This window comes from Cibotium barometz, chromosome 47, assembly GCF_041138505.1.
Source record: "Cibotium barometz isolate CiBa-2024 chromosome 47, ASM4113850v1, whole genome shotgun sequence".
NCBI lineage: Eukaryota > Viridiplantae > Streptophyta > Polypodiopsida > Cyatheales > Cibotiaceae > Cibotium > Cibotium barometz.
Window position 1 is genome coordinate 43161270 of NC_141092.1, and position 72089 is coordinate 43233358.

The 72089-nt window shown below is 40.6% G+C and overlaps 4 long non-coding RNA genes across 5 annotated transcripts; 2 read left to right on the plus strand and 2 right to left on the minus strand.

Annotated features, from left to right (window-relative positions):
• The first annotated feature begins 27252 nt into the window (after positions 1-27252).
• Positions 27253-27953, plus strand: LOC147611716 (uncharacterized). Its single transcript, XR_015263821.1, has 3 exons — positions 27253-27385; positions 27480-27573; positions 27691-27953. It is a non-coding gene; the product is annotated as an uncharacterized LOC147611716 (long non-coding RNA).
• Positions 27954-35896: 7943 nt separating this feature from the next.
• LOC147611717 (uncharacterized) lies at positions 35897-36714 on the minus strand. Its single transcript, XR_015263824.1, has 3 exons — positions 36615-36714; positions 36430-36520; positions 35897-36237 (listed from the first exon to the last, which is right to left on the minus strand). It is a non-coding gene; the product is annotated as an uncharacterized LOC147611717 (long non-coding RNA).
• A 6553-nt stretch (positions 36715-43267) lies between these two features.
• LOC147611718 (uncharacterized) lies at positions 43268-43984 on the minus strand. Of its 2 annotated transcripts, none has more exons than XR_015263826.1 (3): positions 43859-43984; positions 43666-43759; positions 43268-43490 (listed from the first exon to the last, which is right to left on the minus strand). It is a non-coding gene; the product is annotated as an uncharacterized LOC147611718 (long non-coding RNA). The 2 variants fall into 2 exon arrangements; XR_015263825.1 differs by having other exon boundaries at positions 43268-43502.
• A 21924-nt stretch (positions 43985-65908) lies between these two features.
• Positions 65909-66679, plus strand: LOC147611719 (uncharacterized). The gene is made up of 3 exons (XR_015263827.1): positions 65909-66041; positions 66136-66229; positions 66347-66679. It is a non-coding gene; the product is annotated as an uncharacterized LOC147611719 (long non-coding RNA).
• Positions 66680-72089: the final 5410 nt, after the last annotated feature.

A 72089-nucleotide genomic window follows, 5' to 3' on the forward strand; every position in this document is an offset into this window, starting at 1 on the left:
ACCCTTTTATACCACAATATAGCCCGCCGGGCCGGGAGTCGGGCCCGGCGGGCTTCTGCGCGCCCGGCGGGCCCGGCGGTCCAGACTTGTAGCCCGGCGGGCCAATTGTGGGTTACCAGGTCATCCCACCCTCTAGGATTTGAGAACTGTGAATTTTGTGAACATTGAGATTTGTGAACAATAGCTGTGATCACAAGAAAAAAGGCTGTGATCACGTGAATATAAAATCCCTGCTAACCACCCCCACATGAATATCAACCTCTAGGCTTGATGGCGACCTCATCTAGGAGGCCTAGGGCTACAAGCCTACACCTATTCCTAAGCATATTCATTGATACCTTTACCTCTATGCCTACACGTACCTCTTCTTCTATAATGAGATCTCCTATCCCTTAGGTCCATGCTAGGGAGGGGGCACATGACACAAGGATCCCCATTACTCCCACCAATTAGATTAAGAATAATGATACGGATAGAGCACACCATAGGCATGTAAAACAACTAGCCGGTATTTATCTTGAAGATGTAGACTTATTTTGGAGTTAGGATTCTTTTAAATGAATATTACAACTTTGTTTACAAAATCCATTTAGTTTGGTTTTATGTTTCTATGTGATTGTTTTAAGTACAAGAAGCAACCATTATAAATAAAGAAGATAGTGTTGAACCAGCTACTACAAGAGGCAGAGTTTGGAGGCGGATGTATCCATTTGGATGGAGCCATTGCTCTCGTTTTGAAAGATACGAGAGAGCTAATTCGACATATGAATGACGATGCCATTCAAGACCCTATACATATTATTATTATTTTTTGTTTGCACATTTGATAATCCATGGCTTTTATCTACAACAATTTTGTATTACATATTACCTACATGTTTTTTTGTCAATGGTTGCCTTGTTCAAAACATTGTTAATAGAATCAAACTTTGAGTCATTAATCTTTGATTCATTGCCTTTAATTTTACTCTTAAGTACTTGTGTTGCCATGTCATTTTGTTTTGTGGTACCATGATCATCTAAGTACGTATAAAGAGTCAATATATATGCATCAATATGTTTTTTTATAGAGTTAGTATATGCATCAATATGTTTGTCAATAAACTTACCAAAGAGCATACTGACGGTTTCATGTCATCGATGATATACTGACACCCTGCGATGATTTTTGTTCAAAATTTTTAATGATATACAAATGCACATACTAACAATTTCTTGTCGTCGATGATATACTAACACCTTGTGATGATTTTTGTTCGAATTTTTTAAGGCTACAAATCATCGGTATATCATTTGATAAACATACTGATAGTTTCATAACGTTGATGATATACCGACATCCGGCTATGATTTTGCCTAAATCTTTTTAACCTATAGATCATAGGTATATGCCTCGGCATTGGCTCAATCCCTTATAGTGGAGTAGGCTTATGAATAAGTCTTATACAAGCATTATACTATGTGTATCTTTCATGTAAGCCTTAGATTTAATTTGCTTTTACATTCATTAGGCTTATGCATGCATTATATTTGATTTTTTCCCTTTTGTGGAATGAATGTGTTGATGAAGATCGATTAAGATTAAATATAGAGAAGCTCATAGAGGGTCTTTATTTATTTCACTTAGGTGTCAAGCCGGGTAATTAGCTTTTGATTTGATGAAATTGTCTGCCACCGTTTTCAACCACTTACACCTTCCTTTTGGAGCACACGTTTCTTAAATTTTTTGAGAACTTGTAAACTTTATAAGAGAAAGAGATCTTGTGTGATACAAATTTCCAAGATAACAACCGATAATGATGAGCTTAATTATCATCTATTTAAGGATGTTCACAGAGTGGCTACTATGTTGAGTGATTTGTTTGTGAGGCAACCATGATACATATGACATAGGTGATAAGAAAGTCCAGGTTTATTGGCATCTTGAGATTTTTACTACAAGTGATTGCACAACTTTATAACCTTAGAACCTAACGCCCTTAACTCCATGCCATTTTGGTGTTTATTTCAACATTAACGATATCATTGTGGCTCCTTTAATGTGTAAAATATTTGGGGGCAGAGAGAGAGAGAGAGAGAGAGAGAGAGAGAGAGAAAGAGAAGTCTTTCTTTTAAGGGTTGTTTTCTACAGTGGGCCTTGGCTCAATATAATACAGGATAAATACTTAGAGTGCACACATGCAATGCTAGAATTTGAAGGTTTTCCTTCCAAAGGAGTTTGAGAAAGACAAAGGCTTTTTTTTAAATATTAGTATGCCCTTCCAATCTCTTCATAGAGAGATGAAGGTTAATCATTTGTAGGTATAAACATGGGATGATGTTAGAGTTAGGTTTCCCAAATTTGGACTAAGATCCAAAAGGTGGTACCTCAAAGATAGGCAGCCAGAAGAGATCTTCATGGCCTTGGTGGAAAACCCCCTGGGAATGAGGCCAACAGTGAAAATATGGATTAAAGGAGAAGAGTTTGAACAACATCCCTCCAAGGGATACACCTCTGATGTGCTTTTTATTGCATGTATGCAGTTGGAATACCACTTCTCATGGGGAAATTCTTCTTTTGTATGGGAGGATGAAATGTGGGACCTAGTATGTAGTCTGCTGAATAGAAAATGGGACTAAGTCTTGGATGTAAGTTTGGTATGCAGAATAGGTGTCTCTACTAAGTCTTCGATGTAGACTTTTCATAAAGGGATGTTAATATATATATATATATATATATAATTATTGTTCCTAAAAAAACATGAGTCCTTCAAATGAAATGTTTGGGGTTGCACCCTTCAAATTGGAGGGTTGTGCACACACATATTGCTCAAGTTTTTTTTTTTGGGATCAATAACAATTATATATATTAATTGAAGCTATTCAAAAGTTGCAATACAACCAAGTTAGGGCTACAATATCCATATTTACTACTCCTTCTTAACTTCATTCAGAATTTTACACAAAAATTCCCATCTCTCTTCTTCCAACAAAAAGCAGGACTATTGCCAAGTTATCTGTGATACCCCAAAATTATGCTAGCCTCCATCATATCTTCTCTCGTACATCCACGAGGGCACTATTTTTCCAACATTCCCCCTTTCTTGGACCAAACTTTAACAGTGGGTCTAGTTCCAACCGGGTTTTCTATAAAGGCAACAAATGTATGATCAACTTGTTTTTCTTTACGGTACCACCTTAGAGTTTTTGGTCCAAACTTGGGAGTCCTTTTCTTACCTTCCCAACATCTCACCTCCACCATACAAACCAGAGTTAGGGGTTTATTCCTAGTATGTTTGAAGCTCACCAAGCACTAGGGTAAAAATCAGACCATGTTCCTTTGTAAATTTTGAATCAGCAAATCCATCTCAGAGAATCTTATTTTATTTACATTAAACATAGACCAGCACATGTAAACACACTTATGCACATCAAGTCTGAGTCTTGCAAGCCTGTACATACTGCCTTCATAAATTTAATTGCATTCCTGCTAGACCATATTTCCAACAAGATGCAAGCTATGATGATATTAAATCCAGACCAATATGTTCATTCCTGCTAGACCATATTTCCAACAAGATGCAAGCTATGATGATATTAAATCCAGACCAATATGTTCATTACTAAGTGACCATTTACACAAGATCCAGTCCCCCTAATATGTTTGCATACCCACGCTCTTCTCTATCCATTTAGACATTTTGGACCAGGTGCCCGTGTGATTGCTGGGCATTCCCAAAACACACGTTTACCATTTTCAAGTGATGACCTATAGATGCCACTATAAATATTTTTCTTTTAGAGTTTAGAGCCAATAGGTAATGCCCACATGCAAACCTTCCACAAAAAAGTTTGAAACTTCTTAGGGATCTGGCAATCCCAGAGTAGGTTCTATCTCTTTTTCCAACTGGAATGGATCCAATTTACATTCCAAATTTTATTGCAATAAAACACATTGGCATCCCCATTTCTCATTAATGAATATATATCTTTGGTTTTGCTATCCTTTAATTTGACACAATTAAGCCAAGCCCAATATTTAATCCAAAATGAGGTATCAGTAGCAGTAGAGCATAACTCCCTTTGAAGCAACTCCAAAACCTGAGCCATCAAATCCCTTTCCTTCCTAGCTAACTGATATTCCAAAGATACGCGATCCACATCTTTCCACCCTACCATATCCCTATCCCAGTAATAAACCAGATGCCTAATGCCTCTATTGTTGAGACTCTTTGCAGCATAGATATCAAGTAAGTCCAAAGGGGAATTAAATTTATGCACCCAAACTAAGCATAGAGTTGCATGTGACTCTTCCACCTCCATCCCAGACCATGATACCCAAACTGTCCTTCCAACATTTGCATAGCATTTTGCAAAGTGCTGAGCTGGTGATCTTAAGAGGAGAAGATGAAAAGAGTTTATCCTTCCAGTTTAGATTTTCCCATTTACCTTTAGCCATAACATCAGAGAGCTCCACTAGCTCCCTCATCATTAGTGCCCAAGTGATGTTATGAGAGAAACATATAGGGAGCATTAGAGCATTTCTTGCAATATAGTGAGTAGGCATATGAATAATACCAATGCCCCCTTCCCTTTTAGGAACTGACAGTTTGTCGCACATTCAAGCCAAGAAGAGACTTTTTTTCCCATTACCATTTCTCCAAAGAAAATCTCTAATAGGACCTATTATTTTCTTCCAGTGACACTTCCCAATATTCAACACAGGGCACAAAAACATAACATAGGCATTTAGCATTGTATTGTAAATATCAACCCTGGTATGAAAGGGGATTCTAATGCCCTCCCACTTTTTCAATCTGTCCAAAGACCTATTTATATTCCACATTACCAGTTGTTTATTAGTAACCCCAACACCAAGGTCCAAAAGGTATACCACACAGTCAGACAATCTGGCCTTTCTGCACCACCTCACAGCCCCACCTTTGCATGTCAAAATCATTATCCTCATTCAAGCTTATAATTCTGGATTTCAAAATGTTGCATTTAGAGCCGGAGGCATTTGCAAACTCCTGCACTATCTCTAAGGCCAATCTCACATTATTGTTCTCAGCCCTTAGAAACAATAAAGAATCATCAGAAAAACATTGTATAAAATTTTTCCTCTCTTAAGCCTCTCACTCATTGCATATTGTTAATGTGGAAATTTATTTTTTGATCTTACTTCATCTCTAAAATATTCCCATGAGACCTTAGCTAAAGTTCGTGGTGGAGATGAGAGGGCTTCTTCACTTTTGTAGATTTTCTTGAGCTTCTCCTACATTTTTTTTCAATGGACAAATTAATGGCATGTTATGAAACTACACATCAATACTATACAAGGTGGAAAATAATAACAACCAAATATTTAGTCTCACCACACGCATTCATATCCCCAAGTTGTATATATATACACATGGACACATACAAACATTGAATATGTATGTACTCATGCACATATACACATACACACACACACATACACAGAGACATTGAACATGTGGGACCACTGTCTTACTACTAATCATAATAACATTATCATCTACAACCTCTCTATATTCCTCTCTTGGCCCCCCCAACAAGAGGCTACACCATACATGACTATTGGTCTTCCCAAGCATGTATATCAATAGATCTTGCGTGCACATACATGTATGAGAGAGAGAGAGAGAGAGAGAGAGAGAGAGAGAGAGAGAGAGAGAGAGAGCGAGTATGTGTATGTGTGTGTGTGAGAGAGACATAATTTTTTTTACTAATACAATCTTTAACAAAATTACAGGTGATAGTGACTCTGATTCCTCTGTGTACATGCCTCCTCTACCTACTTTTAGTAGATCACCATCGGCTCCTCTACCTACTTTTAGTAGAGCACCATCGGCTCCTACGTCTCATCTTGGAGAGTCATCACATGAAGTAATCTCTTCACACCCGATTTCGATGATCAACGTAGATTTCAAGATCGGACAGTGTCATGATTATCGGGGCCAAATTCAACATTTAGGCCATGTTTGTACCATGCATGAGTCTTAGAGAGGAGACGTTAAACGTGAGGAAAAAATGACATTTTTATAGATATTTAGCGTCATACTAGTTACGTCACTAATAACGTCACTGGGGCAAAGTGCTTTTTCAGCAAGTTATGAAAGAGATTCAAATTTTTCTATTTTTGTGATGTTTTACGTCACTAAAGTTAAGTGACATTTAATGTCAAATTTTTTATTAAATGTACATTAATTTTTAAAAATTTTAGTGACATTAAACGTCACTCAAAATAGTGACGTTTAAAGTCACATCAATTTTTCATGATTTTGTGACGTTGAACATTGCTCGTTTTATTAAAAAAAACCGCCAGAAGAGCCCACCGCTTGAATTCGGGAATCACAGTTCTCTATTTGCTGTGCTTTTGTTTGCTCTTGTTGCATTATACTTACCTAAGTGTTGTATCCTATTTGCCTAGGGTTTGCCTCTTACTTGCCAAGAGTTTGTCTCTCTTCTCTTTCACATATTATTTTGCCAATACTCTTTCTCACATGGACCCAAGAAAGCGACTTTTGCTTGTTCTTCTCACCCAAATCTTGCAAGACTTAGGGTTTGATGGAGACACATTAAGAGATTCATTGACAGCTATGCCAAGATGCCACTATCGAAGAGATCCAAGCATCAATAGACATGATGAGAGAGAGGCCAATCACAAGGGAAGCTCCCTTGACCATACTAGAATCGGAAAGAGTCAGAGATGCACCTCTAACAAGTGGCAAAGGCAAAGCGACAGTTATAGAGGAGCAACAACAAAAGAAGAAGCTTCGACCTAAACGATTGTAAGTCCTCTTTTCATGTAAATTTATTGATTTAATTTTTTTTTTCATGCATATTGAAGTACATGTATTGTTTTCTATACATGCACATATAACATAAGCATAAGCTTATGTATGTATTGACTTATAAGTCTATGATTGATTTGTATTGCTTTTTATGCTTATGCACATATAGCATATGCTTTTTATGCTTATGCTTATGCACATATAGCATAAGCATAAGTTTATGTATGTATGTGATTATGAGGCTATGTATGTTTATGCACAAGCATAAGCTTATATATATATATACATGAGCTAAATATTTTGTACATGCATATACATGCATTGCTCTTTAGAGTATCCATATTGCTTTTTTATTGCTTTTTATTCATGCACATGTAGCATAAGTATATATGTGCTTAGGAGGCTATGTATGTATAGACACGAGCCTTGCTTGGATAGTCGAGCTCTCTAGATTCCCACTAAATCCCGTTGTCATGACACGGTAGCTACCAGCAACCATCAGTAGCACCCGGGAGATAATGGCATGCACCGAGAGCTCCCAATGCATGTCAGTAGTAGCTATCGGCATGCTTAGGTAGCGCCCGACATGCATTGGGAACTCCCGGTGCATGCCATTAGCTCCCAGGTGCTACTGACGCTTGCTGGTAGCTATCGGCGTGCTTAGGTAGCACACGACATGTTTTGGGAGGTCGCGGTGCATGCCGGTAGCTACCGGCATGCTTAAGTGATGTGTTTCTATTTACTATTAAAGCATGCATTAGGAGCTACTGTCATGCATTGACAGCTCTATTGGCATGCTTGGATAGAACCTGGCATGCTTAGGTATTTGCTGGCATTCTTAGCTAGGACCCCGCATGCATTGGGAGCTCTGGATGCATGCTCAGGTTGTACCGGCATGCTTAGGCAGGACTCCACATGCATTGGGAACTCCAAGTGCATGCCGGTAGCTACCAGCAAGCTTCAGTAGCACCTGGGAACTCCCATGCATGCTAGTAACTACTAGCATGTTTAAGTAGCACCCCGCATACATTGAGAGCTTCGAGTGCATGCTAGTAGCTACCGGCCTGCTTAGGTAGCACCGGGTATGCATTGGGAAATCTTAGTGCATGCCGATAGCTTTCGCCATGCTTAGGTAGTAGAACTCGGCATGCATTGGGAGCTTCCAATACATGCTAATAGCTATCGGCGTGCTTAGGTAGCACTGAGCATGCATTGGGAGGTCCCGGTGCATGCCGCTAGCTCGTGAGTTGGGACAATTCACCAGTAGTTATGTGGAGTAGTGGTATGGAGCAAAAGTGCAACCAAAGGTGATATGTAATAGGGAAAAGGGTTTGTAGAGTGGCATCTATGAAAATACAACTTCTATGATTGGTTAAGTACAGAAGATAGGGTCTAGGTTTGGTATTGTTGCTTATTTATTGAAATTTCAGCATGGCCAAAGTGTCATGTTCTAGCCCTATTTTCTCTCTACTACTAAAAGTGATATAGGCCACACGGTCTGGTGTGGAGTATTTACATATACTTTTCTCTAATCATACCACATCTCATAAGATTTTGACATCAGGAGACATGTGTTCGCAAGGGTTAAAACTGCCTAGTTAGCCACTCCTGCGGTTTTGAACTGCATAAGGCCTAGTGGATCTTATTGACTTTTGAAGGCCTTCCTCTAGGGTGATTCACATGAAAATTGATGTGAGCATGTGAGACATGTCTATGGAAAGATCTAAATAGTTTTCATCACTTTTGGGTTTACTAATGTCTCGTGCAACAGTGGAATTAGGGTCTCAAGATGCTAAAGCTGCAGACATGTTTGTGAACTTATGAAGGGATTACTGAGGGAATTTCGAGTTGGGTTTTATTGTACAAGTAAACAAGACGTAGGGAACCACTCCTATAAAGTTTTTGTGGATTTGGACTAGTGGAAGTGGTATTGGGCCACTCTGTAGTAGGTGAAGGCAATTTTTGGACTATTTTGGGATGTTTCTTCAAGTAGCCACTATTCTGAGGAAACCACCACGTTATAGCACAGGCACGCCAAGAACTTGAGTTGGGATAGTGTTTTGTAGTAGTTACTGGCGTGCTTAGGTAGCACCCACCCAGTATGCATGGGAGGTCTCTGTGCATGCCGATAAATTTCAGATGCTTAGGTACCCAACATGCATTGGGAGCTTCGAGTGCATGCCAATAGCTATCAGCATACTTAGGTAGCACCCGACATGCATTGGGAGGTCTCGGTGCATGCCGGTAGCTACTCGTGTATGCCATTAGCTATCGACGTGCTTACGTAGCATCCGGTATGCATTGGGAGGCCTCCGTGCATGCTAGTAGCTTTCAGTATGCTTAGGTAGCACCCGACATGCATTGGGAGCTTCTAGGGCATTCTGGTAGCTATCGACGAGCTTAGGTAGCACTCGGCATACATTGGAAAGTGTGTGTGCATGCCGATAGTTTTTGGCATGCATGGGTGGCGCACCTGGCATGCTGAGGTATCTATCGGCATGCTTAGGTAGGATCTCGGATGCATTGGGAGCTCCAAGTGCATGCCAGTAGCTACCAGCAAGCGTGAGTACCACGCGCGAGCTAATGGGAGGCACCGAGAGATCCCAATGCATGTCAGTAGCTACCGACATGCTTAGGTAGCACCCGACATGCATTGGGAACTCCCGCTGCATGCCATCAGCTCCCAGGTGCTACTATAGCTTGTTCGTAGCTATCGGCATGCTTAGGTAGCACCCGCATTGGGAGGTCCTGGTGCATGCTGGCAGCTACCAGCATACTTAAGTGATATATGTTTCTATTTACTATTAAAGCATGCATTAGGAGCTAGTGTCATGCATTGACAGCTCTATTTGCATGCTTGGGTAGCACCCGACATGCTTATCTACCAGCATGCTCAGGTTGTATCGGCATGCTTAGGAAGGACCCTGCATACATTGGCAGCTCCGAGTGCATGCTGGTAGCCACCGGCAAGCGTCAGTAATGCCCAGGAGCTAATGGCATGCACCGGGAGCTCCGAATTCTAATGGCATGCACTAGGAGCTCCCAATGCATGCCAGTAGCACCCAGCATGCATTGAGAGCTTCGAGTGCCTGTCGGTAGCTATCGGCATGCTTAGGTAGCACCCGGTATGCATTGGGAGGTCTCACTGTATGTCGATAGCTTTTGCAATTCTTAAGTAGCACACTTGACATGTATTGGGAGGTTCCATGCCGGTAGCTATCGGCGTGCTTAGGTAGTAGCACCCGGCATGCATTGGGAGGTCCTTGTGAATGCCAGTAGCTACCGGCATGCACTCATGAGTTGGGACAATTCACATGTGGTTGTGCGGAATAGTGGTATGGAGAAGAATTGCAAAACCAGAGGTGATATGTAATAAGGAAAAGGGTTTGGAGAGTGGCATCTATGCAAATACAACTTCTACGATTGGTTAAGTACAAAAGATAGGGTCTAGGTTTACTATTATTGCTTGTTTTTCAAAATTTGAGCATGGCCAAAGTTTCTTGTTCCAGCCCTCTTTTCTCTCTACTCTAGAAGTGACATAGGCCACATGGTCTGGTGTGGAGTATGTCCATATATTGTTCTCTAATCATACCAAATCTCATAATATTTTGACATCACAAGGCACGTGTTTGCAGGGGTCAAAATCACCTAGTTGACCACTCCTGCAGTTTTGAACTGCATAAGGCCCAGTGGATCTTATTGACTTTCAGAGGCCTTCCTCTGGGGTGACTCACATGAAACTTGATGTGAGTGTGTGAGACATGCTTATAGACAGATCTAAACAGTTTTCATCACTTTTGGGTCTATTGAGAAGGTGCAACTGTGGAAGTAGTGTTTGGTCCAAGGGTTTGAAGATGCTAAAGCTACGGACATGTTTGTGAACTTATGAAGGGGTTACTGAGGGAATTCTGAGTTGGGTTTTATTATACGAAGTAAACAAGTGGTAGGGAACCACTCCTATCAAGTGGAAGTGGTATTGGGCCACTCTGTATAGTAGGTGAAGACAGTTTTGGGTTGTTTCTTCCAAGTAGCCACTATTATTTGTCGATTTGGACAAGTGGAAGTGGTATTGGGCCACTCTGTAGTAGGTGAAGACAGTTTTGGGTTGTTTCTTCCAAGTAGCCACTATTCTAAGGAAACCAGTGGGTTACAGCACAAGCACGCCAAGAACTTGAGTTGGGATAGCGTTTTGTAGTAACTATTGGTGTGCTTAGGCAACACTCGGTATGGGAGGTCTCGGTGCATGCCGATAGCTTTCAGCATGCTTAGGTAGCACCCAACATGCATTGGGAGCTTCCAGTGCATGCTGGTAGCTATCGGCGTACTTAGGTAACACCCGCCGTGCATTGGGAGGTCTTGGTGCATGCATGTAGCTACTAGTGCAAGACGGTAGCTATCAACATGCTCAGGTAGCACCCAATATGCATTGGGAGGTCTCGGTGCATGCCAATAACTTTCAGCATGCTTAGCTAGCACCCGACATGCATTGGGAGGTTCCAGTGCATGTCGGTAGCTATGGATGTCCTTAGGTAGCACCTGGCATGCATTGGGAAGTGTCAATGCATGCCAATAGTTTTCGGCATGCTTGGGTAGCACCACCCGACATGCTTATGGATCTACCGACATACTCAAATTGTACAAGCATTCTTAGGTAGGACCTCGCATGCATTGGCAGCTCCGAGTGCATGCCGGTAGCTATCGGCAAGCGTCAGTAGCACCTGGGAGCTAGTGGCATGCACCGAGAGCCACCCAATGCATGTCGGTAGCTACCGGCATGTATTGAGAACTCCCGGTGCATGCCATTAGCTCCCAAGTGCTACTAATGCTTGCCGGTATAGCTATCGAGGTGCTTTAAGTGATATGTGTTTCGATTTACTATTAAAGGATGCATTAGGAGCTACCGTCATGCATTGACAGCTCTATTGGCATGCTTGAGTAGCACCCAGCATGCTCAATTATCTACCATTATGATCAGGTTGTACCACCATGCTTAGATAGGATCCTGCATGCATTCAGAGCTCCTAGTGCATGCTCAGGTTGTATTGGCATGCTTAGGCAAGACCCCGCATGCATTGGAATCTCTGAGTGCATGCCAATAGATACCGGCAAGCATCAATAGCACCCCCCCTGGGGGCCAATGGCATGCACCAAGACCTCCCAATGCATGCCAGTAACTACTAGCATGCTTTAACTTCAAGTGCATGCTTAGATAGGATCCTGCATGCATTCAGAGCTCCTAGTGCATGCTCAGGTTGTATTGGCATGCTTAGGCAAGACCCCGCATGCATTGGAATCTCTGAGTGCATGCCAATAGATACCGGCAAGCATCAATAGCACCCCCCCCTGGGGGCCAATGGCATGCACCAAGACCTCCCAATGCATGCCAGTAACTACTAGCATGCTTAAGTAGCACCTGACATGCATTGAGAACTTCAAGTGCATGCCCCTAGCTATCGGCATGCTTAGGTAGCACCCCCGGGGGCCAATGGCATGCACCAAGACCTCCCAATGCATGCCAGTAACTACTAGCATGCTTAAGTAGCACCCGACATGCATTGAGAACTTCAAGTGCATGCCCCTAGCTATCGGCATGCTTAGGTAGCACCCGTTATGCATTGGGAGGTCTCTATGCATGTCGATAGCTTTCGCCATCATGCTTAGGTAGCAGCCAACATGCATTGGTAGATTCTAGTGCATGCAGATAGCTATCGGTGTGCTTAGGTACCACACCGGACATGCATTGGGAGGTCCCGATGCATGCCGGTAGCTATGGGCATGCACTCATGGGTTGGGACAATTCACCATTGGTTGTGCAGAGTATTGGTATGGAGAAGATAAGCAACTAGAGGTGATATGTAATAAGGAACAGGGTTTGGAGATTGCAATCTATGCAAATACAAATTCTATGATTGGTTAAGTACATAAGATAGGGTCTAGGTTTGGTATTGTTGCTTATTTCTGAAATTTCAGCATCGCCAAAATGTGCTCCCAGCCCTGTTTTCTCTCTATTGGAAGTGATATAGGCCACACGGTGTGGTGTGGAGTATTTCCATATACTATTCTCTAATCATACTAGATCTCATAAGATTTTGACATCACGAGGAAGATGTTTGTAGGGGGGGGGAGTTGCCTAGTTGGGCACTCCAACAATTTTGAACTGCATAAGGCCCAGTGGATCTCATTGACTTTTAGAGGCCTTCCTGTGGGATGATTCACATGAAACTTGATGTGAGGATGTGAGACATGCATATAGATAAATCTAAATAATTTTCATCACTTTTGGGTCTATTGAGAAGGTGCAATAGTGGAATTAGTGTCTGGTCCAAGTTTCTAAAGATGGTGAAGATTTGGACATGTTTTTGAATTTATGAAGGGGTTACTGCGGGAATTTTGAGTTGCGCCTTGTTTTATAAGTAATAAAGAGGCAGGGAACTACTCCTATCAAGTTTTGTGGATCTAGACAAGTGGAAGTGGTATTGGGCCACTTTGTAGTAGTATGTGAAGATAGTTTTTGGACTCTTTTGGGTTGTTTCTTCCAAGTAGCCACTATTTTGAGGAAACCACTCGATTGTAGGACAGGTACGCCAAGAACTTGAGTTGGGATAGTGTTTTGTAGTAGCTATCGACATGCTTAGGTAGCAATCGGTGTGCATTGGGAGGTGTCGGTGGTGTTGGTCAATAGCTTTCAACATTCTTAGTAGGCAGCACACGCAGCATGCATTGGGAGCTTCCAGTGCATGCCGGTAGCTATTGGCATACTTAGGTAGCACTTGGCATGCATTGGGAGGTCCCGGTGCATGCCGATAGCTTTTGGCATGCTTAGGTAGGACCTAGACCTGATAGTTATCGGTGTGCTTAGGTAGGACCCGGTATGCTTTGGGGAGTGGCATCTATGCAAATATAACTTCTATGATTGGTTCAGTACAGAAGATTGGGTCTAGGTTTGGTATTGTTGCTTGTTTCTAAAATTTGAGCATGGTCAAAGTGTCCTGTTCCAGCCCTGTTTTCTCTCTACTGGAAGTGATATAGGGCACACGGTCTGGTGTGGAGTATTTCCATATATTTCTCTCTAATCAGACTAGATCTCGTAAGATTTTGACATCACGAGATAGGTGTTTGTAGGGGTGAAAATTGCCTAGTTGGCCACTGCCAGTTTTGAACTGCATAAGGCCCAATGGATCTTATTTACTTTTGGAGGCCTTCCCTTCGGGTGATTCACATGAAACATGATGTGAGGGTGTAAGACATGCCTATGGGCAGATCTAAATAGTTTTCATCACTTTTGGGTCTACTAAGAAGGTCTGACAGTGGAATTAGTGTCTGGTCCAAGTGTTAGAAGTTGTTAAAGCTGCGAACATGTTTGTGAACTGATGAAGAACTTACTGAGATAATTTAGAGTTGGGGCTTATTGTGCAGGTAAACAAGAGGTAGGGAACTACTCCTTTCATGTTTGGTTGGATTTGGACAAGTGGAAGTGGTATTGGGCCACTCTGTATAGTAGGTGAAGACAGGTTTTGGATTACTTCGTAGCACCCGGAGCTACTGGGATGCGGGGAGAGCTATGAACTGTCATCCGGGAGCTATTCAATAGCACCCGGGAGCTACTGGCATGCACTGGGAGCTCCCAATGAATGCCACTATCTACCAACATGCTTAGATAGAACCTAGCATGCATCGAGAGCTCCCAGTGCATGCCGGTAGCTATGGGCTACTTAGGTAGCACCCGGCATGCATTGGGAGATCCTAGTGCATGCTGGAAGTCGCTAACGGGCATGCTTTATATGTACTTATAATTGACAAGCTTGATATATGTGATTCTTTTCAAATTTTTCAAATTTATTTCAAACTTTCCTCCACTATAGGTGTGGGCACGAGTACGAAAATCATGTCTACACCAGTACCTACTATGCCCATATCACCACCCTCATCTACACATGTTTATAGTGCTAGGGCTAGCCACTCACCCATGCCTACACCTTCATCGACAGCTATGCCCACCCCGGACTCTTTGCCTAGTTGTGCTACTTCATCTAGGAGGCCTAAAGATGATGCGGATGATAGTACTACCACTCAGCACATGGGTATCTCCATTTTGCCCAATGGGGAGATTATGTTTGATGATTTGGGTAGAGAATTTCACGAGCACATTAGACAGTTAACTAGCATTTATCTTGAGGATGTGCATATTAATTGGAGGTAAGCAACATTTAAATACATTTAAAGAAAATATTACAATTTTATTTTCTACATTAATTCAACTTACTCGTCATTGTTATCTAATGTTATTTGAATATAGAAACTTACCAGAACAAAGAAAGAAAATGGTGCTAAACCAATTGGAGGCGAAGTTTGGAGGTGGATGGAGTCATGCTCTTGTAGTATTAAGAGATATGAGATATCTGATACGACATAGATGTGACAATGCCAGGTATGACATTTAACTTGTATATGATTTAGCTCATTCATGTGGATTCTCTATAATAATATGCTTTGTGTGGTTTATGCAAATGCTTTAACTATTTTAGGTTGTATGCTTTAGAAGCTTTGTATGGTTGAGCTTTTCAAAATCAAAAATTTGTAAGCTTTATATGTATAAGTAACATAAATTTCTTTTTCTTTGTTTATTTGAGGACAACGATTTCTCGTAATGCACTATTAAATAATAGAAGTTAATAGTGCATTCCTCACATTTGGCTTAGATGCCATGGAGAAGGGGTTTTAATCTATTCCATCAAAGTCACACGAGACTTGCACTCGGCCCCGCCCATGCTCCATATGAATTTCATTAAATAAGAGGAATTTGGAGCACTCTTCCTCCATGAAAATAAAAATATACAATGATTTAAAAAAAAAGATAACCAAATCACTTACCTTAAGGCTCTTGATGTTCTTCCTTGAGTGTATCGAGAGCTTCATCCACCAAGAAGTCTTCATTCTCATCTAGTGAAGTTTCCAAATCATCAATGGGAATAACAATATGCAAGTACATAATGTCATCTTTATCCTCGTCGATTTCTGGTAGCTCCTAATCATTATCATTATCCTCTTCATCCTCATTGCGTTCGGGAAGCCTATTATATTTGTCCTCATTGCCTTCAAGAAGCCTACTACTAGATTCTATGTTTCCTAAGGTCTCTTTCTCGATAGAGTTTCTCACACTCAGTGCTTCGTCTTCCATCTGATCTTGCTCTAGGTTTTCATTTTCTCCAATTTTTTGTGCTTCAAATATACGTCTTCCACGTGGATTTACTGGGACTATATACCACCAATTTTCATCTCGTGGAACTGGATCGAAGAATACTTGTTGAGAGTGCTCAGGGAAGACGAAAGGTTCAATTCTTTGTAAAAAAATTTCGAGTCAACGACATAAAATCCATTCTCCTCTTTTCTTAATGTAGCATTATGACCACGATGCACAGTTTGAAACCATCGTACCTTTAGGAGCACTTTCTTGAAGGACATGTAGTTGACATGGATGATTTCCTCGAGCACACCTACATAACCTAACTCGCCATCAATAATATTTGTGTTTCTAGTACTAGCGCGACTTTGTTGTTGAAACAAGGCCAATATGTGAGAATCCATAGTGACTCGTGTTATCAATTCTTTCAATGCGAAAATGTTGTCCATAAGCCCACATACTATTGTAACAATGTGCCTATAAGCACAATATGATGTTAATGATCAAGATGTAATTATAGATACGTAAACTAAATAGCATGATCCCAAACATTAAATCAATAAAGGAGGTATGCATACATATTCATCACATCCACATGATATTTCTATTTCATCTTGATCAATTATTTTCTCTTCTTTCTCCATGATATTCCCTTTTTCATCTTGATCAATTGTTTTGCCTTCTTTCTCCATGGTTTTCATTAACCCTTTAATCCATTCCATCGCAGAAGGCATTTTTGAGCTTTTTGGGGAGATCTTTTTCTTGTGCACTTTGCCATCTCAATGGTCATACACTTTGACCCGTTTCTTCATCTTTTTTGTGTTATATAACGTAAAGGTATTTATATATTCATGAAGCTCCAGCGATAGCTTTATTTCCTTTCCATTGCATGATAATACCTCCCTTGTATTCTTATCATCTTCATCAGCTTTCCATAACCTTGGTGTATTTGGAGATCCATATTAACCATATACTCTGTTACATAATATAATGATTCAAGAACCAACCATCCCTCGGCCATGGATCCTTCTAGTCATGCTCTCTAATGCAAAAACCCTTTGATAACTTTCATAAAGCACTCAAAGAAGAACATCCATTGGCTACTTACGACACCTGCAAGGAAAGTTTCATCCATGATGTGAACAAGAAAATGCACTTGACTATCAAAGAAGCCCCTTGGTAATTCTTTCTCCATCAAACATAAAAGCATTATGCTTTCAGTTTTCATTCTCAGCAAGTTAGAGGAGTTAATCTCTTTTGAAACAACAAACCTGGCATAATAATTCAAACTCATTTAGATTTTTTCCAAAAACATACTGAGAATAAAGGAATAACAATAAAGTGAAATTGGGTAACCTTACCGAGAAAAGGATGCAAGTCGATAAATAATATCACGTATGGCAGGTGTCAAACAGTCTTGAATGACAATGGTAGCACATGCTGCCAAATGATCAAGAAAGTAGATGTTAATCATATAATTATATCTGGATAAATATTAAGAATGATGTGTATTGAAAGCTATAGTGCCTGAATGAAGTTGTGCCAGTCACACGAGTCTTTAGACCCGATAGATCATTGTTTTCAGTTGTGAAAAGATTTTTGAAGGAAGCTCCATATCCAATTGGAGTTCCCACTTATGCAATCCATTGTAGAACTAACTTGTATTCTTCTTTAGTAAGGACCCATGGTGCCCTTTAGTAATCCTCTTGAGTACCCTCCTTGTTATATTTAGGCCATAACTGTTGTTTGGTGCCAAATTTGAAGGTCTACATGCAGCCGTGTCCTTTATCCCTCTCAAATGTCCCCACAAGGACTCTCCAATGTGATCCAATAAGTGTACAAGTTTCAACTTCTTCTAGTACTCAAGCTTCTAAAGTATAGAGTTTTCAGGCTTCATGCCTAAGGATTCTTCATGTGGATTCTTTATTCTTTGAATTTCAAATGTTGTCCAAGTTGTTTCCCAGTCTTGTGGAGTCCTTATAGGAGGCATTGGTCGCAACTCATCTTTGTTATTGAACTTATGTTTTTCAATTATTATAAATGGATGATCCATACGTAAAAGCCTTCTGTAATAAACACATTTATTCAAGCTATTACTCCATTTGCAATCCAAGTTTTTTCCACAAGAGGGACATGCCATTTTCCCCTTAGTTAATAAACCTATCATTTAGAATTCATTAAGTTATGAAGGAAAAATACAAGAGAAGAGAATATACTTATAGAGGGAGAGCTTTTATTGCTATACCTAAATAGAGTGCAAAACCAAGATAATCATGAATTGTCCAGCACAATATACCATGTAAAATAAAGTTTTGAAGTCCCTCAAGCCTTGATTTATCGAACATATCAAGATTCAAAACCTATCCAAAGTTCTTGTAGCTCCTCAATTAGTCGAGCCAAGTACACGTTTATGTTTTTTACCTAGCGTTTTCCTAAGTATGAGGAAAAAAATGATGAAATTAGAAAAAAATTTAGTTCTATATAATACAAATTTATAAAGAATAATGATACTGCTTTATACCTGGAATCAACAAGCTTAAGATCAAGTGTTCCTTCTTTATTGACATAAAGGGAGGAATATTATAGTTGACTAGTACAACATGCCATGTTGACCATTTGGATGATCGCATGGAAAATGGGTTAATTCCATCAAGTGCTAATCCAAGCTTCAAATTTCGAGGTTCATCTTTGAATATTGGCCATTGTCTTTCAATGTGTTGGAATACTTCACAATCAGCACAGGAACACGCAAGATTCCATCTGTACTTCAATTCTTTGCATGCCAATCCATGTATTCGGATAATGGTGGACATCCAAACAAATGCTTCAAGAGCGAGGCTTGATGGGAAAATGTCTAAGGATCTTCCTAGGCACATTGCCATTCTCATATTTTGATTTGTAACGTGGTTCATTATAATTGTTACGGACTACCACACCTCCAAGAGGGAACTCAACACAGTTACCTAAAGGATGAGCAATATATCACAGCTGTTGTAGGGCACTTACCAATTCTTTGAGCTTGAGTACCTTGAGGCCTCCAAGCTCGCTTGTTAAGCTCCAACCTCCAAGCTCCACCTCCATGCTGTCACCGTAGAGTCGCTCGCACCGTCGCATAAGGTAATCACTCTCTCTCTCACTCTCTCTCTCACTCTTCCACACAAGCATGAATCACACAATTATAGAAGAGGAACAATGCTAGAATGCTCTCTCTCTCTCTCTAAATCTCTTTTCAAGACATAAGGAAGAGCTCTCAATAGCATAAAGGGGATTGTGTCTTTTCATTATGAGAAAATGCCTTATATACATTTGGCCCTTATTCACACTTGGGCGCCCAAAACTTACTAGGCCTTGGGTGGCCAATATCTCATAATGTATAACTTTTATAGTGCCATTTCATGACACTTATCAATGTCCTCAACAATTGGAGGATCATGTTTGTTAATCCAAAACAGGATTAACATCCCCCCCTTCCTAACGTAGGTTTTGTTCGTAGAACCTTACCGAGGTCTGAAGACCTAGTCACCGACGAACGCATGTCGGTAGAAGTTCCTTCTGGATTGGAGCTTTCTGAGTATGATTCAAAATGCTTGAGTGGGATCTCCAAAATCCTGTGTCCACCATGTCTTTAAATGTTATATGCATGTAGCCTAGAAGACATCGCAGTCGGTTGTAGTAAAGCATCATACCCCTGTCGGATGGCCCTCGATTCATGTCGAACTTTAGGTGTTCTGCTTCATACCCATCGTAGGGCTCCTTGGGTTGGTCTATTAGCACCACCACCAATTTTAAAAATCTAACACTAGCCACAATTGCGAGGTCTGGAATTCTACGCCATGCTCCTGTATGTTTGCGAATGTTGCTGGTATGAAAATTGGAAAATTGTAGCAAACATGTGAGTCGCGCCTTTTGGCTTCCTAAAATTCTAGCAGTGTCCATCTTCTTTTAACATGCATGTATAAAGGATCCACCCACACTGTTGGTGGCACGCCCATGTAGACTTGGCTGTATTTCAGAATTGTCAAGTATTCCTTCCGCCAGTTTGGTTTAATGCCAGAGTCTTCCAATCTAGGTTGCCCTTCATTGGTGACTATGGTGGCGTATCCACCTCTTATGTGCACAAGGTGTGCTTTTGTCCACCTTTGGAAGAAGTATCTGATCATGAATGTAACGATCCTTATCAGCAGATCAGCTAATTGGGGGTTTGCCAACTTTGTGTGACTTGCCACATTCACCCATAATGTACCCTCTCCAGCCAATGGAAGTAGTTCTTCTAATTCAGGGCGTGGATCTCGGAGAGGGTATGGCACATTGTGCTATTTTATTGGAGTGATTTCCGAGTAAGCTTCTGGCATGATTCGTCCTATTGGCTCAAATGGAATTATATGCATGAGGACTTTGAACATAATTAACTTTGTCTTCAAAAGAGGGTTGCCAGCACGAATGAAACCCTCCTACTTTGCATCTGATAAAGATTCCAAAATGGTGTCATCATCAATAAATGCCTCAATATTATCTTGCGGGATAGGATTTCGTACCTCTTGAGAGTACTGTGGGGTGGAGATGGGTGAGGTGCCAGTATCTCCTCAAGGGGGGCGAGAGGGTTAGTGGGAAAATCTATCTCTGGGGGATTGAAGGTTGAGAAAATGCAGTTAGCTTGAGATGTGTTAGTAAGTGGTGTGCTAGGATATGGGTTAAGTAGCTTGCTAGTGACATTAGAATACACAGGGTAAGTTGATTTTGAAACTGTAGAAGAGGATTCTTCTTAACCCTGACCTGTGCTAGGGGGTGGGTGGCTAGGCTACGAGTATCTTGTAGCTTTATAACGTGAGCCTCTTTCTCTTTATCTCTTTTCTCTAGCCGCTACAATATTATTTCGTGCATGTTGGGCACTACTCAAAGTGCTTTGTAAGCTTTGTGTTTGTGAGTGGAGGAATTGGACTCTCCATGCATCACTCATGCTTAACCTTATACAATATCCAAGCATTCCATTCTCTCCCTCTCTAACAAAATGAATAAATGAAGGGAGATCAGTGAAGGGTGGAGACAATGCAAAGAAGGATCATTAGGATTATTGATTGTCCTCTTTCGCTCTCTTTCTCCCACGTTACAACATTCAAAAACTCGTAGTTGGTGGTGGTGCTCGCAAAAGCAAAGAATCCATACAGTAAGGTTTGTTTTTTTATTTTTTGATTAAGAAAAATTTTGGTTGTTGTGGTTGTTATAAGAAATAGATTAAGCTTTTTTTGGTAATCTTTATTGGTTTGTGATAGGAACTTTTTGAAAGAAACATGTGGTGTTAATGGTCCTCAAGATTTTGGAGAAATATTACGTAGTTGTGTGAGGAGGCGTGACATTCTTTCCATTATTCGAGACCCCCGCCACAAGAAGATATGATAGGTACTCGCAAATGAGATAATGGATGACATTACCAATCTTCTAGGCATTGAGGAGGTTCAGAATGCATGCGATGAGGTGGGCATTAGCACAAAATGATATCAAGCCCTCCATCAATTGCTAAAAGATACACTCCACAAACAAGGCATCATAAGGAATATTTTTCCTGTCCCAGAAAGATAAGATTAGCAAAGAGGACATGTAATGATGATGTGCAACGCAAAATTGGAGAGTACTATTGCATCAATGATACATTAACCATTGGAGCTTGGGGGAAAAAACAAATCACAAATGGTAAGATTATGTATCCCTACAATGAGTTCAACAACATATTTGTTGATCTACAACGTCTTCAGAGAATTATGATCTTATTCTATGGACTGCATAAACAATGTAAGTAATTTTTTACATTATTTGCATTGCGAGCTAAAAAAAATCTTTCAAGTACTAAAACTTATCTACTTTTGTTTGTCATGCAACGTGACAAGCTGGTAAGTTTTGTGTTGAAAGTGGATGAGTGTCAGATTGTAAAAGGTAAGAGGTTAGAATGAATATCACACTTATGAATGAGGCAATGGCATAGAGTGAGATCAACATGACTAAGGAGACTGAGTTACCTTTGGAAGGTTCTAATGAAAACCCATACAATCAGATGAGCAATAGGGAGAGGGTTTTCAAGTTAAGTTTTTCCTCTTTTAGTGTCCAATCTAAGAGAGATATCGTGGCTTGGGGCGTTTGAAGTACCAAAGGAGACACATGAAGTGCTGACTTGGATGTTTGATAGGATACCATGGATTACCAATGTCATTAAAGCATAGATTCAAGGTAAAAAAATTAGAAGTGGAGGGTAAGGGAACTTATACAATAGACTGGCATTTAGGAGGTGACTTAAAGACAATAAATTGCCTTCTTGGGTGTCTACAAGGTGCTAACATCCCAAATCCTTGTCCATGGTGCATGAGAATGGTGGTGAGAGAAAAGAAAAAGAAGGCAGGAAGGAAGAGGAAGCTAGAGAATCAAGATGATGAGAATGACACAATGGATGATAATGCTGGCAATTGGATTGGTGGTGTCTTGTCTGCTAACATGCTAGCTGAGCCAAACAGGCATTTGAGAAACCCCGAATGGAATCTTGTAATTCCATTCGAACTCAAGAATGTCCACTTTTGTAATTTTCATGCATTTATGCATGTGTTTAATCGTCTACTTAAATGTCACGTTGATTATGCATTTACTATATGCAAGGCAAGAAAAGACAACATGAAGCTCTTCAAAAAGTAGAGGAACCACTGAACTCAATTGGATGCCATGGCAGCAATGTGCAGATGACTGTTAACAAGAAGACCTCTGGCATTAATCATGAAGTGGCCCAACAGGTGTCAATGAGTGGATATAAGGCAAGACATTTTCTAGAGAGGCCAGAAAAAGTAAAGAACTCAAAGTCCTAGGACTTGTGGAAGGATTTGTATAAATGCACAACATTCGACTGCACCAATCCAAGCCTTGTAGTTCTATGTGAGAAAGTTTGGTCAAACTTCAATAAGATGGTTAAATTAATGAGAAAAAGCAGGACGACTGTAGAGGAGCACCAAAAATTTCAAGAAGAGCTTCAAAATTTTACAAAAGTCATGGTCGACACATGGGGTGATACCAACATTACACATTATATGGTAAACAAGTTTCTTTCTACTCATCAATTTGAAATGATTATAAGGTATAAAGTATAGCTTCTGAATTGGTTATGTGTTCTTTTGCAACACATTTTGTATGCACATGGTGCATACTTCATGAATGAATATGGTTCTCTTGACATGTGGAGCACCCAAGGAATGGAAAAATCTCACTATCGAGCTAGAGGAGTATATTTCAAAAACACCTGACATGGAGGAGGAAAGACTCGCAAATTACCTCAAAGAAATGTTGAATTGGTTCTACAGATATACTTTTAGGCAAAAACTATCAATGGAAAAGGCTTGTAGGAGTGATTTAGCAAAGGTGGCAAGAAATCAAGCCAAAATGAGGAGGTCACTGAAGTGGAAAGCTAGAAACCAGGACCAACACGTCATGCAGCATGGAGATCATCAAGAAGACGAGAAGGAAGAATTTGGATTTAGTGTAACAAAATTTTGTATGCGAAATTTATAGCATTTTGAAGTGTTGTGAACATTTTTGCTTACTACAAACTTGTAATTAGAACTTATTCGTATCATTTCATTACATAAAAGATATAATAAAATATTTACAATGACAAGATAATTAACTGCTCTTGAGTCTCTTCTATTCTTGCTCTTTCTCTTCTCACTAGGCATTTTTCCTCTATATCGCAAAAACTTCTTTATAACCCTTCAGTGCATTTACATCTTCTAGTCCAGCACCTAGAGCATAGTTAGCATAATAGAGGAAGTATCCAGTTCTGGAAGGCCAAAATCCTGTACCATATCCACAGATACGAATTGCAGCACACTTCTGTATCAGCATGACCTTATGTGTATTGTAAGGGATAAAAGAATAGCCCATATATCTAGATAGTGCCTTGAGTGTGAGAAGTGGAATTTCAGCATCACTAGAATATTTGCTGTAGTAGACAATAAATATTTCTTTGTCAATAGATGGAATGTAGTGTGCAAGAGCAGTGTCTTGGCCAACTCTTGCATGGGCAGCACCTCCACGTCCAAGGAAACTATTGGCATCATCAAGCTCAATCTGAAATAAACAAATAATAAGCTTTCACATAAACATAAATTCACTCAGGAACAGATAAATTACCTTCTGGTTCTCATCCTCTTCCAACTTTGATGCATCCCAAAGGTTGATGGATTCTTGTTCATTTCCTTGATCAAGGGTGGGTAAGGGCTCTTTTCCTATTTCAGTAATTCCTAACTCCTCTTGAAGATTTTAAAATTCTAGCTCTGTGGAAGATTCAGTTTCCTTGGCTTTTTCAAAGCACAATGAAATGGCTTTAGGGGCTTTAATGAAGGTCTCTATCACTTCAGTGTCCAATTTCAGAAACTCCTCTTTATGTTCATTTTCCACATCCCCAGTAAACCCCTGACAGCTTCACAACCATCTGCTATAATGGCAAGGCAATAATCCTTCCTTAAATTATAAAGCTTTTGTATGTGGGAGAGAGGAATAAAATTCTTGCCATTAATAAGAAAGGAGGACAGCCCAGGGAGGATGAAGTTTGATTTCAAGTGTTCTCCATGCATAGATGATCCCTCATTAATAACAGTCGATGCCTTAAAATTTGCCACATCAAAACCTGTGCTTAGAAGCTTCTCCTCATCACCAGAAACTAGGTCCATAACTTCATCATCAAATTCAATGACAAATGAAGCTTGTGCAACCTTTTGACCCTTCAGGCTAGGGAGGATGAAGTTTGATTTCAAGTGTTCTCCATGCATAGATGATCCCTCATTAATAACAGTCGATGCCTTAAAATCTACCACATCAAAACCTGTGCTTAGAAGCTTCTCCTCATCACCAAAAACTAGGTCCATAACTTCATCATCAGATTCAATCTCTGTGAAAAATGAAGCTTGTGAAACCTTTTGACCCTTCTAAACATCCAGTTCATCCTTTGTGTAGTCCTCTTTATCTGCATGAAGAAAAAGATAAGCCACAAATCCAAAGTAGTACTCATCAAGAACTTTGCACTTTTTCTTGTGATGAGAAGAGGGTAGTGTTCAAGACATATCTTTATCCTCTTATCTTCTGAATAGGCATCCCACCTGCCTAACATGCTCTTCTTTTCAGATGAGGATAGGGCAAAGCTAGACATGTGAACATATTATGATGATCCCTCATTTATAATTTCTCTACAACAAATTTACTATATGCCTCCCACTCTTTCTCTAGCATGGAGCTTGCCATGTCCTTAACTATTTGCTCTAAATTAAAGGGCACATTAAATATAGGCTCAACATCTAGAAGACGCTCATTGTGCCCAGCTCTCCTTAATAAATCAAATAGGTTCTCATTGGCACTAGGCTCATCTTTTACATCTTCAAGTGCCTCTACATCTTTTACCTCTGGAAGTGCCTCTACATCTTCCAAAAAGGATCATAGGAGTGAACCACTTGAACTACCTGCTCCATGATGCTGGCCACGACGTAATGACAAATAACTAGTAAGAAGCAGAATTGTCTATTGCATAATGCAGGAGAAAATGAAAGGAAAGTTTACATGTAGCACCCGAGTTGAGGTTGTCAAAGCCAAAATATACTACAATTGCAAAGATAAAATATCCTAGCCAAGCTAACCATTTGCCTTCTTTATGTGGTCCTCAAACTTTAGGAAGTTCGGTCACCCTTTTGCTTTGCTCTTTGAGAGAGAGAGAGAGAGAGAGAGAGAGAGAGAGAGAGAGAGAGAGAGAGAGAGAGAGAGAGAGAGAGAGAGAGAGATTTATGGGTAAAATTTATTCCTTGTTTATTTGATTTGCAACTTTCTCTCTTTGACCATGGCAGATGTTGGAATATATTTTGATTTTTGTCAAAATTTCATTTACAAGATAAATAGCAATGACAAAACAAATATAAAGCTATAGATGAAGGCATTTTGCAACTTGACATGATAAATAAATTTTGGAAGTTTGAAAAATCGCTTTATAAATTGCCAAGGTCTTAAAAATGTGGCTTAATAGAAGGACACATAAATCTTCTCTTTTGAGGTTTTGTCTAGTCTACACAAACATCTTGTTTTTTCGTGAGTCTAATTATATTACATTGTGTTATAGTATACTTTATCATGTACACTACTACTGTGGGTTCAATTGGCACCAACATGCTCGGACTCAACCACCTTATAGAAGACGCGATACAACCTCAGGAACTTATTTTGGTCTTCTAAAAGTATGGTAGGCTATCTTACAATTGTATTGATCACAACTTAGAGCCAATTTACATGCTCCCTTGATTTGCCTGCATTTGACAACTAGTTGCAACTTTTTTAGTTTTCGAATGGGGCAACCAATCCACCAAATGCCAATTCATTGTTTGGCACTTCTTTGAAGGGTGTGAACAGGCTTTTGGGTTTTATGCGGTGGTGGAAGTTGAAACTTAAGGCCCATCTCCACGCTCATTAAAATTTGCAACTGGTTGTGAGGTGGGCGAAATTCTAGAGGGCTTGTCTTCTTTATCATTAATGTCAGAGAAGTGAAAACCAGTTGCCAACCAACCCCCGGCGTGGAAACAGGCCTTTAATAAAAGAAGGGGAGGTAGCAGGCTTTAAATTTGGCACCCATACGGGAGCATTTCACAATTTCAAGTGCCAAATGGTACCTCCGTTTTCTGGTAAAAGTGCCAACGTGGCACTTTAAAAAAACAAGGGAAGTGCCCAATGGCACCTAGCCTTAGGGGTCTAAGTGACCAGGGGTATATATCCTATATAATATATATAATATAGTACACAATACATAATAAATATGAAAAGGCCAAATATTATACACAAGCTGGAGCAGGACTAATATGAAAAGGCCAACATAATATACATAGGGCAAAAAGAATTAAGCTACGATTGAGGCTCTCTAATACGCTGTGTGTTGAGGTATGTTTCAGGTAGTACGGGACGGGCTGCCCACTCTACCTGGGCCCATTTTGACACCCATGGTTGATGGCAAAAGTGCCACTAGATTTTCTATGGCACCTAGACTTAGGTGCCAAATTTAAAGCCTGGGAGGTAGAGAGCAAATCGACAAGTTACACGTGATCAGGCAACAATCCTCGTCTCTGATACGTATTCGAGCTAGAAGTTCTGACGTGTAAATTAGAGTTACGTGTGTCGGCAGCACGTGATTTTGTCTTGTGCGGGCTAGCAGACACGTGCGCTGTAAGACGGAAATATCAAGAGCGACGCCGACAAGCTAGTGGTGGCATGGAGTATCGAAGCTGAAGTATTACGTTAAGTTTCATGGGCGGACTTGCGCCTCGTCCTCTCCCGCGATAAGCTTTCTCAGTTAGACCGTCGCACATCTGCGCTCCCACTGTCCATACATAATCAACCTCAGCATGGCCGGGTTAGTGCTCCCACTCCTCTCAAATCCTGCTTAGGATTACTTCACTACTGCTATGGTTTCCGGAATTTAATTTTTCTTTGTTGATTTCTTGCAGTTGGCGAGCCGATAAGTTGCACGTTGCAGACCCTGCACTCTGGATGGTCCCCGTGTTCGGAATTGCTGCAGCCGCTGCCATTGCCGTGTACATGGTGAGATCTTCTGCTCATATCACCATGCCGGTAGATTTGATCTAGTCTGTGCTAGTATGGTACTCGCCCTAGCGCCATTTGTTTCTTCTCAACTGTGCGCCGCCCTAGTGTGTGCAGAAATCCCTCCAGGACGCTGGCATGAAGTTAACCACAGCGGAGGACGTAAAGTCTAGTCCCCCGGCTACTCAAAAAATGACCAGTATATCTAATGGCAAGATCGTGCATTGAATTGGGACGCTGCATTTGGTGCATGATTAGTGTTAATGCAGTCTATAGTTTTTTTTTTAAAAGCACAGGAAGACTTCTTTTTTCTCTCGGATGCGATTGAGGATACTGAAATACATGTCAAAGGTGAGTCAAGGTCGCAACTGCTACGGTGAAGCCCAGGCATTAATTTGAATGATTTTAAAAACACTAATTACGTGTAATTGCGACAACAATTTCAAACAATTTTTAAATGCACCCAAAGAGAGGAGAACGGAGAGGAAAAGAGAGGAGAAAAAAAGAGAAAAAGAGAGGAGGGAAAAAAAAGAGAGAAAAAACACAGCATCTATATTTGCGTTTAACAGCGCGTCTACAGACGCGGCTACTTGTTTCCAACACAGAGTAGACGCGTCTATAGACGCGCTTTTAGACGCACTCTCAGATGCGTCTATAGACGCGCTCTGAGAGACAAACTATTTAAAAAAGACAAAAAGGACATGCGCCGGATGCGCCCGACACAAAAACACAGTTGTTGTACCAAAAACATTCGTTTCAAAGAGATCAAAGGACAAATCAAACGAGAGAAACTTTCAAAGAAGATCAACCCTAAAGAGACTTACCTTGGATAGAGGTATGGAAGCTTCTTGTCCTTCTTCAAAGCTGCTTCTCTTTCTTCTCTTCCTTGTTCACCCTCTTCTCTTGTGTGCTTGGAGATGATTGTGTAAGCCTGTAGATAAGTGTGGGTGCTTGAAGATAAGTGTGGATGCTAGGCTGTGGATCTGTTAATAGCAAAGCAAGCTCGTTAAAAGTAGTGAAGAAAAGCAAGCGCGCTAAAAGTAGGTTTGAAAATGAAAATCGCATCTATAGGAGCATCTAATGTCGCGTCTACTATCACGTCTATAACCGCGTTTCATTACGCGTTTACATCAGTTTAGACGCGCCTATAGACGCGTACCACACAGAACAGACGCGGTTTTAGACGCGACACAGAGTTTTCAGATTAAATATTTAATACAAGGGTAATTTTTTTGGGTTGTTTATTTATAGGATGTCTTCATCTTCAACAAGTAGCTCCAGTGAGGATGAATCACTCCGTATCCACCATCGAGAAATGTGGTTGGAGAAAAAAATCAAATGTATGTGTGATCGATGTCGAGGAAACATGTATCGTGCACATAGGATTACGCTCAATCACATCTCAAAGTATGGAGAATGGGATGTGACCGTAAACATGGTAAGTGTTAAAGAGTTAAGGTTGATTAAGATACCTATGGGTGTTCATATGTTTGAGTTATGATCCCATTTTAATTTGATACAGGATGCAGTGCCACACCCGCATATGTTACCCTATGCTCATCGTGTGAGGAGGCAAAGCGTCAGCGATATGAGGTGGGATCTTCAGGAGGGATCGTTATGGATGCATGGAGTGATGGGGTGATAGTAGCCCTCCGCCATTACCTCATGAAGCCGTGAAGGAGGAGGTGTTTGATGATATGGTGCAGGATTTATATGTCCATCAATCCGAAGGGTTGATTATAGCATGGAGCAGGACGATCTTTTTACCGCAGCATCGACTCCACTGTTTGAGGGGTGCACATTCTCTGTTCTACGTGCCTCCCTTGAGTTACTAAACTTGCAAACCATCTATGGATGGAGCAATTCAAGTTTGAATGCATTACTCAAGTAAGCTTTAAAGTCTATTTTGCAAACATGGTGAATTATGTTAGTGGGTCAATTACTCGAATGCTTTTCCTCATTTATGGTCTTTACGTGCAGGCTATTGTGTAAAATGCTTCTAAGGGAGAATAAATTACCGACCTCAAGAGATATGGCAAGGCAACATGTGACCTCTCTTGGAGGATTAGATTACAAGCACATCCATGCATGCGTCAACGATTGCATTTTGTTTTGTAGACTACATAAGGATGCAAGAGAGTGTCCTACTTGTGGAGGCAAGATATAGAGCAAATCTCAAAACTTTGGACGTGCCTCGTAAGGTTCTGCGACATTTTTTCATAATCCCTCGCATCCAACATATGTTAAAGTGCAAATCCATTGCAGAGCTCATGTCATGGCATTCCTCCCATCGATCAAGCGATGGCAAGTGGAGAACTCCCGCAGACACTCTTGCGTGGAAGCATATTGAAGACACATGGCCAAGCTTCAAGGAAGAACCTAGGAGCTTGAGACTTGGATTGGGTATGGACAGTGTGAATCCATTTGGTCTCAAAAGCACCTCTTACAGTGTATGGCCAGTGATATTGGTGAATTATAATCTTCCACCCTCTATGGCGATTAAGAAAGGACATGTTATGTTATCTCTTCTAATTCGAGGGAAACATAAAGTCAAAAATCCTGATGTTTATTTGGAACCTTTGATTGACGAGCTAGAGATACTTTGGAGAGGTATCGAGGTGCATGATGTGAGCAGGCCTCCCTCGTCACACGAGACTTCAACTGCAAAGCAATCTTGATGTGGACGATGCATGACTTCCTAGGCTATGGCGAGTATTCAGGTAAGCATTGCACTTCTAATTATGAGTAGGCAAAGGATGTGGCACCCTAAACCCACCTTCAACTCTTAATTGCGTCTATTGTTCAGGTCTCACTACATTGGGTTACCATGCATGTCCTGTTTGTGGTCCTTCGCTTGTTGCCTCACGGGCAGACGCATTGAATAAGGTCATCTATGAAAATCACCATCAATTTCTCCCACTTGATCATCCTAGATATGTTGCCCCTTGGAATGAAGTCCTTCCACAATCACTCACAGCGGGAGATTGGATGAGAATTTGGGATGGTTCCACTACTCCTCCACCACTTGGTATGAGCCGGTAAGGGTTTGTAACTATTGTGTGTGCTATATTGGCTGGAAATAAAGATTGCCCGCTAAACACGAGCTTTTGTTTAGATACTCCATCTTTTATCGTTTACCATATTGGTCCCACCTCAAGATCAATCACCTGCTTGATCCCATGCATATCTTCAAGAATGTGGCATTTACCATTTGGGAACATTTGAATGGGACACGAGATTCCGTAGGCATAAGGGAGGATCTACGTACCACAGGGAGGATGCATGAAGCTTGGCCACAAGAGAGACCAAATGGGTGTGTTTTTTTACCTCGTGCACCGTGGAGGTTATCAAAGCTAGAGATGGTCACGGCGGTGAAGCGTGCTATTACTACAATTCGTACTCCCACTGGATGCATGAGGTGTTTGAAGGGGGCCTTTACAAAGAGCAAGAAAAGAGGTGTAGAGCAATTATATGGCTTGAAATCTCATGATTGGCACAAGATGCTCCAAGTAAGTATTTTATGTGCATAATATCTTTTTCCTTTCAAATTTGTGAGTGAATTAGAAGCAACTAATCAACCATTCCTCGTGTGTTTAGTTCATACTACCTACTAGCATTTCTCGTAGTGCATCGAAGGACGTGAAAGATTGTATTTACAAGATGGGCGAGCTTGTGAGGTACTTTACATGATACAAAATGTGATGCGTATCAATGCTCCATGCAAGGTGTTCATATTGCTAATATGGTGTACTTTTTCATTTCTAGGTATGTGAGCTCAAAGGAAATAGATCCCACCACGCTTGAGAATGCTCGAGTTATGTTAGTGGAGGTGGTTTGTTTAGTGGAGGAGACATTTCCACGTTCTATTCTCACAAGCCAACTACATCTCATAGTGCATTTAGTGGATGAGATTGCTATATGCGGTACTATACATGCACGATGGTTGTTCTTCCTCGAGCGCTTCATGAAGACCTTGAAGGGTTTTGTGAGACAAAACCCTTCAAAATATGCACGATGGTTGTTCTTCCTCGAGCACTTCATGAATATCTTGAAGGGTTTTGTGAGACAAAATGCAAGACCCGAAGGTAGCATGGCCGAGGGTTGGTTGATACACAAGAGTCACTTGTATATATTTCTGAGTTTCTTGTTGATGTGGATAGCTCTCTCCCACGACTATGGAGAGATGATGAAGACCTAAGGATGACCTCTATTGTGCCTCAAGGGAAAGGACACAACAAAGTAATAGACACGGAGTTGCTTAATAATATCAACCTCTATTGCGTGCTTAATAGTGATGTGATGAAAAGATGGGTGACAAGATACGAGGATGCAAAGGCAAGAAGACAAGAAGAAAGGGCCCTCTTTCGTACACACCACGGATCTCGTGTGCCCTAAGAGCACTTCCAAAGGATATTCATGTGGATTGGCTACTTGACAAAATGAAGAAAGCAGAGAAAGACGAGGGGATGCATATCACAATGGAAGAATGGGAGTATGCTAGGGGGTGCATGAGCAAGGTCGGTATATAGAATGTTATGCATAAGTTAGGAGCTTTCAATAATTAAGATTGCTTATTTAATTGATTTTGTCTTGGTGTAGTTCACTATGTTCAATGCTATATGGTGTCAGGGCAAGCATTTTCGAACACAACGGATTGATGATAAGAGAAACACACAAGATTGTGGCGTCATTGCTAGCTTTGAGGGAGCCAATGGAGCCATGGATGATTATTATGGCATAATCCAAGATATTATTAAGCTTGACTTTCGACATTTCTTTGTGTATGTTTTGGATGTAAAGTGGTTTAGGATGTGGTGGAAAGAGGCCCTAATGCAACAATCAAACGCCATGCAAGTGGCTTTGTAAAGTGGTTTAAGGACGTGGTGGAAAGAGGCCCTAATCAAACGCCATGCAAGTGGCTTTGTAACTATTGACTCCACAAAGTTTTGGCAAAGTAAGAAGGACACACTAGTACTACCGCAACAATGTGAACAGGTACTGTACACACATATAAAAGTACTCACTTTTAAATATTTGATACCTTCGATGCAAGGAAAATAACATGATTGTATTTGTATTTGAATTAGGTTGTCTATCAACCAATGGTGGATAATAACAGATGGTGGTATGGCATACCTATTATGCCACGTTCCAAAGTGATGTATAGTACATGTATGAATATGGAGCGTATTAATGGAGGATGATCATGGCCATGGAGGTGATGATGACCGTGATACGAGAGGAGGATGATCATGAGATAGGAGATACAGATATTGAGGCCATTACCTGTGAGGACGAGCCTACCATTGGTGATGCTGATTTCGATGAGCACATGAGTAGCACAAGTAGTAGTGGGTTGAATGTATTTGTAGATCTAAACACTTGTTTGGATTTTGAAGTAGATAGTTTGGTAAGGGTTGATCTCATTGAGGATGAGAGATTGAACCGTAGCCCATCATTGATATTGGCTAAACTATTTTACATATTGTCTTATTCTCCTCACCTCACTTAATTTTTGTATATGTGGGTTTGCAAAAAAGCATTGATGTTTTTGTTAAAATTATGTGCTTTGGTAATCATGGGTAATTTTTGGAAAGCAGTGATGTACATTTACCAGCCTACACCAAAATCTCTCTTTTTGTATTCTCTGTTTTGAATCTAAATACATGTCTAATTCTCAGTGTAGACGCACTAATAGATGCCCTAATACACGCGTAAATAGACGCGCTGTTAGATGCAGTGTTAGATTCTCAGTGTAGACGCCCTAATAGACGCGTCAATACACGCGCTATTAGACGCGCTATTAGACGCGTCCGTAATTTCTCTATTCAAGCAACGCCTATAGACGCGCCCGCTATTTTGCACGTCTATCAAGCGCGTCTATAGTTGCTTTGTGTTGTTGTGCCGGTGGTTCGATACCATGATAAGACAGGGGGGAGGGTAACCTTGAGCTCCTTGCAAACATGCATGCACACACACACACACAAGAGTAGACAAGCACAAAAGAGAGAGCACACAAGAGAGAGAGTGTGGAGATGTCATTCATGCATTGCATCCATATCCGCACTAGTTGAGCATCTCAACAATGAGGCCTAAATAAATTTCCAAATGACCTTGAATGGGTCTAAAACCTAGGCCATGATGCTTGGTTTTATTTTATCCCAGTTGGGTGATGTGGTTGGTGGAGTCTAATCAAACTTACCATAGAATGGTAGAGCTTGTGAGTTCAGTGAACCCCAATGGTAACCAACCAGAAGCTATACCTACCACCTTGACTAGTACATACATTCCTTCATCTTAGCTCAGGGGATTCACTATATGTAAACTCTCTATATCACGTGCATTCAAGGCCTAATTAAAAACCACCTTGACTAGTACATACATTCCTTCGTCTTAGCTCAGGGGATTCACTATATGTAAACTCTCTATATCACGTGCATTCAAGGCCTAATTAAAAACCACCTTGACTAGTACATACATTCCTTCGTCTTAGCTAAGGGGATTCACTATATGTAAACTCTCTATATCACGTGCGTTCAAGGCCTAATTAAAAAACCCCTTATGTGTAAATTTTTCATGAATAAAACGCACCCTTTTTCTATTCAATCTATAAATACCCCCTTTAAATGGTACCCTTATGTATGTAAAAAATGTGTAAAAAAGGGATTTAAATAACGGACCCCTTTTGTTGAACCCATGTGCTATGCTTACATATTTATGAGTGACCCCCCCTCCCCCCCATGAGCATCTTAGTATCATTCCAAATCTCCATCTAGGATTCCTCGTAAAAGTACATGTGGAAGGCAATTGCCATCAATTTGCATCAATAATAATTCAAAATAAGTCTATATCACTTTCTTGTTGACTTTATGTTTTTTGTCATCTTGGTATTTGTGAAGTAAATTTATAGGAATAGCTCAACATATAGGAAAGGAGAAAAATAATATACGTGTGTCCATCAAAGCTCAAATCCATCATCTTGGATAATAGAAGAGAAGGGCAAACATGCGACACATGCTATGCCTTCACATGTGCTAGCCTAGTAAGGAGTTATAAACAGAGGGAGACCATATAGGAAAGGAGAAAAATAATCCATCATCTTGGATAATAGAAGAGAAGGGCAAACATGCGACACATTCTATGCCTTCACATGTGCTAGCCTAGTAAGTTATAAATAGAGTAGAGAGACCATATTAGAGATCAGAGGGAGATCACTAGAGAGAGAGTAGAGAGACCATATTAGAGATCAGAGGGAGATCACTAGAGAGAGAGTAGAGAGACGAGAGAGATCACTAGACTTTATTACACAAATGAGAATGTTCATTTTCATAATGAGAGGTTAACTTACATACTTACAAACTTAGTACGTATTTTTTTCACAATGCCACCTAAGTAAATAATGAAAGGGTTCTCAATGCTAGTTCTAAGGAATTTTATGTGTGTTTAACCTTAGAAGCCAAAGTAATGAAAGGGTTCTCAATGCTAGTTCTAAGGAATTTTATGTGTGTTTAACCTTAGAAGCCAAATTTCCCATGATATAATCTTGATGTCCAAAATGCAAAAGCCTCATATAGCATTTAATTCTTGAGCCATTTGGTCCATTGAAGACATGACATTGTGGGGCACCTTATTCCATGCTAGAAACCCATCCACTAGAAATGAAATTCCAATTGGCCACCACCCACTATCAATTTTGCCTCTTACAACATAGTGAATGCTTTTTGAAAGCATTTGGACAAGTTGTAGATACTATGCCACTTGAAGACATTAATTGATTAAAGAAACCATGTTAATTGGATTTCTTCACATCGTCCCTTCTTGATGTTGATCGAGTCAGTCCTGTAAGAACATTTAATCATTATGGTCCCTCTAGAATATTGCTTGATGGTGATATCAAGTCCTATCAATTGTATCAATCATTGTTGTCCATCTAGATTGCTTTATTCAAATTCAAAATTCATGTTGTGAATGATGTGACAAAATTTATCCTAAATAAAAAAAGCACATGAATAATTATATGACACTTCAACATTTTAGAAAAAAACAATTTTGAACAAATGGTTTTTATGAAAGAAAGATTCATTATAAAAAAATATTTGTCGTATATGTTTTTTGTATGAAAGAAATTTTAATATTAAATCTATTTTTTAATGCTAAATTTAAGAAAGAAAATAAAACATCGTACAAAGGTTCTTAATCTTAAAACTATTAAAGAAAAAAATAAAAATTGTAGAAAAACATACAATTTTTTAAAGTATAAAACTGACTTTCGTACAACAATTCCATTGTGTGCAAAAGAAAACTTTCGTATGATAGAATTTGGTACATTTGAAATTTGTTTGAAGTTTGTTATTGCAATTAACAAAATGAGGTTTTTTAATGCGTCGTGGGCTTTAGCGTAGTAGTTGCGACCTTGCCTCAAAAGAGAGAGGTACAGGAATTTGAGTACCCTCAATCGCATCCGAGAGAAAAAAAAAGAAGTCTTCCTATGCTTTTCTGTTTGAGCTATAGATTACATTACCACCAATCATGCACCAAATGCAGCGTCCCAATTCAATGCACGATCTTGCCATTAGATATACTGGTCTTTTTCTGAGTAGCCGCGCGACTAGACTTTACGTCCTCGTCTGTGGTTAACTTGATTCCAGCGTCCTCCAGGGATTTCTGGACACAGGGCGCACAGTTGAGAAGAAAAAAATGACAGAAAAAAAAAAAGCTGTTTCTGATATTTGACCTCGATCCCGGAATGTACGTAGAGGCAGAACCTTTTGGCTATTGACAGGCGCTAGAGCGAGTACCATACAGTCATGGTGAGATCAAATCTACAGTCATGGTGAGACAGGAAGAAAATCTCACCATGTACAAGGCAATGGCAGCGGCTGCAGCAATTCCGAACACGGGGACCATCCAGAGTGCAGGGTCTGCGACGTGCGAACCGACTTGCCAGCTGCAAGAAATCAACAAAGAAGAATCAAATTGCGGAAACCATCGCAGTAGCGAATTAATCCTAAGCTGGATTTGAGAGGAGAGGGAGCACTAACCCGGCCATTCTGAGGTTGATTATGTGTTAAAGTGAGAGCGCAATGTGCTATCGTCTAGCGCAGAAAGCTTCTCGCGGGAGAATACGAGATGATGCAAGTGAGCTCACATGAAACTTAACCTAATACTTAAGCTTCGCTTTCGTATAAGTCCATGCCACCACTACCTTGTCGACACGCGGCGTCCGGGCTGACGGCTCCCTCTTGATATTTCCGTGTTACAGCGCACGTGTCAGCTGCCTGCTGGCCCGCACGTGACAAAATCACGTCCTGCCGACACACGTAACTTGTCCGAACTTCTAGGTCGAGTAAGTTGTCGCGTATCGCAAACGAGGATTGTAATTTGTGGTCCCCGATCACGTGTAACTTGTCGATTTGCTCTCTACCTCCCCATATCAAAAGCTTGTTCACACGCTTCAAAGGAGTGCCAACGAATTGGCCTTTGGTGGATTGCTTGCCCCTTTTGAAATCTAAAAATGTTGCCAGGTGGCAATTCCTTGCCATATGCACGCAAATAAAGGTGCATGTAAATTGGCTCGAAGTTGTGGGTCAATACAACAGAAAATTTGTTTTGTAAGATGGCCCAAGTTTGTAGCGGGACCGGTTGAGTCCGATCATGTTGGTTCCAATTCAACCCTAGCCCTCTATACCAGCAGATTAGTAGTTGTATATATGATGAAGTATAATATAATACAATGTAATACAAGCAGACTCAAGAAAAAAGGTTTAAAACAAGATGTTTGTGCAAAACCTCAAAAGTTGGTCTTCTATTGAGCCACATTTTAAGACCTTGACAACTTAAAAAGTGAATTTTCAAATTTATTTATCATGTCAAGCTGCAAAATATCTGAACATCGATAGCTTCATATTTGTTTATCATTGCTATTTATCTTGTAAATGAAATTTTGACTAAAATCAAAATAGGTTCCAACATTCTCCATGGTCAAAGAGAGAAAGTCACAAGTCAAATCAACAAAGAATAAATGTTACCCATAAATCTCTCTCTCTCTCTCTCTCTCTCTCTCTCTCTCTCTCTCTCTCTCTCAGAGCACAATTGCAGCTCGTCAATTATTCCTTAGCAACTATCTATAGCACCTCGATAGCTTCATAGCACCACATGGTTATATGAAGATAAAATAATAGAGAAGAAGATGGAAAAAATGTACACCAAAATAAAAAGTGTAAACAAGATATTTTTTTAAAATATGTAGCCATATTTTGTAGTATTCTGTGTGAACGCACTAGGACTAGTTGAGGTATTTTTTCCCTCTTTAGAAGGTTTTTTTCTCGTGCTAATATACACCCATCTTGGGGTATAGGGGTATTCTTATCATCATTGTACAGTATGTAAATTCATTATCTATCTATCAACTCATTGTGTGATCCCTTTAGCTTCTCCACTGTGTGTGTGCGCGCGCGCCCGCATTCTTGCAATCCTATTTTCAACAATTCGTATCAGAGCTTACACTCATCGCTCCTGTGTTGTTGCCTACCCTTTACTTGAGTCACGTGTCTTCTTGAATCGGATGAAGGAGTCCTTCTAGGAGAAGAAAGAGGACCGTGAAGTCGCGAAGGGTGCACTACTAAGAAACCCTATGTATCACATACGTTTAAGGGGTATTTAAAAAATCCCTTACCTGTAAATTTTTCATGAATAAAATGGCCCTTTTTTCTTTATGGACTTACGGTTTTTTTTAAATTTATAAAAAAATCCCTTCTGTAAATTTATCTTAAAATTTTGAATTTAAAAAAACCCTTCATTTGAACTCACATGGTATACTTACATATGTTTAGGTGAACCCCCCAAGTATGACGTGTTCATTACTTTGCACAACGATTTTTCAGTCAGATTTTCATTCCTGACGCATTTTGGAGGTCGTTGAGACGGCTTTTAGTTTTCTACAAACATCTTTGAGGATCCGATTTGCATTGTTCTTCATTGGATTTTGGAGTAGTATTGTCAAATCTACTACAAATGGGTGTGCAGATACATGAGAAAGCATCAACAAACACTCACCATCACATTGAATCTGGTCTACAAGCTACACTTCACCAGCATCTATCTCTACATCTTACGAGTAAAATTTCTACTTTAGTGTACTCTGCATTTCTTTCATACACCTTGTAGGTCTCCATTGTCAACAACCTTTTTAGCAGCCACCTTGGTTGCATCAAGCACTCAGCACTTTGCAGGTTGCGTGATTACTTGCTTATGTATTATCAAAAATGGCAGACAAGGATGTATTTTGCATGTTATCCACCACCACTAAGGATAAGCTTAACGGGACCAACTACCCATTATGGTCCTATATGATATGGCATGTATTGGTAGCCAAAGGGCTATGGAATGTTGTGGTTGATATTGAGAAACGTCATGGTTTCTCTGATGAACATAATGTAGAAGGAACATCTACAGACACAGACTCAGTTTTACATGGTGCATTACCACAAGTTACAACATAGCATACCTCCTACATAGGAGCAAACAAAGTGGGATGGAATACGCATGCACATGCATTTCTTGCTTTGTTAGTTAAGAGGAGTATCATTCCTCACATTCAATCATGCAGGACTGCTAAACATGCTTAGGATGCACTTGCATCATTGTCCCAGGTACATAACAAAACACATGTTGCTTATATACGAAAGCAATTAGAGTCAGAGCATATGGATGAGGGAGATTTCATGGACACTTTCCTTACAAAAATCAAGGATTTCAAGGAGCAATTGACCAGTGTTGACCAAATATATCATCACTGTTCATTGGGGTCTACTTTCTTGAATGCTTTATCGGATAAGGTTTTGCTTCTAACATCATACTTTATGATGAAAGGAAATTCAAATTCCTTAAAGTTTGAGAAGTTGGTTTCTGTGCTCTTGCAAGAAGAGCAATCCACACAAAATAGATCTACTCAGGCATACATGAGGATAGGCTTTTACTGCCAGTCAACAAAGAGGCAAAGGTAAATCCTTTCCTCAAGGTAGCCACAAGCCAAAATCAGAGTCATCGAGCAAGCCTGTAGACAAGGAAGGCAACATGCCAAACATTAAGAGACCTTTGGACATCTTGTGGGCCTTGTAAAGATTCCTAATTTTTAGGGATTAAGGCTAATTTTGTGCTTTCTTAAGGAGACAAAGTCAATCAAGAGGGCTACTTGGAACCTATAATTTGAGCTTTCTAGCCCATAACTCCCCTACAAAAATAGGGTCTAATATTGTCATTCTCTCTCCTCTTCTCTTTCTAGAAAACTCATAACTAGGGAGGGCTCAAAATGGATATTTTTTTTCCCTATAATTTTGTGCTTTCTTAAGGAGACAAGGTCAATCAAGAGGGCTCCTTGGAACCTATAATTTGAGCTTTCTAGCCCATAACTCCCCTACAAAAATAGGGTCTAGTGTTGTCATTCTCTCTCCTCTTCTCTTTCTAGAAAACTCATAACTAGGGGGGGCTCAAAATGGATAAATTTTTTTCCTATAGTTTTGTGCTTTCTTAAGGAGATAAGGTCAATCAAGAGGGCTACTTGGAACCTATAATTTGAGCTTTCTAGCCCATAACTCCCCTACAAAAATAGGGTCTAATGTTTTCGTTGCTTATTTTAATGCCCGCTTCTTCAGCTCACTTTTACATGCAAATTCTCATTCAAAATTTAAATTTTTTAGTAGCTCGACACCTTTCCATTAAAAATTAGAATATACCAACTAGGCCATGCATGAACTATAAAAGAAGCTCCACCTCCATCTCATTTAAACACAACTTCGCATAGGTATTCAACATACATGGAGCCCATGAGTGCTATGAACATTTTAAATTTTATCTATTTAGAAGAGAAAACATTGTACCCATGCAGTCGTTTTGCAAGTACCAAGTCCCTCAACATTAAGAATTTACAATGAGCTTTCCAAAAAATGGGACGTATTTCCAATGGAGCGCTTGCAACATCTACTTAGTGGCCTCAATGTGCGCCCAGACAAGAATGAACCGGTTGATCATCATTCTATAATTTCTTGATCAGATATAATTTCACGTTATTTATATTTCTGTATTATTGTCATATCTCATCACATTGATTCGAATGTTTGGCAAGGCTTTCAATATCTGGTTATAATGCATGCCCTATATGTGGGCCTAGAGTAGAGGCCCAGTACTCAACATCTTTAATGAAGGTTGTCTATGAGGGCCACAAAATGTCTCTCCCCCCAAAACAACCATGAGTTACGAGAGAGATTTCTAGGGAGGCCTCCTCGTGTGCTAAATACTCCCATACTGGAGTGATCTTCTAGTCAATCATCTTATTAACCCTATGCACATTTCAAGAACATATCCGATATGCTTTGGAAAACCATCACAGGTGCTAAAGAGAACAAGGCACAAGGGGATGATCTACAGGAGGTGGATCGCATGCAGCACTTATGGGCACAGAGTAGACTTGATGGGAAGGTGATTCTCCCTAGAGAACCTTGGTTCTTCACCAAAGAAGAGTAGCCGCATGTAAAGAATTATATTAGTGAGTTTCATATTCCCATTGGTTGTATGTATTGCTTGAAGGGAGAATTCATAAAGGATGGAGAGCTTAGTGGCTTGAATTCTTATGACTTGCACAAAATCTTACAATTTGTGTGGCTACCAATAGCCATTAAGGATTGACTCACCGAGGACATAAGAGTGACAATATACAAGATTAGTGAAGTGGTACGGTGGATATCAAAGAAGGATATTAGAAGAAATACATTGGAAGTAGCTCGTCTAAACTCTATTGAAGCAGTTACAATGGCGGAGAAATTCTTTCCAACATGTTTCCTAGCCATTCAATTGTACCTACTAGTTCACGTGGTTAAAGAGGTTGCTAGCAAGTGTTGTTCATAGCCGATAGATGTTTTTCCCCGAGATATTTATGAAGGCACTGAAAGGTTTTGTTCGTCACTTGAGGGAAGTATGGCAATGGGATGACTTGTTTAAGAATATCAGGCTACACTGACATGAAGGGTATTGATACATTATTTTATCAACATTATTCAATGGTATAGGAGAATTGTACACAAGAAACCGTAAGACATAGTTTTGTATAAGTTTTTGTACTTGATATAATTTCATGATCTTTTTTTGCTTACAGTATCACAAATTTAGTGCGTTTTGGTCACGCGGTCCTCACTTTCGAGTGGAGCCAATAGATAAGAAGAGAACAACATTTGATTACAGTGTCAAGGCAAATTTCATGCGAGAAAGTCATTCAAGTGCAAGTGACTTAAGTAGTGAAGTTGGCATGATTGGTTCCTGTGGAACGATACAAGACATTATCAAGGTAACTTGGGTTTAGAAAGTTTTCTATGTCATTTTTTATGTAAAGTGGTTCAAGGTCATGACTAAAGAACCACAACAATGATGTGCAAAGATAAGAGCGGATTTGTTCAAGTAGACTTCGCAAAGATATGGATAAACCAAAGACACACATTTGTGCTACCAAATCATTGTGAGCAAGTCGTCTTCAAGGTGGACCCTAGAGATTATAGGTGGTTGTTTGTAATCCAAATTGATCAACGCAATAAACAAATAAATAAACGAATATTTGAAGATATGGAAATATCAAATGAAGTAGAGGTTGAGGAACCCACTCAAGAAGCACAAGAAGCAAATATTCATCCAATTGAACAACTAGAAGAAGAATCAAATGAAGGTATAGTAACTCAACAATTAGAACTTGAGCCAAAAGTAAACACAATATCTAATCCAGAATTCGAAGAAGAAATAGAAGAACAACTTTCAACACAACCACCTCTCCAATGCGTGAAATAGAAGAAGACGATACGGGTGAACTACCTTATACTGCTACTACAAACGAGGCTACATCCATTGACCAAGATGTAGGTGGAGAGGTCTTTCTAAAAATAGATGTATTTGGAGCCATGGATCTAGTTGAGAATGAGAGAGTCGATGAGATGAGCTATAACATATTCTTATTTCTTTTTATTTGGCAAGCAATACTTGGTTTTTGTCACAATTTTCTTGTTTGGGACTATTAATGGGGGGCTTTAGTAGACAATTATCATAATTTCTTGTAAACATTTCTACATATATCCTTGTATTTGGGATAATTAGTGTAAATATTGACAGACAAATATTGGCAAATTAATTTCTTATAAATATTGTTATATATCCTTGTATTTATTTGAAAAGTAGCTAAAACCTGAGTTGATAAGGACTATGGGAACTAAAAACACCTGACTTTTTTTCAAAAGTCACACCAAATAAAAAAACAAAAAAAAATATTTTTTCGACGCTTATTTAGACACAAACATAGATGCTTATTTCAACGGCCATTTCGACGTTTTTTTTGACAAACATTTCGACGCTTATTTCAACAGCCATTTCGACGCTCATTTCCATGACACGGGTACTATCGAAATTAGACGTCGAAATTTGAAAATCTTGTTGTAGTGAACCTAGCATGATGTATTAAGGCTACAAACTACAACATCAAGGTTGAGGTTATAGCCTATACTCATCCAAAGTAATGTGATATGATAACCAGTTCATTCAAGCCAATTATTTCCTGTAAATGGAGAAGGGAACATTACCCTCTGTTTACAAAAGAGAAGACTTGTGCCACCTCTCAACCATATACACTATGTATGGCCAATTGTCACACAACATTAGAAAGAGAGCACACAATTTTTGTATATTAATAATCTTTGACAACTGTTCAATCAAATTTAACAATTCTATGAGAAAACTTTCAATCGTCAGCTGCATTATTTACACCAATCGTGCCCTAGCGTGCCAATTCAGTGCATGGCCTTCTCATGACCTACACTGGTCTTCTTCTGAGTAACCGTGGGACTCGACTTTACGTCCTCCGCTGTGGTTGAGTTGACTCCAGCGTCCTGCAAGGATTTCTGAACACGGCGCCGTTCAGAACAAAAAAACAAGAAAAAGGTTGGTTCTGATATTTCACCTCGATCCCGGAATGTACATGGAGGAAGAAGCCACACAAGCACAGACTACTGAGACTAGATCTAATATATTACAGTCATTGGTGAGACCAGAGGACAAGCTTACCGTGTACAAGGCAATGGCGGCCGCTGCAGCAATTCCGAACACCGGGACCATCCAGAGTGCAGGGTCGGCAACGTGCAGACTATCGGCTTGGAAACTGCGCCAAGAAATCAACAAAGAGAAATTAAACACAGAAACCACAGCAGAAGGCGAATAATCGTAAGCTGAAATTGAGATCATGAGTGGGAGCTCTAACCCCATGCTCTAATCGGTTATGTATTGGCAGGGAGAGCGCAGTGAGCGATGATCGATTTGAGATAGCTTATTAGGGAGAGCGCAGTGAGCGACGATCGATCTGAGACAGCGTATTGCCGCAAGAAACTTAAAACTAATATATCTACTTATACGCAAGGCGCTTGATATTTGCCGCTTCCAGCGGACGTGTCAGCTGGTCGCTAGCCCGCGGGCCGCGTTCCGCCGACACGTGTAAGTACGAGACCGACCATTTTGCTCCGCCAATGCCACCCAGCCACGTAGGTCCCAACCAATCCCTTCTGACTTGTTGCAACCTAGGCTTGCCGGTCAATACAAGAGAGAATTCTCCCTAAGATGGCATTATGCACAACATACATTTAAAGCTCTCATATGGCATTATGCATACCATACATTTAAAAGACTTGAGCGAGCAAGGGGTGTGACATGTGGTGCATGCAGGAGCGTAGTGGGTTACTGAGACTATCTAATTCCACACAAGTGATTGCATGACCCTCGTACATCGACGGGTGGTCGAGTACTCGAACCTTGCATGGCGGAGCCATGTAGTGGTTGGCATCAAGGTGAGAAAGAGGGAGTGAATGGATGGGGGGACTGGGATCCGGAGGCTGAGGAGAAGATGAAGCGTCGAGGGGATGACATTGAAGCCGACTGTTCCAAGAGGAAGTGCGTGCCGGACTACTGGCTGAATGAGAGACTCTATGCACACGTGAAAAATAAGGTATGTTTGAAGCGTAACCAGGATTTCGTCAAGCCAGATAGGTCTATTTTTTATGTGCAGCATATTCATCTTTTGTTCGAGTAAGCCTTCGTCGAAGGGTGAATTAGGAACACTACAAGAAAACACCATGCTTCTTTCCTAACGTCACACCCAACAATGTACTCAAATAACAAAAGAATTTGGAAATGTTTTTCTCCATATGATGGGAGACGTTAAACGTGAGGAAAAAATGACATTTTTATAGATATTTAGCGTCATACTAGTTACGTCACTGGGGCAAAGTGCTTTTTCAGCAAGTTATGAAAGAGATTCAAATTTTTCTATTTTTGTGATGTTTTACGTCACTAAAGTTAAGTGACATTTAATGTCAAATTTTTTATTAAATGTACATTAATTTTTAAAATTTTTAGTGACATTAAACGTCACTCAAAATAGTGACGTTTAAAGTCACATCAATTTTTCATGATTTTGTGACGTTGAACATTGCTCGTTTTATTAAAAAAAACCACCAGAAGAGCCCACCGCTTGAATTCGAGAATCACAGTTCTCTATTTGCTGTGCTTTTGTTTGCTCTTGTTGCATTATACTTACCTAAGTGTTGTATCCTATTTGCCTAGGGTTTGCCTCTTACTTGCCAAGAGTTTGTCTCTCTTCTCTTTCACATATTATTTTGCCAATACTCTTTCTCACATGGACCCAAGAAAGCGACTTTTGCTTGTTCTTCTCACCCAAATCTTGCAAGACTTAGGGTTTGATGGAGACACATTAAGAGATTCATTGACAGCTATGCCAAGATGCCACTATCGAAGAGATCCAAGCATCAATAGACATGATGAGAGAGAGGCCAATCACAAGGGAAGCTCCCTTGACCATACTAGAATCGGAAAGAGTCAGAGATGCACCTCTAACAAGTGGCAAAGGCAAAGCGACGGTTATAGAGGAGCAACAACAAAAGAAGAAGCTTCGACCTAAACGATTGTAAGTCCTCTTTTCATGTAAATTTATTGATTTAATTTTTTTTTTCATGCATATTGAAGTACATGTATTGTTTTCTATACATGCACATATAACATAAGCATAAGCTTATGTATGTATTGACTTATAAGTCTATGATTGATTTGTATTGCTTTTTATGCTTATGCACATATAGCATATGCTTTTTATGCTTATGCTTATGCACATATAGCATAAGCATAAGTTTATGTATGTATGTGATTATGAGGCTATGTATGTTTATGCACAAGCATAAGCTTATATATATATATACATGAGCTAAATGTTTTGTACATGCATATACATGCATTGCTCTTTAGAGTATCCATATTGCTTTTTTATTGCTTTTTATTCATGCACATGTAGCATAAGTATATATGTGCTTAGGAGGCTATGTATGTATATACACGAGCCTTGCTTGGATAGTCGAGCTCTCTAGATTCCCACTAAATCCCGTTGTCATGACACGGTAGCTACCGGCAACCATCAGTAGCACCCGGGAGCTAATGGCATGCACCGAGAGCTCCCAATGCATGTCAGTAGTAGCTATCGGCATGCTTAGGTAGCGCCCGACATGCATTGGGAACCCCCGGTGCATGCCATTAGCTCCCGGGTGCTACTAACGCTTGCCGGTAGCTATCGGCGTCCTTAGGTAGCACACGACATGTTTTGGGAGGTCGCGGTGCATGCCGGTAGCTACCGGCATGCTTAAGTGATGTGTTTCTATTTACTATTAAAGCATGCATTAGGAGCTACTGTCATGCATTGACAGCTCTATTGGCATGCTTGGATAGAACCTGGCATGCTTAGGTATTTGCTGGCATTCTTAGCTAGGACCCCGCATGCATTGGGAGCTCTGGATGCATGCTCAGGTTGTACCGGCATGCTTAGGCAGGACTCCACATGCATTGGGAACTCCAAGTGCATGCCGGTAGCTACCAGCAAGCTTCAGTAGCACCTGGGAACTCCCAATGCATGCTAGTAACTACTAGCATGTTTAAGTAGCACCCCGCATACATTGAGAGCTTCGAGTGCATGCTAGTAGCTACCGGCCTGCTTAGGTAGCACCGGGTATGCATTGGGAAATCTTAGTGCATGCCGATAGCTTTCGCCATGCTTAGGTAGTAGAACTCGGCATGCATTGGGAGCTTCCAATACATGCTAATAGCTATCGGCGTGCTTAGGTAGCACTGAGCATGCATTGGGAGGTCCCGGTGCATGCCGCTAGCTCGTGAGTTGGGACAATTCACCAGTAGTTATGTGGAGTAGTGGTATGGAGCAAAAGTGCAACCAAAGGTGATATGTAATAGGGAAAAGGGTTTGTAGAGTGGCATCTATGAAAATACAACTTCTATGATTGGTTAAGTACAGAAGATAGGGTCTAGGTTTGGTATTGTTGCTTATTTATCGAAATTTCAGCATGGCCAAAGTGTCATGTTCCAGCCCTGTTTTCTCTCTACTACTAAAAGTGATATAGGCCACACGGTCTGGTGTGGAGTATTTACATATACTTTTCTCTAATCATACCACATCTCATAAGATTTTGACATCAGGAGACATGTGTTCGCAAGGGTTAAAACTGCCTAGTTAGCCACTCCTGCGGTTTTGAACTGCATAAAGCCTAGTGGATCTTATTGACTTTTGAAGGCCTTCCTCTAGGGTGATTCACATGAAAATTGATGTGAGCATGTGAGACATGTCTATGGAAAGATCTAAATAGTTTTCATCACTTTTGGGTTTACTAAGAAGGTGCAACAGTGGAATTAGTGTCTCGTCCAAGGGTCTCAAGATGCTAAAGCTGCAGACATGTTTATGAACTTATGAAGGGATTACTGAGGGAATTTCGAGTTGGGTTTTATTGTACAAGTAAACAAGACGTAGGGAACCACTCCTATCAAGTTTTTGTGGATTTGGACTAGTGGAAGTGGTATTGGGCCACTCTGTAGTAGGTGAAGGCAATTTTTGGACTATTTTTGGATGTTTCTTCAAGTAGCCACTATTCTGAGGAAACCACCACGTTATAGCACAGGCACGCCAAGAACGTGAGTTGGGATAGTGTTTTGTAGTAGTTGCTAGCGTGCTTAGGTAGCACCCAGGGAGGTCTCTCTGCATGCCGATAAATTTCAGATGCTTAGGTACCCAACATGCATTGGGAGCTTCGAGTGCATGCCAATAGCTATCAGTATACTTAGGTAGCACCCGACATGCATTGGGAGGTCCCGGTGCATGCCGGTAGCTACTCGTGTATGCCATTAGCTATCGACGTGCTTACGTAGCATCCGGTATGCATTGGGAGGCCTCCGTGCATGCTAGTAGCTTTCAGTATGCTTAGGTAGCACCCGACATGCATTGGGAGCTTCTAGGGCATTCTGGTAGCTATCGACGAGCTTAGGTAGCACTCGGCATACATTGGAAAGTGTGTGTCCATGCCGATAGTTTTTGGCATGCATGGGTGGCGCACCTGGCATGCTGAGGTATCTATCGGCATGCTTAGGTAGGATCTCGGATGCATTGGGAGCTCCAAGTGCATGCCAGTAGCTACCAGCAAGCGTGAGTACCACGCGCGAGCTAATGGGAGGCACCGAGAGATCCCAATGCATGTCAGTAGCTACCGGCATGCTTAGGTAGCACCCGACATGCATTGGGAACTCTCGCTGCATGCCATCAGCTCCCAGGTGCTACTATAGCTTGTTCGTAGCTATCGGCATGCTTAGGTAGCACCCGACATGCATTGGGAGGTCCTGGTGCATGCTGGCAGCTACCAGCATACTTAAGTGATATATGTTTCTATTTACTATTAAAGCATGCATTAGGAGCTAGTGTCATGCATTGACAGCTCTATTTGCATGCTTGGGTAGCACCCGACATGCTTATCTACCAGCATGCTCAGGTTGTATCGGCATGCTTAGGAAGGACCCTGCATACATTGGCAGCTCCGAGTGCATGCTGGTAGCCACCGGCAAGCGTCAGTAATGCCCAGGAGCTAATGGAATGCACCGGGAGCTCCGAATTCTAATGGCATGCACTAGGAGCTCCCAATGCATGCCAGTAGCACCCAGCATGCACTAGGAGCTTCGAGTGCCTGTCGGTAGCTATCGGCATGCTTAGGTAGCACCCGGTATGCATTGGGAGGTCTCACTGTATGTCGATAGCTTTTGCAATTCTTAGGTAGCACACTTGACATGTATTGGGAGCTTCCAGTGCATGCCGGTAGCTATCGGCGTGCTTAGGTAGTAGCACCCGGCATGCATGGGAGGTCCTTGTGAATGCCAGTAGCTACCGGCATGCACTCATGAGTTGGGACAATTCACATGTGGTTGTGCGGAATAGTGGTATGGAGAAGAATTGCAAAACCAGAGGTTATATGTAATAAGGAAAAGGGTTTGGAGAGTGGCATCTATGCAAATACAACTTCTACGATTGGTTAAGTACAAAAGATAGGGTCTAGGTTTACTATTATTGCTTGTTTTTCAAAATTTGAGCATGGCCAAAGTGTCTTGTTCCAGCCCTCTTTTCTCTCTACTCTAGAAGTGACATAGGCCACATGGTCTGGTGTGGAGTATGTCCATATATTGTTCTCTAATCATACCAAATCTCATAATATTTTGACATCACAAGGCACGTGTTTTCAGGGGTCAAAATCACCTAGTTAACCACTCCTGCAGTTTTGAACTGCATAAGGCCCAGTGGATCTTATTGACTTTCAGAGGCCTTCCTCTGGGGTGATTCACATGAAACTTGATGTGAGTGTGTGAGACATGCTTATAGACAGATCTAAATAGTTTTCATCACTTTTGGGTCTATTGAGAAGGTGCAACTGTGGAAGTAGTGTTTGGTCCAAGGGTTTGAAGATGCTAAAGCTACGGACATGTTTGTGAACTTATGAAGGGGTTACTGAGGGAATTCTGAGTTGGGTTTTATTATACGAAGTAAACAAGTGGTAGGGAACCACTCCTATCAAGTGGAAGTGGTATTGGGCCACTCTGTAGTAGGTGAAGACAGTTTTGGGTTGTTTCTTCCAAGTAGCCACTATTATTTGTCGATTTGGACAAGTGGAAGTGGTATTGGGCCACTCTGTAGTAGGTGAAGACAGTTTTGGGTTGTTTCTTCCAAGTAGCCACTATTCTAAGGAAACCAGTGGGTTACAGCACAAGCACGCCAAGAACTTGAGTTGGGATAGCGTTTTGTAGTAACTATTGGTGTGCTTAGGCAACACTCGGTATGCATTGGGAGGTCTCGGTGCATGCCGATAGCTTTCAGCATGCTTAGGTAGCACCCAACATGCATTGGGAGCTTCCAGTGCATGCTGGTAGCTATCGGCGTACTTAGGTAACACCCGCCGTGCATTGGGAGGTCTCGGTGCATGCATGTAGCTACTAGTGCAAGACGGTAGCTATCAACATGCTCAGGTAGCACCCAATATGCATTGGGAGGTCTCGGTGCATGCCAATAACTTTCAGCATGCTTAGCTAGCACCCGACATGCATTGGGAGGTTCCAGTGCATGTCGGTAGCTATGGATGTCCTTAGGTAGCACCTGGCATGCATTGGGAAGTGTCAATGCATGCCAATAGTTTTCGGCATGCTTGGGTAGCACCACCCGACATGCTTACGTATCTACCGACATACTCAAATTGTACAAGCATTCTTAGGTAGGACCTCGCATGCATTGGCAGCTCCGAGTGCATGCCGGTAGCTATCGGCAAGCGTCAGTAGCACCTGGGAGCTAGTGGCATGCACCGAGAGCCACCCAATGCATGTCGGTAGCTACCGGCATGTATTGAGAACTCCCGGTGCATGCCATTAGCTCCCAAGTGCTACTGATGCTTGCCGGTATAGCTATCGAGGTGCTTTAGGTAGCACCCGCGGCATGCATTGAGAGGTCCCGGTAGCTACCGGCATGCATAAGTGATATGTGTTTCGATTTACTATTAAAGGATGCATTAGGAGCTACCGTCATGCATTGACAGCTCTATTGGCATGCTTGAGTAGCACCCAGCATGCTCAATTATCTACCATTATGATCAGGTTGTACCACCATGCTTAGATAGGATCCTGCATGCATTCAGAGCTCCTAGTGCATGCTTTGGTTGTATTGGCATGCTTAGGCAAGACCCCGCATGCATTGGAATCTCTGAGTGCATATAGATACCAGCAAGCATCAATAGCACCCCCCCCGGGGGCCAATGGCATGCACCAAGACCTCCCAATGCATGCCAGTAACTACTAGCATGCTTAAGTAGCACCCGACATGCATTGAGAACTTCAAGTGCATGCCCCTAGCTATCGGCATGCTTAGGTAGCACCCCCGGGGGCCAATGGCATGCACCAAGACTTCCCAATGCATGCCAATAACTACTAGCATGCTTAAGTAGCACCCGACATGCATTGAGAACTTCAAGTGCATGCCCCTAGCTATCGGCATGCTTAGGTAGCACCCGTTATGCATTGGGAGGTCTCAATGCATGTCGATAGCTTTCGCCATCATGCTTAGGTAGCAGCCAACATGCATTGGTAGATTCTAGTGCATGCAGATAGCTATCGGTGTGCTTAGGTACCACACCGGACATGCATTGGGAGGTCCCGATGCATGCCGGTAGCTATGGGCATGCACTCATGGGTTGGGACAATTCACCATTGGTTGTGCAGAGTATTGGTATGGAGAAGATAAGCAACCAGAGGTGATATGTAATAAGGAACAGGGTTTGGAGACTGCAATCTATGCAAATACAAATTCTATGATTGGTTAAGTACAGAAGATAGGGTCTAGGTTTGGTATTGTTGCTTATTTTTGAAATTTCAGCATCGCCAAAGTGTGCTCCCAGCCCTGTTTTCTCTCTATTCGAAGTGATATAGGCCACACGGTGTGGTGTGGAGTATTTCCATATACTATTCTCTAATCATACTAGATCTCATAAGATTTTGACATCACGAGGAAGATGTTTGTAGGGGGGGGGGAGTTGCCTAGTTGGGCACTCCAACAATTTTGAACTGCATAAGGCCCAGTGGATCTCATTGACTTTTAGAGGCCTTCCTGTGGGATGATTCACATGAAACTTGATGTGAGGATGTGAGACATGCATATAGATAAATCTAAATAATTTTCATCACTTTTGGGTCTATTGAGAAGGTGCAATAGTGGAATTAGTGTCTGGTCCAAGTTTCTAAAGATGGTGAAGATTTGGACATGTTTTTGAATTTATGAAGGGGTTACTGCGGGAATTTTGAGTTGCGCCTTGTTTTATAAGTAATAAAGAGGTAGGGAACTACTCCTATCAAGTTTTGTGGATCTGGACAAGTGGAAGTGGTATTGGGCCACTTTGTAGTAGTATGTGAAGATAGTTTTTGGACTCTTTTGGGTTGTTTCTTCCAAGTAGCCACTATTTTGAGGAAACCACTCGATTGTAGGACAGGTACGCCAAGAACTTGAGTTGGGATAGTGTTTTGTAGTAGCTATCGACATGCTTAGGTAGCAATCGGTGTGCATTGGGAGGTGTCGGTGGTGTTGGTCAATAGCTTTCAACATTCTTAGTAGGCAGCACACGCAGCATGCATTGGGAGCTTCCAGTGCATGCCGATAGCTATTGGCATACTTAGGTAGCACTTGGCATGCATTGGGAGGTCCTGGTGCATGCCGATAGCTTTTGGCATGCTTAGGTAGGACCTAGACCTGATAGTTATCGGTGTGCTTAGGTAGGATCCGGTATGCTTTGGGGAGTGGCATCTATGCAAATATAACTTCTATGATTGGTTCAGTACAGAAGATTGGGTCTAGGTTTGGTATTGTTGCTTGTTTCTAAAATTTGAGCATGGTCAAGGTGTCCTGTTCCAGCCCTGTTTTCTCTCTACTGGAAGTGATATAGGGCACACGGTCTGGTGTGGAGTATTTCCATATATTTCTCTCTAATCAAACTAGATCTCATAAGATTTTGACATCACGAGATAGGTGTTTGTAGGGGTGAAAATTGCCTAGTTGGCCACTGCCAGTTTTGAACTGCATAAGGCCCAATGGATCTTATTTACTTTTGGAGGCCTTCCCTTCGGGTGATTCACATGAAACATGATGTGAGGGTGTAAGACATGCCTATGGGCAGATCTAAATAGTTTTCATCACTTTTGGGTCTACTAAGAAGGTCTGACAGTGGAATTAGTGTCTGGTCCAAGTGTTAGAAGTTGTTAAAGCTGCGAACATGTTTGTGAACTGATGAAGAACTTACTGAGATAATTTAGAGTTGGGGCTTATTGTGCAGGTAAACAAGAGGTAGGGAACTACTCCTTTCATGTTTGGTTGGATTTGGACAAGTGGAAGTGGTATTGGGCCACTCTGTATAGTAGGTGAAGACAGGTTTTGGATTACTTCGTAGCACCCGGGAGCTACTGGGATGCGGGGAGAGCTACGAACTGTCATCCGGGAGCTATTGGCATGTTTCAATAGCACCCGGGAGCTATTGGCATGCACTGGGAGCTCCCAATGAATGCCACTATCTACCAACATGCTTAGATAGAACCTAGCATGCATCGAGAGCTCCCAGTGCATGCCGGTAGCTATGGGCTACTTAGGTAGCACCCGGCATGCATTGGGAGATCCTAGTGCATGCTGGAAGTCGCTAACGGGCATGCTTTATATGTACTTATAATTGACAAGCTTGATATATGTGATTCTTTTCAAATTTTTCAAATTTATTTCAAACTTTCCTCCACTATAGGTGTGGGCACGAGTACGAAAATCATGTCTACACCAGTACCTACTATGCCCATATCACCACCCTCATCTACACATGTTTATAGTGCTAGGGCTAGCCACTCACCCATGCCTACACCTTCATCGACAGCTATGCCCACCCCGGACTCTTTGCCTAGTTGTGCTACTTCATCTAGGAGGCCTACAGATGATGCGGATGATAGTACTACCACTCAGCACATGGGTATCTCCATTTTGCCCAATGGGGAGATTATGTTTGATGATTTGGGTAGAGAATTTCACGAGCACATTAGACAGTTAACTAGCATTTATCTTGAGGATGTGCATATTAATTGGAGGTAAGCAACATTTAAATACATTTAAAGAAAATATTACAATTTTATTTTCTACATTAATTCAACTTACTCGTCATTGTTATCTAATGTTATTTGAATATAGAAACTTACCAGAACAAAGAAAGAAAATGGTGCTAAACCAATTGGAGGTGAAGTTTGGAGGTGGATGGAGTCATGCTCTTGTAGTATTAAGAGATATGAGATATCTGATACGACATAGATGTGACAATGCCAGGTATGACATTTAACTTGTATATGATTTAGCTCATTCATGTGGATTCTCTATATATGCTTTGTGTGGTTTATGCATATGCTTTAACTATTTTAGGTTGTATGCTTTAGAAGCTTTGTATGGTTGAGCTTTTCAAAATCAAAAATTTGTAAGCTTTATATGTATAAGTAACATAAATTTCTTTTTCTTTTTTTATTTGAGGACAACGATTTCTCGCAATGCATTATTAAATAATAGAAGTTAATAGTGCATTCCTCACATTTGGCTTAGATGCCATGGAGAAGGGGTTTTAATCTATTCCATCAAAGTCACACGAGACTTGCACTCGGCCCCGCCCATGCTCCATATGAATTTCATTAAATAAGAGGAATTTGGAGCACTCTTCCTCCATGAAAATAAAAATATACAATGATTAAAAAAAAAGATAACCAAATCACTTACCTTAAGGCTCTTGATGTTCTTCCTTGAGTGTATCGAGAGCTTCATCCACCAAGAAGTCTTCATTCTCATCTTGTGAAGTTTCCAAATCATCAATGGGAATAACAATATGCAAGTACATAATGTCATCTTTATCCTCGTCGATTTCTGGTAGCTCCTAATCATTATCATTATCCTCTTCATCCTCATTGTGTTCGGGAAGCCTATTATATTTGTCCTCATTGCCTTCAAGAAGCCTACTACTAGATTCTATGTTTCCTAAGGTCTCTTTCTCGATAGAGTTTCTCACACTCAGTGCTTCGTCTTCCATCTGATCTTGCTCTAGGTTTTCATTTTCTCCAATTTTTTGTGCTTCAAATATACGTCTTCCACGTGGATTTACTGGGACTATATACCACCAATTTTCATCTCGTGGAACTGGATCGAAGAATACTTGTTGAGAGTGCTCAGGGAAGACGAAAGGTTCAATTCTTTGTAAAAAAATTTTGAGTCAACGACATAAAATCCATTCTCCTCTTTTCTTAATGTAGCATTATGACCACGATGCATAGTTTGAAACCATCGTACCTTTAGGAGCACTTTCTTGAAGGACATGTAGTTGACATGGATGATTTCCTCGAGCACACCTACATAACCTAACTCGCCATCAATAATATTTGTGTTTCTAGTACTAGCGCGACTTTGTTGTTGAAACAAGGCCAATATGTGAGAATCCATAGTGACTCGTGTTATCAATTCTTTCAATGCAAAAATGTTGTCCATAAGCCCACATACTATTGTAACAATGTGCCTATAAGCACAATATGATGTTAATGATCAAGATGTAATTATAGATACGTAAACTAAATAGCATGATCCCAAACATTAAATCAATAAAGGAGGTATGCATACATATTCATCACATGCACATGATATTTCTATTTCATCTTGATCAATTATTTTCTCTTCTTTCTCCATGATATTCCCTTTTTCATCTTGATCAATTGTTTTGCCTTCTTTCTCCATGGTTTTCATTAACCCTTTAATCCATTCCATCGCAGAAGGCATTTTTGAGCTTTTTGGGGAGATCTTTTTCTTGTGCACTTTGCCATCTCAATGGTCATACACTTTGACCCGTTTCTTCATCTTTTCTGTGTTATATAACGTAAAGGTATTTATATATTCATGAAGCTCCAGTGATAGCTTTATTTCCTTTCCATTGCATGATAATACCTCCCTTGTATTCTTATCATCTTCATCAGCTTTCCATAACCTTGGTGTATTTGGAGATCCATATTAACCATATACTCTGTTACATAATATAATGATTCAAGAACCAACCATCCCTCGGCCATGGATCCTTCTAGTCATGCTCTCTAATGCAAAAATCCTTTGATAACTTTCATAAAGCACTCAAAGAAGAACATCCATTGGCTACTTACGACACCTGCAAGGAAAGTTTCATCCATGATGTGAACAAGAAAATGCACTTGGCTATCAAAGAAGCCCCTTGGTAATTCTTTCTCCATCAAACATAAAAGCATTATGCTTTCAGTTTTCATTCTCGGCAAGTTAGAGGGGTTAATCTCTTTTGAAACAACAAACCTGGCATAATAATTCAAACTCATTTAGATTTTTTCCAAAAACATACTGAGAATAAAGGAATAACAATAAAGTGAAATTGGGTAACCTTACCGAGAAAAGGATGCAAGTCGATAAATAATATCACGTATGGCAGGTGTCAAACAGTCTTGAATGACAATGGTAGCACATGCTGCCAAATGATCAAGAAAGTAGATGTTAATCATATAATTATATCTAGATAAATATTAAGAATGATGTGTATTGAAAGCTATAGTACCTGAATGAAGTTGTGCCAGTCACACGAGTCTTTAGACCCGATAGATCATTGTTTTCAGTTGTGAAAAGATTTTTGAAGGAAGCTCCATATCCAATTGGAGTTCCCACTTATGCAATCCATTGTAGAACTAACTTGTATTCTTCTTTAGTAAGGACCCATGGTGCCCTTTAGTAATCCCCTTGAGTACCCTCCTTGTTATATTTAGGCCATAACTGTTGTTTGGTGCCAAATTTGAAGGTCTACATGCAGCCGTGTCCTTTATCCCTGTCAAATGTCCCCACAAGGACTCTCCAATGTTTTTAAAAATATGCATAGGATCCAATAAGTGTACAAGTTTCAACTTCTTCTAGTACTCAAGCTTCTAAAGTATAGAGTTTTCAGGCTTCATGCCTAAGGATTCTTCATGTGGATTCTTTATTCTTTGAATTTCAAATGTTGTCCAAGTTGTTTCCCAGTCTTGTGGAGTCCTTATAGGAGGCATTGGTCGCAACTCATCTTTGTTATTGAACTTATGTTTTTCAATTATTATAAATGGATGATCCATACGTAAAAACCTTCTGTAATAAACACATTTATTCAAGCTATTACTCCATTTGCAATCCAAGTTTTTTCCACAAGAGGGACATGCCATTTTCCCCTTAGTTAATAAACCTATCATTTAGAATTCATTAAGTTATGAAGGAAAAATACAAGAGAAGAGAATATACTTATAGAGGGAGAGCTTTTATTGCTATACCTAAATAGAGTGCAAAACCAAGATAATCATGAATTGTCCAGCACAATATACCATGTAAAATAAAGTTTTGAAGTCCCTCAAGCCTTGATTTATCGAACATATCAAGATTCAAAACCTATCCAAAGTTCTTGTAGCTCCTCAATTAGTGGAGCCAAGTACACGTTTATGTTTTTTACCTAGCGTTTTCCTAAGTATGAGGAAAAAAATGATGAAATTAGAAAAAAATTTAGTTCTATATAATACAAATTTATAAAGAATAATGATACTGCTTTATACCTGGAATCAACAAGCTTAAGATCAAGTGTTCCTTCTTTATTGACATAAAGGGAGGAATATTATAGTTGACTAGTACAACATGCCATGTTGACCATTTGGATGATCGCATGGAAAATGGGTTAATTCCATCAAGTGCTAATCCAAGCTTCAAATTTCGAGGTTCACTTTGAATATTGGCCATTGTCTTTCGATGTGTTGGAATACTTCACAATCAGCACAGGAACACGCAAGATTCCATCTGTACTTCAATTCTTTGCATGCCAATCCATGTATTCGGATAATGGTGGACATCCAAACAAATGCTTCAAGAGCGAGGCTTGATGGGAAAATGTCTAAGGATCTTCCTAGGCACATTGCCATTCTCATATTTTGATTTGTAACGTGGTTCATTATAATTGTTACGGACTACCACACCTCCAAGAGGGAACTCAACACAGTTACCTAAAGGATGAGCAATATATCACAGCTGTTGTAGGGCACTTACCAATTCTTTGAGCTTGAGTACCTTGAGGCCTCCAAGCTTGCTTGTTAAGCTCCAACCTCCAAGCTCCACCTCCATGCTGTCACCGTAGAGTCGCTCGCACCGTCGCATAAGATAATCACTCTCTCTCTCACTCTTCCACACAAGCATGAATCACACAATTATAGAAGAGGAACAATGCTAGAATGCTCTCTCTCTCTCTCTAAATCTCTTTTCAAGACATAAGGAAGAGCTCTCAATAGCATAAAGGGGATTGTGTCTTTTCATTATGAGAAAATGCCTTATATACATTTGGCCCTTATTCACACTTGGGCGCCCAAAACTTACTAGGCCTTGGGTGGCCAATATCTCATAATGTATAACTTTTATAGTGCCATTTCATGACACTTATCAATGTCCTCAACAATTGGAGGATCATGTTTGTTAATCCAAAATAGGATTAACATCCCCCCCTTCCTAATGTAGGTTTTGTTCGTAGAACCTTACCGAGGTCTGAAGACCTAGTCACGGAACGCATGTCGGTAGAAGTTCCTTCTGGATTGGAGCTTTCTGAGTATGATTCAAAATGATTGAGTGGGATCTCCAGAATCCTGTGTCCACCATGTCTTCAAATGTTATATGCATGTAGCCTAGAAGACATCGCAGTCGGTTGTAGTAAAGCATGGCCCTCGATTCATGTCGAACTTTAGGTGTTCTGCTTCATACCCATCGTAGGGCTCCTTGGGTTGGTCTATTAGCACCACCACCAATTTTAAAAATCTAACACTAGCCACAATTGTGAGGTCTGGAATTCTACGCCATGCTCCTGTATGTTTGCGAATGTTGCTGGTATGAAAATTGGAAAATTGTAGCAAACATGTGAGTCGCGCCTTTTGGCTTCCTAAAATTCTAGCAGTGTCCATCTTCTTTTAACATGCATGTATAAAGGATCCACCCACACTGTTGGTGGCACGCCCATATAGACTTGGCTGTATTTCAGAATTGTCAAGTATTCCTTCCGCGAGTGTGGTTTAATGCCAGTCTTCCAATCTAGGTTGCCCTTCATTGGTGACTATGGTGGCGTATCCACCTCTTATGTGCACAAGGTGTGCTTTTGTCCACCTTTGGAAGAAGTATCTGATCATGAATGTAACGATCCTTATCAGCAGATCAGCTAATTGGGGGTTTGCCAACTTTGTGTGACTTGCCACATTCACCCATAATGTACCCTCTCCAGCCAATGGAAGTAGTTCTTCTAATTCACGGCGTGGATCTCGGAGAGGGTATGGCACATTGTGCTATTTTATTGGAGTGATTTCCGAGTAAGCTTCTGGCATGATTCATCCTATTGGCTCAAATGGAATTATATGCATGAGGACTTTGAACATAATTAACTTTGTCTTCAAAAGAGGGTTGCCAGCACGAATGAAACCCTCGTACTTTGCATCTGATAAAGATTCCAAAATGGTGTCATCATCAATAAATGCCTCAATATTATCTTGCGGGATAGGATTTCGTACCTCTTGAGAGTACTGTGGGGTGGAGATGGGTGAGGTGCCAGTATCTCCTCAAGGGGGGCGAGAGGGTTAGTGGGAAAATCTATCTCTGGGGGATTGAAGGTTGAGAAAATGCAGTTAGCTTGAGATGTGTTAGTAAGTGGTGTGCTAGGATATGGGTTAAGTAGCTTGCTAGTGACATTAGAATAGACAGGGTAAGTTGATTTTGAAACTGTAGAAGAGGATTCTTCTTAACCTTGACCTGTGCTAGGGGGTGGGTGGCTAGGCTACGAGTATCTTGTAGCTTTATAACGTGAGCCTCTTTCTCTTTATCTCTTTTCTCTAGCCGCTACAATATTATTTCGTGCATGTTGGGCACTACTCAAAGTGCTTTGTAAGCTTTGTGTTTGTGAGTGGAGGAATTGGACTCTCCATGCATCACTCATGCTTAACCTTATACAATATCCAAGCATTCTATTCTCTCCCTCTCTAACAAAATGAATAAATGAAGGGAGATCAGTGAAGGGTGGAGACAATGCAAAGAAGGATCATTAGGATTATTGATTGTCCTCTTTCGCTCTCTTTCTCCCACGTTACAACATTCAAAAACTCGTAGTTGGTGGTGGTGCTCGCAAAAGCAAAGAATCCATACAGTAAGGTTTGTTTTTTTATTTTTTGATTAAGAAAATTTTGGTTGTTGTGGTTGTTATAAGCAATAGATTAAGCTTTTTTTGGTAATCTTTATTGGTTTGTGATAGGAACTTTTTGAAAGAAACATGTGGTGTTAATGGTCCTCAAGATTTTGGAGAAATATTACATAGTTGTGTGAGGAGGCGTGACATTCTTTCCATTATTCAAGACCCACGCCACAAGAAGATATGATAGGTACTCGCAAATGAGATAATGGATGACATTACCAATCTTCTAGGCATTGAGGAGGTTCAGAATGCATGCGATGAGGTGGGCATTAGCACAAAATGATATCAAGCCTCCATCAATTGCTAAAAGATACACTCCACAAACAAGGCATCATAAGGAATATTTTTCCTGTCCCAGAAAGATAAGATTAGCAAAGAGGACATGTAATGATGATGTGCAATGCAAAATTGGAGAGTACTATTGCATCAATGATACATTAACCATTGGAGCTTGGGGGAAAAAACAAAGCACAAATGGTAAGATTATGTATCCCTACAATGAGTTCAACAACATATTTGTTGATCTACAACGTCTTCAGAGAATTATGATCTTATTCTATGGACTGCATAAACAATGTAAGTAATTTTTTACATTCTTTGCATTGCGAGCTAAAAAAATCTTTCAAGTACTAAAACTTATCTACTTTTGTTTGTCATGCAAGGTGACAAGGTAAGTTTTGTGTTGAAAGTGGATGAGTGTCAGATTGTAAAAGGTAAGAGGTTAGAATGAATATCACACTTATGAATGAGGCAATGGCATAGAGTGAGATCAACATGACTAAGGAGACTGAGTTACCTTTGGAAGGTTCTAATGAAAACCCATACAATCAGATGAGCAATAGGGAGAGGGTTTTAAAGTTAAGTTTTTCCTCTTTTAGTGTCCAATCTAAGAGAGAGATATCGTGGCTTGGGGCATTTGAAGTACCAAAGGAGACACATGAAGTGCTGACTTGGATGTTTGATAGGATACCATGGATTACCAATGTCATTAAAGCATAGATTCAAGGTAAAAAAATTAGAAGTGGAGGGTAAGGGAACTTATACAATAGACTGGCATTTAGGAGGTGACTTAAAGACAATAAATTACCTTCTTGGGTGTCTACAAGGTGCTAACATCCCAAATCCTTGTCCATGGTGCATGAGAATGGTGGTGAGAGAAAAGAAACAGAAGGCAGGAAGGAAGAGGAAGCTAGAGAATCAAGATGATGAGAATGACACAATGGATGATAATGCTGGCAATTGGATTGGTGGTGTCTTGTCTGCTAACATGCTAGCTGAGCCAAACAGGCATTTGAGAAACCCCGAATGGAATCTTGTAATTCCATTCGAACTCAAGAATGTCCACTTTTGTACTTTTCATGCATTTATGCATGTGTTTGATCGTCTACTCAAATGTCACGTTGATTATGCATTTACTATATGCAAGGCAAGAAAAGACAACATGAAGCTCTTCAAAAAGTAGAGGAACCACTGAACTCAATTGGATGCCATGGCAGCAATGTGCAAATGACTGTTAACAAGAAGACCTCTGGCATTAATCATGAAGTGGCCCAACAGGTGTCAATGAGTGGATATAAGGCAAGACATTTTCTAGAGAGGCCAGAAAAAGTAAAGAACTCAAAGTCCTAGGACTTGTGGAAGGATTTGTATAAATGCACAACATTCGACTGCACCAATCCAAGCCTTGTAGTTCTATGTGAGAAAGTTTGGTCAAACTTCAATAAGATGGTTAAATTAATGAGAAAAAGCAGGACGACTGTAGAGGAGCACCAAAAATTTCAAGAAGAGCTTCAAAATTTTACAAAAGTCATGGTCGACACATGGGGTGATACCAACATTACACATTATATGGTAAACAAGTTTCTTTCTACTCATCAATTTGAAATGATTATAAGGTATAAAGTATAGCTTCTGAATTGGTCATGTGTTCTTTTGCAACACATTTTGTATGCACATGGTGCATACTTCATGAATGAATATGGTTCTCTTGACATGTGGAGCACCCAAGGAATGGAAAAATCTCACTATCGAGCTAGAGGAGTATATTTCAAAAACACCTGACATGGAGGAGGAAAGACTCGCAAATTACCTCAAAGAAATGTTGAATTGGTTCTACAGATATACTTTTAGGCAAAAACTATCAATGGAAAAGGCTTGTAGGAGTGATTTAGCAAAGGTGGCAAGAAATCAAGCCAAAATGAGGAGGTCACTGAAGTGGAAAGCTAGAAACCAGGACCAACATGTCATGCAGCATGGAGATCATCAAGAAGACGAGAAGGAAGAATTTGGATTTAGTGTAACAAAATTTTGTATGCGAAATTTATAGCATTTTGAAGTGTTGTGAACATTTTTGCTTACTACAAACTTGTAATTAAAACTTATTCGTATCATTTCATTACATAAAAGATATAATAAAATATTTACAATGACAAGATAATTAACTGCTCTTGAGTCTCTTCTATTCTTGCTCTTCCTCTTCTCACTAGGCATTTTTCCTCTATATCGCAAAAACTTCTTTATAACCCTTCAGTGCATTTACATCTTCTAGTCCAGCACCTAGAGCATAGTTAGCATAATAGAGGAAGTATCCAGTTCTGGAAGGCCAAAATCCTGTACCATATCCACAGATACGAATTGCAGCACACTTCTGTATCAGCATGACCTTATGTGTATTGTAAGGGATAAAAGATACGAATTGCAGCACACTTCTGTATCAGCATGACCTTATGTGTATTGTAAGGGATAAAAGAATAGCCCATATATCTAGATAGTGCCTTGAGTGTGAGAAGTGGAATTTCAGCATCACTAGAATATTTGCTGTAGTAGACAATAAATATTTCTTTGTCAATAGATGGAATGTAGTGTGCAAGAGCAGTGTCTTGGCCAACTCTTGCATGGGCAGCACCTCCACGTCCAAGGAAACTATTGGCATCATCAAGCTCAATCTGAAATAAACAAATATTAATAAGCTTTCACATAAACATAAATTCACTCAGGAATAGATAAATTACCTTTTGGTTCTCATCCTCTTCCAACTTTGATGCATCCCAAAGGTTGATGGATTCTTGTTCATTTCCTTGATCAAGGGTGGGTAAGGGCTCTTTTCCTATTTCAGTAATTCCTAACTCCTCTTGAAGATTTTAAAATTCTAGCTCTGTGGAAGATTCAGTTTCCTTGGCTTTTTCAAAGCACAATGAAATGGCTTTAGGGGCTTTAATGAAGGTCTCTATCACTTCAGTGTCCAATTTCAGAAACTCCTCTTTATGTTCATTTTCCACATCCAGTAAACCCCTGGCAGCTTCACAACCATCTGCTATAATGGCAAGGCAATAATCCTTCCTTAAATTATAAAGCTTTTGTATGTGGGAGAGAGGAATAAAATTCTTGCCATTAATAAGAAAGGAGGACAGCCCAGGGAGGATGAAGTTTGATTTCAAGTGTTCTCCATGCATAGATGATCCCTCATTAATAACAGTCGATGCCTTAAAATTTGCCACATCAAAACCTGTGCTTAGAAGCTTCTCCTCATCACCAGAAACTAGGTCCATAACTTCATCATCAAATTCAATGACAAATGAAGCTTGTGCAACCTTTTGACCCTTCAGGCTAGGGAGGATGAAGTTTGAGTTCAAGTGTCCTCCATGCATAGATGATCCCTCATTAATAACAGTCGATGCCTTAAAATCTACCACATCAAAACCTGTGCTTAGAAGCTTCTCCTCATCACCAAAAACTAGGTCCATAACTTCATCCTCAGATTCAATCTTTGTGAAAAATGAAGCTTGTGAAACCTTTTGACCCTTCTAAACTTCCAGTTCATCCTTTGTGTAGTCCTCTTTGTCTGCATGAAGAAAAAGATAAGCCACAAATCCAAAGTAGTACTCATCAAGAACTTTGCACTTTTTCTTGTGATGAGAAGAGGGCAGTGTTCAAGACATATCTTTATCTTCTTATCTTCTGAATAGGCATCCCACCTGCCTGACATGCTCTTCTTTTCAGATGAGGATAGGGCAAAGCTAGACATGTGAACATATTATGATGATCCCTCATTTATAATTTCTGTACAACAAATTTACTATATGCCGCCCACTCTTTCTCTAGCATGGAGCTTGCCATGTCCTTAACTATTTGCTCTAAATTAAAGGGCACATTAAATATAGGCTCAACATCTAGAAGACGCTCATTGTGCCCAACTCTCCTTAATAAATCAAATAGGTTCTCATTGGCACTAGGCTCATCTTTTACCTCTTCAAGTGCCTCTACATCTTTTACCTCTTGAAGTGCCTCTACATCTTCCAAAAAGGATCATAGGAGTGAACCACTTGAACTACCTGCTCCATGATGCTGGCCACGACGTAATGACAAATAACTAGTAAGAAGCAGAATTGTCTATTGCATAATGCAAGAGAAAATGAAAGGAAAGTTTACATGTAGCACCCGAGTTGAGGTTGTCAAAGCCAAAATATACTACAATTGCAAAGATAAAATATCCTAGCCAAGCTAACCATTTGCCTTCTTTATGTGGTCCTCAAACTTTAGGAAGTTCGGTCACCCTTTTGCTTTGCTCTTTGAGAGAGAGAGAGAGAGAGAGAGAGAGAGAGAGAGAGAGAGATTTATGGGTAAAATTTATTCCTTGTTTATTTGATTTGCAACTTTCTCTCTTTGACCATGGCAGATGTTGGAATATTTTGTCAAAATTTCATTTACAAGATAAATAGCAATGACAAAACAAATATAAAGCTATAGATGAAGGCATTTTGCAACTTGACATGATAAATAAATTTTGGAAGTTTGAAAAATCGCTTTATAAATTGCCAAGGTCTTAAAAATGTGGCTTAATAGAAGGACACATAAATCTTCTCTTTTGAGGTTTTGTCTAGTCTACACAAACATCTTGTTTTTTCGTGAGTCTAATTATATTACATTGTGTTATAGTATACTTTATCATGTACACTACTACTATGGGTTCAATTGGCACCAACATGCTCGGACTCAACCACCTTATAGAAGACGCGATACAACCTCAGGAACTTATTTTGGTCTTCTAAAAGTATGGTAGGCTATCTTACAATTGTATTGATCACAACTTAGAGCCAATTTACATGCTCCCTTGATTTGCCTGCATTTGACAACTAGTTGCAACTTTTTTAGTTTTCGAATGGGGCAACCAATCCACCAAATGCCAATTCATTGTTTGGCACTTCTTTGAAGGGTGTGAACAGGCTTTTGGGTTTTATGCGGTGGTGGAAGTTGAAACTTAAGGCCCATTTCCACGCTCATTAAAATTTGCAACTGGTCCACGCTCATTAAAATTTGCAACTGGTTGTGAGGTGGGCGAAATTCTAGAGGGCTTGTCTTCTTTATCATTAATGTCAAAGAAGTGAAAACCAGTTGCCAACCAACCCCCGGCGTGGAAACAGGCCTTTAATAAAAGAAGGGGAGGTAGCAGGCTTTAAATTTGGCACCCATACGGGAGCATTTCACAATTTCAAGTGCCAAATGGTACCTCCGTTTTCTGGTAAAAGTGCCAACGTGGCACTTTGAAAAAACAAGGGAAGTGCCCAATGGCACCTAGCCTTAGGGGTCTAAGTGACCAGGGGTATATATCCTATATAATATATATAATATAGTACACAATACATAATAAATATGAAAAGGCCAAATATTATACACAAGCTGGAGCAGGACTAATATGAAAAGGCCAACATAATATACATAGGACAAAAAGAATTAAGCTAAGATTGAGGCTCTCTAAAACGCTGTGTGTTGAGGTATGTTTCAGGTAGTACGGGACGGGCCGCCCACTCTACCTGGGCCCATTTTGACACCCATGGTTGATGGCAAAAGTGCCACTAGATTTTCTATGGCACCTAGACTTAGGTGCCAAATTTAAAGCCTGGGAGGTAGAGAGCAAATCGACAAGTTACACGTGATCAGGCAACAATCCTCGTCTCTGATACGTATTCGAGCTAGAAGTTCTGACGTGTAAATTAGAGTTACGTGTGTCGGCAGCACGTGATTTTGTCTTGTGTGGGCTAGCAGACACGTGCGCTGTAAGACGGAAATATCAAGAGCGACGCCGACAAGCTAGTGGTGGCATGGAGTATCGAAGCTGAAGTATTACGTTAAGTTTCATGGGCGGACTTGCGCCTCGTCCTCTCCCGCGATAAGCTTTCTCAGTTAGACCGTCGCACATCTGCGCTCCCACTGTCCATACATAATCAACCTCAGCATGGCCGGGTTAGTGCTCCCACTCCTCTCAAATCCTGCTTAGGATTACTTCACTACTGCTATGGTTTCCGGAATTTAATTTTTCTTTGTTGATTTCTTGCAGTTGGCGAGCCGATAAGTTGCACGTTGCAGACCCTGCACTCTGGATGGTCCCCGTGTTCGGAATTGCTGCAGCCGCTGCCATTGCCGTGTACATGGTGAGATCTTCTGCTCATATCACCATGCCGGTAGATTTGATCTAGTCTGTGCTAGTATGGTACTCGCCCTAGCACCATTTGTTTCTTCTCAACTGTGCGCCGCCCTAGTGTGTGCAGAAATCCCTCCAGGACGCTGGCATGAAGTTAACCACAGCGGAGGACGTAAAGTCTAGTCCCCCGGCTACTCAAAAAATGACCAGTATATCTAATGGCAAGATCGTGCATTGAATTGGGACGCTGCATTTGGTGCATGATTAGTGTTAATGCAGTCTATAGTTTTTTTTTAAAAAGCACAGGAAGACTTCTTTTTTCTCTCGGATGCGATTGAGGATACTGAAATACATGTCAAAGGCGAGTCAAGGTCGCAACTGCTACGGTGAAGCCCAGGCATTAATTTGAATGATTTTAAAAACACTAATTACGTGTAATTGCGACAACAATTTCAAACAATTTTTAAATGCACCCAAAGAGAGGAGAAAGGAGAGGAAAAGAGAGGAGAAAAAAAGAGAAAAAGAGAGGAGGGAAAAAACAGAGAGAAAAAACACAGCATCTATATTTCCGTTTAACAGCGCGTCTACAGACGCGGCTACTTGTTTCCAACACAGAGTAGACGCGTCTATAGACGCGCTTTTAGACGCGCTCTCAGATGCGTCTATAGACGCGCTCTGAGAGACAAACTATTTAAAAAAGACAAAAAGGACATGCGCCCGATGCGCCCGACACAAAAACACAGTTGTTGTACCAAAAAAGATGCAGTGCCACACCCGCATATGTTACCCTATGCTCGTCGTGTGAGGAGGCAAAGCGTCGGCGATATGAGGTGGGATCTTCAGGAGGGATCGTTATGGATGCATGGAGTGATGGGGTGATAGTAGCCCTCCGCCATTACCTCATGAAGCCGTGAAGGAGGAGGTGTTTGATGATATGGTGCAGGATTTATATGTCCATCAATCCGAAGGGAGGGATGATAGCATGGAGCAGGACGATCTTTTTACCGCAGCATCGACTCCACTGTTTGAGGGGTGCACATTCTCTGTTCTACGTGCCTCCCTTGAGTTACTAAACTTGCAAACCATCTATGGATGTACCAATTCAAGTTTGAATGCATTACTCAAGTAAGCTTTAAAGTCTATTTTGCAAACATGGTGAATTATGTTAGTGGGTCAATTACTCGAATACTTTTCCTCATTTATGGTCTTTACGTGCAGGCTATTGTGTAAAATGCTTCTAAGGGAGAATAAATTACCGACCTCAAGAGATATGGCAAGGCAACATGTGACCTCTCTTGGAGGATTAGATTACAAGCGCATCCATGCATGCATCAACGATTGCATTTTGTTTTGTAGACTACATAAGGATGCAAGAGAGTGTCCTACTTGTGGAGGCAAGATATAGAGCAAATCTCAAAACTTTGGACGTGCCTCGTAAGGTTCTGCGACATTTTTCCATAATCCCTCGCATCCAACATATGTTAAAGTGCAAATCCATTGCAGAGCTCATGTCATGGCATTCCTCCCATCGATCAAGCGATGGCAAGTGGAGAACTCCCGCAGACACTCTTGCGTGGAAGCATATTGAAGACACATGGCCAAGCTTCAAGGAAGAACCTAGGAGCTTGAGACTTGGATTGGGTATGGACAGTGTGAATCCATTTGGTCTCAAAAGCACCTCTTACAGTGTATGGCCAGTGATATTGGTGAATTATAATCTTCCACCCTCTATGGCGATTAAGAAAGGACATGTTATGTTATCTCTTCTAATTCGAGGGAAACATAAAGTCAAAAATCCTGATGTTTATTTGGATCCTTTGATTGACGAGCTAGAGATACTTTGGAGAGGTATCGAGGTGCATGATGTGAGCAGGCCTCCCTCGTCACACGAGACTTCAACTGCAAAGCAATCTTGATGTGGACGATGCATGACTTCCTAGGCTATGGCGAGTGTTCAGGTAAGCATTGCACTTCTAATTATGAGTAGGCAAAGGATGTGGCACCCTAAACCCACCTTCAACTCTTAATTGCGTCTATTATTCAGGTCTCACTACATTGGGTTACCATGCATGTCCTGTTTGTGGTCCTTCGCTTGTTGCCTCACGGGCAGACGCATTGAATAAGGTCATCTATGAAAATCACCATCGATTTCTCCCACTTGATCATCCTAGATATGTTGCCCCTTGGAATGAAGTCCTCCCACAATCACTCACAGCGGGAGATTGGATGAGAATTTGGGATGGTTCCACTACTCCTCCACCACTTGGTATGAGCCGGTAAGGGTTTGTAACTATTGTGTGTGCTATATTGGCTGGAAATAAAGATTGCCCGCTAAATACGAGCTTTTGTTTAGATACTCCATCTTTTATCGTTTACCATATTGGTCCCACCTCAAGATCAATCACCTGCTTGATCCCATGCATATCTTCAAGAATGTGGCATTTACCATTTGGGAACATTTGAATGGGACACGAGATTCCGTAGGCATAAGGGAGGATCTACGTACCACAAGGAGGATGCATGAAGCTTGGCCACAAGAGAGACCAAATGGGTGTGTTTTTTTACCTCGTGCACCGTGGAGGTTATCAAAGCTAGAGATGGTCGCGGCGGTGAAGCGTGCTATTACTACAATTCGTACTCCCACTGGATGCATGAGGTGTTTGAAGGGGGCCTTTACAAAGAGCAAGAAAAGAGGTGTAGAGCAATTATATGGCTTGAAATCTCATGATTGACACAAGATGCTCCAAGTAAGTATTTTATGTGCATAATATCTTTTTCCTTTCAAATTTGTGAGTGAATTAGAAGCAACTAATCAACCATTCCTCGTGTGTTTAGTTCATACTACCTACTAGCATTTCTCGTAGTGCATCGAAGGACGTGAAAGATTGTATTTACAAGATGGGCGAGCTTGTGAGGTACTTTACATGATACAAAATGTGATGCGTATCAATGCTCCATGCAAGGTGTTCATATTGCTAATATGGTGTACTTTTTCATTTCTAGGTATGTGAGCTCAAAGGAAATAGATCCCACCACGCTTGAGAATGCTCGAGTTATGTTAGTGGAGGTGGTTTGTTTAGTGGAGGAGACATTTCCATGTTCTATTCTCACAAGCCAACTACATCTCATAGTGCATTTAGTGGATGAGATTGCTATATGCGGTACTATACATGCACGATGGTTGTTCTTCCTCGAGCGCTTCATGAAGACCTTGAAGGGTTTTGTGAGACAAAACCCTTCAAAATATGCACGATGGTTGTTCTTCCTCGAGCACTTCATGAATACCTTGAAGGGTTTTGTGAGACAAAATGCAAGACCCGAAGGTAGCATGGCCGAGGGTTGGTTGATACACAAGAGTCACTTGTATATATTTCTGAGTTTCTTGTTGATGTGGATAGCTCTCTCCCACGAGTATGGAGAGATGATGAAGACCTAAGGATGACCTCTATTGTGCCTCAAGAGAAAGGACGCAACAAAGTAATAGACACGGAGTTGCTTAATAATATCAACCTCTATTGCGTGCTTAATAGTGATGTGATGAAAAGATGGGTGACAAGATACGAGGATGCAAAGGCAAGAAGACAAGAAGAAAGGGCCCTCTTTCGTACACACCACGGATCTCGTGTGCCCTAAGAGCACTTCCAAAGAATATTCATGTGGATTGGCTACTTGACGAAATGAAGAAAGCAGAGAAAGACGAGGGGATGCATATCACAATGGAAGAATGGGAGTATGCTAGGGGATGCATGAGCAAGGTCGGTATATAGAATGTTATGCATAAGTTAGGAGCTTTCAATAATTAAGATTGCTTATTTAATTGATTTTGTCTTGGGGTAGTAGTGCACTATGTTCAATGCTATATGGTGTCAGGGCAAGCATTTTCGAACACAACGGATTGATGATAAGAGAAACACACAAGATTGCGGCGTCATTGCTAGCTTTGAGGGAGCCAATGGAGCCATGGATGATTATTATGGCATAATCCAAGATATTATTAAGCTTGACTTTCGACATTTCTTTGTGTATGTTTTGGATGTAAAGTGGTTTAGGACGTGGTGGAAAGAGGCCCTAATGCAACAATCAAACGCCATGGGCTTTGTAAAGTGGTTTAAGGACGTGGTGGAAAGAGGCCCTAATCAAACGCCATGCAAGTGGCTTTGTAACTATTGACTCCACAAAGTTTTGGCAAAGTAAGAAGGACACACTAGTACTACCGCAACAATGTGAACAGGTACTGTACACACATATAAAAGTACTCACTTTTAAATATTTGATACCTTCGATGCAAGGAAAATAACATGATTGTATTTGTATTTGAATTAGGTTGTCTATCAACCAATGGTGGATAATAACAGATGGTGGTATGTCATACCTATTATGCCACGTTCCAAAGTGATGTATAGTACATTTATGAATATGGAGCGTATTAATGGAGGATGATCATGGCCATGGAGGTGATGATGACCGTGATACGAGAGAGGAGGATGATCATGAGATAGGAGATACAGATATTGAGGCCATTACCCGTGAGGACGAGCCTACCATTGGTGATGCTGATTTCGATGAGCACATGAGTAGCACAAGTAGTAGTGGGGTGAATGTATTTGTAGATCTAAACACTTGTTTGGATTTTGAAGTAGATAGTTTGGTAAGGGTTGATCTCATTGAGGATGAGAGATTGAACCGTAGCCCATCATTGATATTGGCTAAACTATTTTACATATTGTCTTATTCTCCTCACCTCACTTAATTTTTGTATATGTGGGTTTGCAAAAAAGCATTGATGTTTTTGTTAAAATTATGTGCTTTGGTAATCATGGGTAATTTTTGGAAAGCAGTGATGTACATTTACCAGCCTACACCAAAATCTCTCTTTTTGTATTCTCTGTTTTGAATCTAAATACGTGTCTAATTCTCAGTGTAGACGCACTAATAGACGCCCTAATACACGCGTAAATAGATGCACTAATACACGCGTAAATAGACGCGCTGTTAGATGCAGTGTTAGATTCTCAGTGTAGACGCCCTAATAGACGCGTCAATACACGCGCTATTAGACGCGTCCGTAATTTCTCTATTCAAGCAACGCCTATAGATGCGCCCGCTATTTTGCACGTCCATCAAGTGCGTCTATAGTTGCTTTGTGTTGTTGTGCCGGTGGTTCAATACCATGATAAGACAGGGGGGAGGGTAACCTTGAGCTCCTTGCAAACATGCATGCACACACACACACACAAGAGTAGACAAGCACAAAAGAGAGAGCACACAAGAGAGAGAGTGTGGAGATGTCATTCATGCATTGCATCCATATCCGCACTAGTTGAGCATCTCAACAATGAGGCCTAAATAAATTTCCAAATGACCTTGAATGGGTCTAAAACCTAGGCCATGATGCTTGGTTTTATTTTATCCCAGTTGGGTGATGTGGTTGGTGGAACCCCAATGGTAACCAACCAGAAGCTATACCTACCACCTTGACTACATACATTCCTTCATCTTAGCTCAGGGGATTCACTATATGTAAACTCTCTATATCACGTGCATTCAAGGCCTAATTAAAAACCACCTTGACTAGTACATACATTCCTTCGTCTTAGCTAAGGGGATTCACTATATGTAAACTCTCTATATCACGTGCGTTCAAGGCCTAATTAAAAAACCCCTTATGTGTAAATTTTTCATGAATAAAACGCACCCTTTTTCTATTCAATCTATAAATACCCCCTTTAAATGGTACCCTTATGTATGTAAAAAATGTGTAAAAAAGGGATTTAAATAACAGACCCTTTTGTTGAACCCATGTGCTATGCTTACATATTTATGAGTGACCCCCCCTCCCCCCCACGAGCATCTTAGTATCATTCCAAATC